Source organism: Stegostoma tigrinum, chromosome 11 (assembly GCF_030684315.1).
Source record: "Stegostoma tigrinum isolate sSteTig4 chromosome 11, sSteTig4.hap1, whole genome shotgun sequence".
NCBI lineage: Eukaryota > Metazoa > Chordata > Chondrichthyes > Orectolobiformes > Stegostomatidae > Stegostoma > Stegostoma tigrinum.
In genome coordinates, this window is record NC_081364.1 from 78216175 (window position 1) to 78268353 (window position 52179).

Below are 52179 nucleotides of genomic sequence, written 5' to 3' on the forward strand. Positions count from 1 at the left end.
ACTAAAATAATTTAGGATATCTGGTTCAAATAGACAAGTTGCAGCATTCAGTCTGTTTCCATCCTTTATATCTCTGCAGCTCTTGGATGTTAATTTGCAATTCTAAATTAGCAGATTGTAATTGGAATGTTTAGAGTCGAAGCCAAACCATTTGTGACTTTCTCAATGTACTGAACTTAATATCCACCATCACGCTGTTCATTTCCATGAAGGGAGGGGAGTGATGTTCCGGATGCTGGAGTGGTTTGGGGACCAGAGATCATATGTTGCTGGTCAGATGGATTAGTCTAAGAAATTCTGTTTATAATTGTGACCCAGTACTTCCTGACAGGGATATAACTTGATCAGAACTGGAATTTGTTTCAAGTATTTGCTTTGATTCAATTTGGGAAGAGGCAGGCATTTATTGCTTTGCAAACAGTTCAGTTTGTTTAGTGCACAGAATAGAACAGCACAAAATCAGACCCTTTTAGCAACTGCAGGCACATTGACACTGCAGGCAGTTACACATTCCAAAGAAACAGACGGGGTGGGATGGGTTTGGCGGGAGGGGGTGGTGATTTGTCTTTTTTGTACTGAAGAGTCATATTTATTGAGGGAAGTAGACCCACCATCTTCAGCGAGTGGTTCCTGCCAGCCATGCACTGCCTGAGAGGGCACTGGCAATAGAATCATTCGTAGCCCTCAGGGCAGATTTGCATGATGAGAGATTTACAGGGCAGAAGGAAGAGCACAGCGGCTGGGATTGGTGAAGCTTCCCGTATGGACAGCTGATGCAGACAATGACGGGAGCAGCTGACCTGCGACGATGGCTGCGGCGAGGGCTCGTGTCCCGGGTCAGGGGGTCGGGAACACTGTGTGAGTTTCTGTGGAGAAAGTGGATGAAGGTGCACCTGTGGACCGGACCTTCTTTGTGAAGAGGGTCCTGTTGGACTGTTGTGGGTTTTCTGCCACGGACATTTACTGAGTGCAGGATATCCCCGGGGGAGAATTCTTTGATGCAACCTTCAGGAGTGCCAAGCTTTGCGACCGCTTCCTGGAGGTTTTCAAGGAGAAAAGTGGTGAGGGCCTCCTCTCTGTACTGACAGCCGTCCCGCTGTTCGTGATGCCAGTGCAGAGGAGCCGTATGGTGACTGCACACATGGACAACCCGCATGTGCCAGCAGTTGATGTTCTGACCTTCCTTGGAAGGTACGTGAAGGTGGAAGGGGACCTAACCAACATAATGGACCCTTCCAGATCTGGACCAGAAAAGGCAGGTCAGGGTGACGCTGAGGACGGACGCGGATGGGAACATCATACACCCACCCTCCAGCTTCACAATCAGCGGGACCAGGGGCTACTTGACCTACGCAGGGCAACCCAAAGTCTGCCATGCCTGTGGTAGGTCAGGTCACGTGGCGGCCAACTGCAAAGCCACCATCTGCAGGAACTGCAGGGAGGAGGGACACCTTGCAAAGGATTGCCCAAAATAAAAAAAGCTGCAACATTTGTCGGGAAGTGGGCCACCTCTACAGGGCATGCCCGTGCTGGGGGACCACCTACGCCCAGGTCGCCGGCAGGGGCAATGCGGGCCAGCCCGCTGGAGGAGAGGAAGGCACCAGGCCCCTGCAAGGACCCCCTCGTGTGCAGGAGGGCCAGGTCGTGCAGGAGGGACAAGTCCCGCAGGATGGACCCGAGGCCAGCAAAGCGCCCCTGCAGAATCTGCACCCCCCCGCCAACAACCTGGAGTCGATGGAGGAGGCGACAGGTGACCCATGGGAGTGGACGACAGTCTGGAAGGCAAGGAGGAAGGCGGGCCCCAGCACCGCAACCATCAGGCGGGAAGAGGCAGCTACGGGGGTGCTATAAGAGCTCCTCTGACGAGGGGGATTCAGAGGAGGTCCGCCCAAAGCAGAAGGTGAAGATTTCCAGGGAGAAGGAAAGCAGCACCCGGCTTCCAGGGGACGGGAGGCATCCTGAGGCTCCCTCCGACACCCAGCCACGCGCCACTGGGGCCCTGGAGGGCCCTCTGGAACCATCAGAAGGGAAGCAGGGAACAGTGTGTCCCCAGTCTGACCCAGAGCCGGACTCTCCTGCCTCCGAATCCCCGACGTTGGGACGCGACCCGGAAGGCAGCACGGATGGTTTCCTGAGCCCAGAGAGCATCCAGCAGTTCGCCTGGGTAATGGGCATGAAGGGACAGATGGAGGGACTGGACCTTGGACTCGGGGAGGGTACTGTGGTCCTTGCCCACAATGGGGGTACGAGTTGTGAGTGTTAATGTGCACAGGGTCAAGTCCACAGCAAGATGTGCGTCCATGTTGGCCTACCTGACCACCGTCAAGACAGACCTCCTGTTTCTGCAGGAGTGCGGGATACCGCACCTCAGCAAGTACGGGAAATGGTCGGGAGCCTGGACCTGTGGGCCTTCGATCTGGTTGGGGGGTAACGACTGTCGCTCCTCGGGCCTGGCTATTCTGCTGCGGGGGCACAACTTCACCATCTCTCAAGTTCAGGAGGTGGTGGTGGGGGGGGGCGCCTCCTAGTGGCTGATGTCACCTACAGGAACGATTCCCTGAGGCTGATCAACATGTATGCCCCAGCGGTACGGAGTAAGCAGTTGGCCGTCCTGCAGTGCCTTCCACCTCTGCTGGCGACGTCCACACCGGTCATCCTAGGTGGAGACTTCAACTGCATCATCGATGCAGATGGAAGATCCGGCCTGGGGACAGCAGGTGGGGGGAGTAAGCTGGGTGTCACGTCCAGATTCCTGATGGTCACGGTGAAGGACGCCAAGCTGCTCGACGTCTTCTGCATCCCTGCAGATGGAGCGCAGTGGAGACACACCTGGTCACGGCCAGACGGGTCTGTCAGCTCAAGGATAGACTTCCTGTTTGTGTCGCAGGTGTTCTCGGTCAGGTCCACCAGCGTCAAGCCGGTATTCTTCTCTGACCACTGCCTCCTGCTGGCCAACTGTCACTTACAGGATGACCAGCAGGCCAGCAAGGTGACGTGGAAGCTCAACACAACTTTGTTGACCCCAGAGAACGTCGAGGAGCTCAAGAGGGAGTATGCTGGCTGGAGAACCGTGAAACCCCTCTTTGAGTCTCTGGGCGACTGGTGGGAGATGGTGAAGGAGAACATCAAGGGGTTCTTTGTCCTCAAGGGTGTTAGGAAGGCGAGAGAGAGGCAGGGAAAGCTGTCGCGACTCCAGAAAAGGATGCAGAACCTGCTCCTTCTGCAGTCGATGGGGGTCGATGTCACGGAGGACCTCCGTGAGGTGAGGGGCCAGCAAGCCTCACTCTTTGCCGCGGAGGCCTCCAGGATAATCTTCTGGTCCAGGGTCCGCTCTGTGGAGCACGACAAGACATGCTCGCGTTTCTTCTTTCAGAAGGTGCGCAAAGAGAGCTCTGTGCTTAGCTGGCTGAAGGAGGACGACGGCTCGGTGACGTCGTCTTGGCCTGACATTTTGAGGATCGGTAGATCCTTCTATACCAGACTGTACAACGCGAAGCCCACGGACAGCACAGCCTCCGAGTCATTCCTGTCATCTATCACGGAGGTCTTAGACGACGGCACAAGGGAGTGGCTGGACCGGATGATATCCCTGGACGAGCTGACCAGAGCCCTCAAGTCCTTTGAGAGGAATAACAATCCCGGGAGCGACAGAATAAGACTGGTTGAGCTGTATTCCGCTCTGCGGGACCTGGTCAGCCAGGACCTGCTGGAGGTGTGCGATCGTGCACTTCGGGCAGAGGAAATGTGCAAGTCCATGAGGAAGGGCATCATCACCCTCATTTACAAGAATAAGGGGGAGAGGGAAGAAATTAAGAATTGGCGTCCCATTTCACTTTTGAATGTGGACTACAAAATCCTGGCCAAGGTCATAGCCAACCGGGTCAGGTCTGTCCTGGAGTCGGTGATTCACCCTTCCCAAACCTGTGCTGTTCCGGGCAGGAAGATCGCTGAGAGCCTCACGCTCATCAGGGATACGATCGCCTACGTACAGGACAGGCGGGTGGACACCTGCCTCGTCAGCCTGGACCAGGAGAAGGCCCTCGACAGGGTCTCTCATGCTTACATGAGGGACATCCTCTCCAAATTGGGGTTTGGAAAGGGCATCCGCAATTGGATCCGACTGCTCTCCACCAACATCACTAGCGCAGTCTCGATCAACGGGTGGGAATCGGACAGTCTTCCCGTCAGATCTGGAGTCAGGCAGGGCTGCCCGCTCTCTCCTGCTGAGTTCGTGTGCTGTATGGAGCCCTTCGCTGCATCCATCAGGAAGGACATGAGCCTGAAGGACGTGATTATCCCAGGCAGCGGAGGCCTTCAGGTCAAGACTTCCCTGTACATGGACGATGTCGCCATCTTCTGCACTGATCGTCGGTCGGTGAGTCGGCTGTTGGGCATCTGCAGCCAGTTTGAACTGGCCTCGGGTGCCAAAGTCAATAGGGGTAAGAGCGAGGCCATGTTCTTTGGGAACTAGGATGACATCTCCTTCATCCCCTTCACCGTCAGGACAGACTACCTGAAGGTGCTGGGTGTTTGGTTCAGTGGAGCTGGGGTGTGCACTAAGACTTGGGAGGAGCGTATCTCCAAACTGAGGCAGAAGCTAGGCAGGTGGACATTCCGGTCCCTCTCGATCGCAGGTAAAAACCTGGTTGTCAGGTGCGAGGGGCTTTCGGTACTGTTGTATGTGGCCGAGGCCTGGCCTATTCCCTAGACCTGCGCCGCTGCGGTCACCCAGGCCATTTTCCACTTCATGTGGGGGTCAAGGATGGACCAGGTCCGCAGGAACACCATGTGCAAAGACCTTGAAAATGGGGGAAAGGATGTACCGAACGCCAGCCTCGCCCTGATGGCTACCTTTGTGTGCAGCTGCATCAAGCTGTGCGTAGATCCTCAGTACGCAAACACCAAGTGTCACTACTTACTGAGGTTCTACCTGTCCCCAGTGTTGCGAAGGATGGGCCTGGCCTCATTGCTGCGGAACGCTCCGAGTAGTTGGACTGTCCCGTACCACCTGTCCTTCGTGGAGAAATTTTTGAAAGGAAACACCTTTGACCACAAGGCCGTCAGGCAGTGGTCAGCACGTAGTATCCTCGAGACCCTTCGAGAAAAGGAGAGGGTGGATCCCGTCGTGTGGCTCCCCCCCCCCCCCCCGCAGACTGCCACAGTCGTTTGGCAGAATGCCTCATCGCCAGAACTTTGAAACAAGCACAAGGACATTGATTGGCTGGCAGTGAGAGAGGCTCTGCCAGTGAGATCCTTTTCTGCATTACCGGAATCTCTGCGCCACCGCACGCTGCCCTCGAGGTGGCTGCGGCGGCGGGGGGGGGTGGGTGACGAGACTGTGGATCACCTCCTTCTGGAGTGTGCCTATGCGCAGGAGGTCTGGAGGGGGATGCAGTGGTATTTGTCGAGGTTCATCCCGAGCAGCTCCGTGACATGGGACTCCGTGCTCTACGGGCTGTTTCCCGGGACGCACACCGAGACCAACATCAACTGCGCCTGGAGGACCATCAATGCGGTGAAACACGCTCTTTGGTCTGCCTGCAACTTGCTGGTCTTCCAGCTGAAAGAACTGACCCCGACCGCGTTTTGCAGACTGGCGCACTCCAAGGTTCAGGACTATGTGCTGAGGGACACACTAAAGCTTGGGGCAGCTAACGCCAAGGCACGTTGGGGAAAGACCACCGTATGAAACCCCTCGTCCAGAATAGAAAAAAGAGCCCTATCTGGTAACTGGGCCCAGCTTGCGCCTTCCCCAACTGGTCAGGGGGCCAACAGGCACTGTGCGGGGAGATGACTGCCAGGGCATTTTTTCTTTTGTTTTGCTTTTGTTTTGTTTTGTTTTTTTCCTTTAGTTGGTGTACGTAGCCCCCTGGGTAACCAGGAGCAGCTTGCATGACTGGGTAGGTGTATAAATGTGTTTTATTTTTTGTACATCTTATGAATGAAGTATACTTTTTCAAATAAAAAAAATCTGTTCTTATCAGCTTTAATATGTGACATGTCCTTTACTTAAGGACCCTATGTTAAACTGATTTTTGGAGCAGGAATTGGAACAGGGGCTTGCTCCATCCTCTCCACACATCATCCTGGTATTGCAGTGTTTCCAGGAACGGTGCAGTCTCATTAAACCAAGTTTAAAAAACAGCCTGATCAAAACTTGAAGAAGGGTGTCTCCGCCTGAGACATCAGAATTCCTGTTCCTTCAGTCCTAGTTGGCCTGTTATCTCAGATTCTCCACCATCTGCTCAACACTCTGGAACCATAACAGCCCTTCAGCCCAACAAGTCCACACCAAACCTCAGAGCATCCCAGCCCGATCTATAACCCACCTGAACTACCTCTCCCTAAACACTACAGGCAATTTAACATGGCTAATCCACCTAACCTGCGCATCTTTGGACTGTGGGAGCACTCTGAGGAAACCCACAGACACAGGGTTAATGTGCAAACTCCACACAGGCAGTCAGTCACCCACGGCTGGAATCAAACACGTGTCCTGGTGCTGCCACCAAAGTGCTTTCTCTCAGTACTCTCATCCAACCTTCTCCAACTATGCTTGTTCCAAGGTACCTGTTTTAATCTCCTTTTCTGCATGTTCAGCACTTGCTCTGAATGTTAGAGCCTCATCCCTGGCACATGCCGCATCTTCCCACCAACACCATCCCTGAAAATCCACACATGGCATCAGAAGTAAAAGAAAATAGCCTGCCAACACTGCCTCATTACAAATAGCATTTCAGAAAAAAAATGAAGCTATCGAAGTATTCACTCGTTATGACTCTGATGATGACGACTTGGGATGTATTGATCTAGAGATTTTGGAAACACTGAGCCAGGAAAGAATATGGTGTATACAACGCATGTTTTTCATTTAAGTACAAGAGCAACCAATCAAACAAGTGTGCATGTGACTGCTTTATTTTTCTCAAGTCAAGGCCTGTGAGTTTAATCAGATTACCACTTCTCACATTAGCCAGACCAAGAGATATTTGCAGATTTAGCGAAATGAGCCAGAAGTTAAATAAAAATGCTACATCAAGATGCAGAATTGCCTGTGCACAAAGTACATTCTTGCTGACAGAACTCTACAAACTTTTCAGCACCTGAGATGTGTTCTGCCACAATATCTCTGCCTTTCCCTGGCATTTTTGCACTTTGACGTCTCAACTAGAACCTAATGTCTCACAGTGCTCCTGTCTTGCCTGGTGTTTATCACAGGCATAAGCCAGGCAGCTGAGCACTGTTATTACCAGCAGACAGTCAAGGGCTGGTTAGCAGCTGTGGCAACAAACACATGTTTCGACCAAATGGTCACGTCGCAAAGTCTCAGGGAAACAGTTCGCAGTCAGGGCAAGGGAGACAGGATTCAGTCAGGATATCCTGACACAGCATGTCCACGGAATCATTCAATATCAGGCATGTAGGGCAAGCAGGATCAGGGGATCTGTATCACTACAGTACAGAGAGGTGGCCACACTCACCACTAATTACATTCTCAAAATGCTCCAGTAGATTTGTTGAGCCTGAATGATGATCATCAATCCAAGCTGGCCCTGTCTATTCCTGCCATGGGGGGTCAGTTTGATGAAATTCTCAAGGTGTTCGGGAGTTTGGGAGGTTCAAGTCCACAGCTCCCTGAAATAGCAACACAAGCGGATAAGACGGTGAAGAATTTCACTTCCATGGTACACAGCATCTGGATCTGGTCAACTTTGATATCTGGCTCATAAGTGAGATGAGGTATTTTTTTCAAACACATCAAAGCATGCATTGTTCCTACGAGAACAACTGTGGTTCCATTCATGCATTTTTTTTGTTTCAACCATGAAAGTGAAAGTGACCATCAACCAGTTTGAACTGTCGGTTGTCAAATAAATTAAGACACAGAGATAAATGTATTTGCAGGAGTTTTATTTAAAATTAATTTTTAAAAATTCATTCATGGGATCTTGATATCCCTGGACAAGAATGGCAGTTTCCTTCCCTAAAAGACATAGGTTTTTCCAACAATGAAAACAGATTTACAGTCATCATTAGATTCTTATTTCAGATTTTTTTGTTTAAACTCAAATTCTACCATCTGGAATGGTGGGTTTCAAACCTAGGTCCCCAGACCGTTATCTCAGTCTCTGTGGAGTAATGGACAGAAGAATAAATAGAAAATAAACCAAGACATTGTGTGATATCTAGTGTATATGTATTCATCATGAGATCCATCATTGCTATGGACAACAGGTAAGGATCTGAGGAGACTGCATTTCCCCCGGACAGAGTCACAATGGTCACCAGGTTTCATAGCTGATTGCATTTTCCCCAATCAGGGATTGTAGTGCAGGACTCATCCCAATTTTATGTTTCGATTTAAAACTTTCATTTTGTGGATAGAAATCAAAAGGAAAGATTGCATTGTTTCCAATAAACAAATATCTATTAAAAATTGAAACATGTCTGTGGAGAGCAATAGAATCCGTAATTGTAAAAGGTGCACAGACATATTGACCAGACATAACTAACAAATAAAGGGCCATCAAGATCATCATAGAATTCTTACAGTGTGGAAGATGGCCATTCAGTCCATCGAGTCCACACGAACCCTCCAAAGAGCATCCCACCCTACCCCGTCCCTGCATTTTACACACGTGACACTACGGGCAATTTAGCATAGTCAATCTACCCAATTTGCATATTTTTGGACTGTGGGAGGAACCTGGAGGAAACCCACGCAGGCAGGGTCTGGGTAAGACACTCTTCATAAGTTCAGTGTGGACTTGATGGGCTAAATGGTCTGCTTCCACACCGGAGGGATCCTATGGTCTCCAGAAACAAGCCCAAAAAACATGGTTTGTATATAGCTAACAGCAGAATCAAAAACCAACTTAACAGTTACTCAGAAATTTGCTGCTAGTTAACCAGTCCTGACGAACCGGGAAATCCCTTTTCACATACCGTGCAGGTGGATAGTCTTTCGTCAGTGTGAATGTGTCGATGTGTCATGACAACGTGACTATTTCCAAGCTCTACCTGACAGATACACAACTGATTAACATTTTATCCACAATACCAGTACCTTGAATTGAACCGGGATCAGTAACATCAGTACAAACAGCCCAAAACCATGGTTCATTTGATAGTGACAGTGACAGCAAAATCCTTCAACTGTGCTGCTTTGCGAACCCACTGGTGTGTTAACAGTTTGGATGACTGAGTGAATGCTTTCCCACATTTAGAGCAGGTGAATGGTCTCTCCCCAGTGTCACTGAGCTGGTGTAAGGACATTTCAGATGAATCTTCACAGACCATGTGCATTTCTCCCCACTGTGAGTGCTGCTTTTTCCTTCAGTGTTCAAAATCCTGAGGTAATTGAGTTGTGATGAACAAAGTAACTGTCAGATCTGGATGTGTTCCTGTTTGAATTCTCCAACTGTAGACTAAGCTTTCAAACAGAAAGCAAGTGCAGTGAGCGAGGAACCAGAAGAACACACACAGATTGTGAAACTGAGAAATCCTCTGGACATTTGTGGAGTGATACTTGGGGAATATGCTGGATTATCATGAGAACAAATTCATAAATAAATATCCTCCAGGTAAGGGATCCAGTCAGTGTTTGCACAAACCTACCATAAGAGAGAGGTGGGAGAGCCAGGGAGGAAGGACAGGCATTGTATAGATCTGTAACTCAGTCTTTCAGAGGGCTCGAAAGACTAAGAACGGTGCAGAAGTAAAATTGTGGAAATCTGAAATGTAAACAAAAAATGCTTAGTCAGAGTTGTACACCAGGAAACAATCCCTTTGGTCCCAGTTGTCCATGCTGACCAGATATCCCAAATTAATCTAATCCCATTTGCAAGCATTTGACCTATATTCCTCGAAACCCTTCCTATTCACATGCCCATCCAGATGCCTCTCAAATGTCATAACTGTCCCAGCTTCCACCAGTTCCTCCAGCAGGTCATTCTACACAGGCACCACCCACTTTCCCTTTTAAAAAAAAAACTTTCCCTCTCAGCTTAAACTGGCTACTCACCCTATGCCCACCATAATTTTATTAACTTCTATAAGGTCACCTCTCAGCCTTCAATGCTCTAGGAAAAACAGCCCCAGCGTATTCAGCCTACAGCTCAAAATTTCCAACTCTTCCAACATCCTCGTAAATCTTTTCTGCACCCTGCCGAGTTTAACAGCATCATTCCTACAGCGGGGAGACCAGAACTGAACAGTATTCCAAACAAAGCATAATCAATGCCTGATTCAGCCTATAACATGACCTCCCAACTCCTACGCTCAATGCACTGACCAATAAATGCAAGCAGAGCAAATATCATCTTCACTACATTCTGCACCTACAATCCACCTTCAAGGAACTGTGCACCTGCACCCCAAGGAGTCTCTGTTGTGTAACAGTCCCCAGGGCCTCATCATTAAGGGTTTAAGCCCTGTCCTGATTTTCATTACCATAATGCAATAGCTCGCATTTATCCAAACTAAACTGATTTCTGTCACTCCTCGGCCCATCGACCCATCTGATTAAGTTCCCATTGTACTTGGAGGCAAACTTCTTTGCTGTTTACTACACCAACAATTTGTGTCATCTGCACACTTAGTAACCATTCCTCCAATATGCATTCCACATGATTTGTATCAATGACAAAAAGCAGTGGACCCAGCGCCGATCCTTGCAGCACACTGCTGTTCATAGTCCTCCAGACTGAAAAAATAGACAACACGACCCCCCTCACCATGATCTTGTCTCCTACTTTCATGCCAATTTTGTTTCAAGTAGCTAACTCTCCCTGGATTCCATTTGATCTAATCTTGCGAACCAGTCTGTCATGTGGAGCTTTGGTGAATGTCTATATGGACTTCAGCAAGGCCATGTCCACTGCTTTGCCTTCTTCAAAAAACTCAGTCCAGTTAGTGAGACAAGATTCCCCACTCACAAAGCCATGTTGACTATCCCTAATCAGTCTTTGCTTCTCTAAACACATGCAAATCCAGTCCCTCAGAATCCCCTCCAGCAATTTACCCACCACTGACATCAGGCTCAACGGTCGATAGTTCTCTGGCTTTTCCTTAAAGAATGGCACCACATTCGCCACCCGGCCTTCTGGCACTTCACCAGTGTCTGTCAGTGATGCAAATATCTCAGCAAGGGACCCAGCGGTAGTACATGTTCCAGGACATCAAAAGGGAAATGCCCTGAAGCCTCACCACCCTCTCTATTTGTGGGTAGTTTGTGGGTAACACCTGATTAGGTGCCACCTTTATGCAGTTTAAGACGTCCAGCACCTAGACCACTGTAATATGGACACTTTTCACGACTCATTATTTATGTCTCCAAGCTCTCTAGCTTCCATATCCTTCTCTGCAGTAAATACTCATGTGAAATATTTATTTACTATCTCAGACTCATATCTTTTTTTAAAATATGTCTTTCTCCTCTCATCTTACACGTGTCCCCTTGTCTTGAAATTGCCCAACCGTAGGGAAAAAAGCCCTTAATAGCAACATAATCTGTGCCCTCATGATTTTATAAGCCTCTGTAAGGTCACCCCTTAACCTCCTATGCTCCAGTGAGAAAAGTCCTAGCTTTGGCAGTCTATTTTAATAATCAAGCCCTCCATTCCTGGCAACATCCCAGCAAATTTTTTCTGACCTGTCTCCAGTTTAATAATAACATCCTTCCTGTAACAACTGCACACAATACCTCAAATGAAGCTTCACCATGTCCTGTACAATCTCAACACAACATCCCAACTCCGAGACTCCAAAGGTTGAGCAATGAAGGCAAGTGTGCGAAACAACTTGGTAACCACCCTGTCTACCTGTCTCCAGAAACTTGAAAGAATTATGTACCTGAATCTCAGCATTTCTCTGTTCCACAACACTATCCTGGGTGCAACCATCAATTGCGCAAGTCCTACACTTGTTCATTTTACCAAAATACAATGTCTCACATTTATTCAAATTGAACTTCATCCTCCACTCCGCAACCCATTGAGCAAATTGATCAAGATCTCGCTGTCACCTTAGATAACCTTCAGTAACCACTATAACCATCATTTCCAGTATCATCTGCAAACTTATTACTTTTGTCCCTTAAATTCTCATCCAAATCAATTATATTTGAAGAACAAAGAAGTGGACCATGTGCAGATGGCTGTGGAACACACTAGTCACAGAACTCCACTCTGAAAAATCCTCCAGCACCACCTGCTCTCCTATAACTGAGCCAATTTTGCTTCCAATTAGCAAGTTCTTCCTGAATCACATGTGATCTAACTTTACTCATCAGTCTACCATGTGGAACCCTGTCAAAAGTTTCACTCTCATTTCAGAGGTGATGCAAATCTGACCCAATTCCCCTGCCATTTGTCCACTGCCCTCTTGATCATGCCTTAAAAGTTAATCCCAACTCTCTTTTGAGAATAACTGCTAAATCTGCTTCCAGTTGCCGTTCAGACTGTTCCAGGTCCTGGGGACTTGCTGAGTCAAGTAATCTTCACATTTTCACCCTGCATTATTTGCCAATTATCTGAGTGTTGTATTCTGCGGTTACCAACATTGACACTGTTAATAATTTTTCTCTCTCTGCAAACTAATATCCTGGAAACAAATCTACAACTCAACAAAATCATTGCTAATTAGCCCCAAGGAGAATTATCTCAGCTTCTTCTAGCTCTCTCCAACCAGAAACCCATAATTTTAATTTACTTATGGGATGTGGCCTTTGCTGCACAGACTAATATTGATTGCCCATTTTTATTTGATTTGGAGAAAGTGATGGTGAACCACTTCCTGTAACTGCTGCACTCCATGTGCTGTGTACTCTACTGTGCTGTTTAAGACGATAACCTGCCCTGAGGCCTCACCACCCTCTCTATTGCAGGAATCATATCGCAAACCTCACCACCCTCCCTATCATGAGAATGACCCTCAAGCCTCACTACTTGCACTATTGCAGCCATCACCTCGAGCCTCACCACCCTCCACATTGCTGAAATCCCTCTCCAGCCTCACGACCTGCCTATCGTTGGAATCCCTCTCTAGCCTCTGAATTATCACCATCTCTGTAGATTCCTCCAGTCTCACAAACCTCACCTCTGTAATCTCCTCCAGATTTCAAGGTGAGAGGGGAAAGTTTAAGGGGGATATGTGTGGTAAATTCTTTACACAGCAGGTGGAGTGTGCCTGGAACACATTGCCAGCGGAGGTGTTAGAGGTGGGCACGATAGCATCATTTAAGATGTATCTAGACAGATACATGAATGGGCAGGGAGCAGAGGGATACAGATCATTGGAAAATAGGTGACAGGTTTGGATAGAGGATCTGAATTGGCACAGGCTTACAGGGCCGAAGGGCCTGTTCCTGTGCTGTAATTTTCTTCGTTCTTTATTCAACACCCTCCTGTCTCTGTAAATTCCTCCAGCCCATATAAACTTCCTCAGCGCTGTAGTTGTCTTTACCCTCACAAACCTCCCTTTGTTTGCCATCTAATCCAGCCTCACAATCCTCACCATTTCTGTAACCTCCTCCAACCTCACTTTTCCCTATTTTTGTAATCTTCTCCAGTCTCAGAACCCTTCCTGTCTCTAATATTCTCCAGCCTCACAAATCTCAACATGTCCCTTCCTCTATTACAGTCCTAATGATGATGCCCCATTTTTATTCCTCCACTTGATGGTGGCACTTGCAATTTCCTGGGATTCAAGCTCCAGAACTTCCTGGTAAACCACTTCATCTTTGTACCTCACTTTTCTCCAGAAAACACTGAGCAATCATGAGTCATTCATTCTAGTATCTCATTTTCTGAAATGGCTTGAAATATTGCTGGGCATCTTCTTATGTGAAGTGTCTCGGAGGTCTACAGTACAGAAAGAGGCTTTGTGTCCCATCCAGCCTGTGCCAGTTAAAAACTATTCTAATCTAATTTTCCAGCACTTGGCCCATAGACCTGTCTGCGTTGGTATCACAAGTGTGCATCTAAATATGCCTTAAAGGCTATGAGGATCTCTGTGCCTACCACCCTCACAGACAGTGAGGCTCAGTGCCATTGTCACAGCATGATGACATCACAGACAGGAACAGAGACGAGCTGAGTCTGTACAAACTAAAGATCCCCCACACACCGTGAAGGACGGGAGGGTCCCTGACAGGGGGCAGAGGAGACTTAACAGAATGGTTTGTAGGAAGAGGGTTTTTAGTTGCATGGTTAGGGCTGTTTTTTTTAAACATTATTCTTTCATGTGACTTGGGCATTGCTGGTACATATTGAGAATATCCATCTACAATAGATGAACTCTCCTTCTCAACCTCTCCCCTTGCCTGGGGTGTGGTAATCTTCAGGTTAAACCAGCCCTATGGTCAGGTAGGACTACAGTGACTGTACCTTTGGCACAGTGATGCCACTTTGCTCAGTGGTGTGGAGGGCAATGTTGAATGTGGTAGATGGGACACCACTCTGACAGTGCTTCATCTGGAGGCTGTTCACTTTCTTTCATATTGTCAGGGCTGCACTGATGCTGGGAAGTGGAAAACGTTTCAACACAAGCCGGATGAGTTCCTTATCGACAGCAGTCAGTCATTGGGGAATCAGGTGTTTGGGGAAACTGAGATTATTCTCCTAGTAACAAAGGGTTTTGAGGGGACCTTTGACAGAGATGTTTACAAAAGATATACATTACGATGATAAAACGTACACCCGCTCATCAACTGACCAGACAAATGATTACACGACATATATTGAAAGTTTAAGGGACGATCTATTGAGAGAATGGGGTGATATAAAAGAGAAATTTTACGTGGCAAATGGGAAATGAGCAGGAACACAATACTCACATAATGCGAATATCCAGGTCCTGATGAATTGAGTAATTCTGTCAGAGTTTGGTGCTACAATTATTGAGATTCCCACCTGAAAGTCCACTTGCAATATCCTGTAACACAAATTCATAAAATCCAATCAGTCCGGTTAGAATTTCACACCATCCCCTCCTCCTGGCCGAGGATAACCGTGCATTGTCCCTGCTACACATTATCCTTTGTGGGGGTCAGCAGTTGATTCAGGGGGAAATGTATTGGGGTTTCTAGGAATTTCCACCTTGGGGCTTCATGTCACTAAACAGATCAGCAGGTTTTTGACACATGGCAAAGAATGCCCGAGAGTTAGTGAGATGCAGACAGCAGGATTCGCTTCCTTTTCTTTCCTTCTGTGCTGCTGCACTGCCACAATGAGATATTGGGCCGGAAAAGCTGATGCAACTTGATGGACAAGTTGTCTCGATTCTGAGCAATGGACAGTAAGCCTCTGGTCATTCGAAAGAATGCCCCTTAAAAAGATAGCAATTACATATGCGCCATCTTGCCCAGTGCTCCCAACAAAAAGAATGAGGGAGGATCGCATTTAAAAAGAGGGGATGACAGTCAAGTTCCATGAGGGTTACAGTTTATGGAGAGACATTGGTAAATGGGCGACAAGTTGGCAAATGGAGTACAACTGTGGGAAAATGTGAAGTTGTTCATTTGAGGAGACAACCAAAGAATACAGTGTTATTTAAAAAGGTAAAATCTGCGGAAAACCAATACACAACGGGACTCAGGAATAATTGTGCAGGAAACACAAAGTGAGCACACAGTTGCAACAGGTATTCCGGGAGGGTAATGGGATGTTATCCCTTATGTCAAGGTGTTTGTCGTATAAGAGTTTGGAATACAAGTCTTAGGACAAATGTACAAATTGCTGGCAAGACAACATCTGGAGGAATGCGAGCAGCTTTTTTGGTCGACTTATTCGAGCAAGTATATCACTTCACTGGAGGCATTTCAGAGAAGATGGACTAGCATGATCACTGGTTTGGACGGACTATCATTTAAGCTAAGACTAAACAGGCCTGGAATCTACTATTTAGAATATTGAAGATGGAGAGACAAGAATCCTATATTTTTAATTAGCTTAAGTCGGTTTACAGGATAAATGCTGAGGGGATATTTCCCATCGTGGGAGCAGATTCCTGATCAGGCAGACAATAGAGGGTTCTCTTTTGGAATCGTCAAGTTTAAGGCAACACAGTCATGGGTGAGGGGTTTCGGTCACAAATGAGCTGGAGTGAGGTGGAGAGAAGGAGCATTTTAGAGATTGAAATTTCTGACATGTGATTGAGAAGATGTATGTTAGGATGTTCATCTTGAGGCCAGATGTGAGAACATTATTGAGAAGAGTGCAGTTCAACCTCAGACAGTTCCCAGCAAGAGGGATGGATTCAGTACAGTAGTAAGGAAAAGTAATTTTTAATAATAACTGAAGGGAACGTGTTTAACTATCACAAAGTGTTATTGGAGGAAATTCCAGCTAATCAAGTAGTGGAAGTATGATAAGCAGTTTTATAATTGAGTAACAGTGGAGCAAAGGAGAGTGATGAGGGGGGAGTTAGATCTGAACATTGTAGAATACATGCAAAACCTGACAGTGCTTGTGGAAGACCTCACCTCCTGGCAGTATGTCGGTGAGAAACAGGATGGACCAAGGATAGACCCTTGAGGGACAACGACGACATTGATTTCAGGCAGGAGTGGAGATGGAGTGGGATTTTCCAACGATGGTGAGGTCACACATTGGTTTTTAAACAGAATGGGTGAGAAGGACATAGCCAGAAAAGAGAAGCAGACAGAACAAGTAACAATATCTGTGAATTGGCATGGGTGGGGGGGGGGGGGGGGGGCGGAGGCGGGGGGAGAGGTAAGGAGGAGGAGAAATAAGAGAGAGAGAGAGTTAGAATGTTTGGAGTTTAAGAGAATAGGGAAAAGGGTTAGGATAAGTTCTGATAAGGCTTGACATGAGACTGGACAAAGATGCAAGTTTAAGCCTAACATGAGGAGCAACGTGCCAGGCAATTTGGTTTGGTAGGCTCGTGGAAGAGAGGGAAGCAGCAGAGGCAGCTGATTGGATTGACTCAATCTTAGTGACATAGAAACTCCATGTGTCTCCCTCACTTGCTGTTGGAGGGGAGGATGGAGGAGGCAGGATGATGGACAGCGTTTTGCAAAGAAACAAAGCCTGCATTGGTGATATTAACTTTTATCTAGAATATTAAAATGTACAACAGAAGTCTGGGTCGAATCCCATCTCAGCAAATGGTGGAATTTGAATTCAATTTAAAAAAGACTGGAATTAAGAATCAGCAGGTTGCCATGGAACCATTGCTAATGGCAGAAAACAAAAACAAAAAAATCTCATGTCCTTCAGGGAAAGAAATTTGCCAACCAAGCCACTCAGTGGCAAAATCTCAACAAAGGTATGAAGCTGGGTGGCCCACTTGGCATCTACCAAAGCACAAGGAAAGACACCTGCAGAATTAGTCCTATTGACCCCACCAACTCCTCCTTACTTATATCTGGGGGCTAGCGGCAAAACTTGGAGAGGTGACTCAAAGTCTAGACAAGAAAGAGCGTCAGACTCATGGAAACTAACCTTACAGACAACGACACATCACCACTGTCCTCAGTGAAGGCCTGTCCCACGAGCAGGACAGACCCGGCAGACGTGGCAGCACAGTGCTATTCTGACCGGATTATTTGTCTCGAGAGTACTCGACATCGACGCCTGGAAGTCTCATGGCTCCTGCTGGTTACCATGTATCATCCTTCCTCGGTTGATAAATTGGCAGGAGTATTATTGCTAGATTATTAATCCAGAGACCCAGATAACGTTCTGCGGACCTGGGTTCAAATCCTGCCATGGCAGATGGTGAAACCTGAATTAAGTAATTATCTGGAATTACGAGTCTAATGATGACCATGAAACCATTGCTGATTTTCAGGGAAGACTCATCTGGTTCATTTGTATCCTTTTGGGAAGGAAATCTGCCATCCTTACCTGGTCTGCAATACATATGACTCCAAACCCACAGCAATGCGGTTACTATTAACTGCCTTCTGGGCAATAAACACTGGTCCAGCTGGTGATTTCCATATCCCAAGAGTGAATTTTAATTGAAAAAAAACTCCATGTTGAACAGCACTTGGAGGAAGCACTGCGAGTGTGAATGGCACTACTTGTACTCAATGCCCACCATCAGGAGTAGTTTGCAGCAGGATTACCAATCAAGCTGGACAGGTCCCAAAGGAAAAAGCTGCCTGGCTGGGACCGCAGCAGGTGGTGCCACAACCAACAGAAGGGAAAAACATAGCTGGTCTCATCGTCACAAATTTCCCAGCTGCAGATGCATCTGTCCGTGACAGGATTGATAACAGCGACCAGCGCGTAGTCCTGTGGAGACAAAGCCTCATCTTAAACTTGAGAATACCCCCATTGCATGATAATAAAATATGAGGCTCGATGAACACAGCAGGGCCAGCAGCATCTCAGGAGCACAAAAGCTGACTTTTCGGGCCTAGACCCTTCATCAGAGGAGATGCTGCTGGCCCTGCTGCGTTCATCCAGGCTCACATTTTATTATCTTGGATTCTCCAGCATCTGCAGTTCCCATTATCACTAATACAATACCCACCATTGCGTTGGGTGGCACGAACTTCGGCTGAAAGAGACAGACTTGGAACAGACACAGGAACTCAAAACCAGATATCTATGAGGCTTTGTGGGACATCAACAGCAGCAGAACTTAATCCAGCACAGTCTGTAACCTCCTGGCTCGGCATATCCTACAGTCAATCATTAGCATTGATCCAAGGGATCAACACTGGTTGAATGGATAGTATCGGAGGGCATGCCAAGAGCAGCACCAGGCTTACCTAAAAATAAAGGTGCCAACCTCAAAACTACCAAACAGGACTATCTGCATGCCAAATAGCATAAGCAGCAAGCGTTAGAGCTGAGCCACCCCGAACCAACAGATCAGATGTGAGCTCTGCAGTTCTGCCACACCCAGTTGAGAATGGTGATGGACAATTAAGCAACTCACTGGAGGAAGCATGCCAAAAATCCCCATCCTTACTGACAGAGGAGCCCAACCTATCCACGCAAAAGATAAGACTGCAGCAAATTTCAGCCAAAAATGCCAATTGGATGATCCATCTCACCTTCTCCAGAGGTCCCCGACATCAGATGTGAGTTTTCATCCAACTTGATTCATTTCAAATAATATTAATAAATGAATGAAAGGTTACAGACCCTGGCAACACTCTGGCAATAGTACCGATGACTAGTGCTCTAGAGCTTGCTAGCGCCAAGCCAAACTGTTTCAGTCCTGCTACAGCACTGGCATCTATTGACAATTTGGAAAACTGCCCAGGTCTGTTCAGCACAAAAACACAGCAAATCCAACCCGACCAATTTCCCCTCAACCTGTCTACTCTCTATCATCAGTAAAGTGATGGAAGGTGTTGTCAACAGCGGTATTAAGCAGCACTTACTCAGCAGTAACCTGCTCAGTAACACCCAGTTTGGGCCACGGCGGGCACTCTGTTCCTGATCTTATTACAGACTTGATCCACAAATTCACAAACAGTTGAATCCTGAGGTGAGGTGAGGGTAACTGCAGAGCCCTGCACCAAAACCACTTATTTCCACTTCAGTGGAAATGACCCGACAGTGACACCTTAGTTTCAGCTCATCTGCTGAACATCTCAACTATTCCTGTGTTATCTCTAGACTTAACTATCCAAACTCACCACCAGTCGGCCTCCCACATTCAACGTCCCTGTAACCTCAAGAATACCTAAAATTCTGCTGCACACAAGTTCATTTGTACCAAGACCTGTTCACCATCACTGCTGTGCTCCCTGGCCCACAAAGGCTCCTATTCATAAGGAACAATTTAAAATTCTCATCCTTGATTTAATTCCTGGCTGTGATGAGCCCTATCTCCCTGCATCACACAACCTTCAAGACTTCGACAACTCATTTAGTTTCAGCTCCAACAGTGTGTTTAATCATTGCTTCACTATTGGAGGCTGTTTCTACAGTTGCCAGGCAACATGGTCTGGAATTCCCATGATAAACTTCTTAGGCTTGCTTTCCTTCTTTAAGATAGTCAGGAAAACCTGCAAATTTAGTTACTTTTTGGTCACCTGACCTAATATGGCCTGACGATAAAAGTTTCTTGATAATATTTTTGTGAAATTATAAAACATGATAAAAATACAAATTGTTTGTTGATTTGGACATACACCGTTAGCTCTTCAGTATCGCTAGATGAATGATCTGTAACTTCTCAAATGGCCGCATTGTGGGAGCACCTTCATCATAAAAACTGCAGCAGGACACGAAGGTTAAACTTCTCCACAGGCAACAGGGCTTTGGCAACGATCGCTGGTATCTGTGGAAGGAGAAACAGTAAATGTTGCAGAAGTGCAAAATGAATGAAACAGAATAAAAATGCTGTCGAATTTGGTGGTCTGAAATGGAAGAAAAATGCACTCTCTTTCTGGGAATACATTGCCTGACTGTGAAAGATACCATTCAAAAATTAATCTGGTAAGACAGCAGCACGTGGTCAGGGGGTGTGGAGCAGTGGAAAATTTATTCACAAAAAAGGTATAAGGAAGTAACAGTAAAACACTACAGAGATCAAATATATCCATCATTAGAGACTGAAGAGATTAAACACCGACAAAGGTGATCAGGGAGCACAGAAGTGACTAAGAGCAGTGCGAGCTGCTATTATCCCACACTCTGGGAAAGAAATTCAGAAGAAACAAACATTTCTCTTGGATAAGAGATAATAGGAACTGCAGATGCTGGAGAATCCAAGATAACAAGTTGTGGAACTGGATGAACACAGCAGGCCAAGGAGCAGGAAAGCTGACGTTTCGGGCCGAGACCCTTCATCAGAAATGTGGGAGGGGAAAGAGGTTTCTGAACTAAACAGGGAGACAGGGGGAGACAGATCAAAGATGGAGAGAAAAGATATGTGGAGAGGAGACAGACAAGTCAAAGAGGCCAGCATGGAGCAGGTAAAGGTGAGTATCGGTGGGGAGTTGGGAGGTGATAGGTCAGTCCAGGGAGGTGGGATGAGGTTGGTAGGCAGGAAATGGGAGTGCAGCTTGAGGTGGTAGGGGGAATAGGAGAGAGGAAGAACAGGTTAGGGAAGCAGAGACAACCTGGGCTAGTTTTGAGATGCAGTTGGGGGAGGGGAGATTTTGAAGCTTGTGAAATCCACATAGACACCATTGGGCTGCAGGGTTGCCAGGCAGAATACGAGCTGCTGTTCCTGCAACCCTTGGGTGGCATCGTTGTGGCACTGCAGGTGGCCCAGGATAGGCATTTCGTCTGAGGAAACAGACGGGGAGTTGAAATGATTCACGACTGGGAGGTGCAGTTGTTTATTGTGAACCGAGTGTAGGTGTTCTGCAAAGCGGTCCCCAAGCCTCCGCTTGGTTTCACCAATGTAGTGGAGGCCACAACGGGTACAGGGGATGCAGTATACCACGTTAGCAGATGTGCAGGTGAACGTCTGCTTGATGTAGAAAGTCTTCTTGGGGCCTGGGATGGGGGTGAGGGAGGAGGGAGGTGGTGTGGGGGCAAGTGTAGCACTTCCTGCGTTTGCAGGGAAGAGTGCCAGGTGTGGTGGGGCTGGAGGGGAGTGTGGAGCGGACAAGGGAGTTACGGAGCGTGTGGTCCCTCCGGAAAACAGGCAAGGGTGGGGAGGGGAAAGTGTCTTTGGTGTTGGGGTCGGATTGCTGATGGCAGAAATGTCAGAGGATGATGTGTTGGTTCCAGTGATTGGTGGGGTGGTACGTGAGGATGAGGGAGACTCTTTTTCGGTTGTTATTGCAGGGCGGTGTGCGAGTTAGGAGTTGTGGAAAAACGCAGGAGACACGGTCAAGGGCATTCTCGATCACTGCGGGAGGGGTGTGGGTGAAAAGAGGTGGGTGGTGGGGATTGCGGTCCTCGAAAAGGAACAACATCAGACGTACGGGAGTGGAATCCTGAGAGCAGATGCGGCGGAGGTGAAGGAATCGGGAATAGGAGATGGCATTTTTTGAGGACAGTGGGTGGGAAGAGGTGTATTCTAGGTAGCTGAGAGAGTCATTGGGCTTGAAATGGATATTGGTTTCTAGACAGTTGCCTAAGATGGAAACAGAGGTCCAGGAAGGTGAGAGAGGTGTTAAGAGATGGCTCAGGTGAACTTAAGGTTGCGGTGGTAGGTGTCGGTGAAGTGGACGAACTGTTCGCGCTCCTCGTGGGAGCACGAGGCAGTGCCGATACAGTACCGATACAGTAATCCATGTACCGGACGAAGAGGTGGGGTTCAGGGCCAGTGTATGTACGGAAGAGGGATTGTTCCAACAAAGAGGCAGGCACAGCTTGGGCCCATGCGAGTACCCACGGCCATCCCCTGTGTCTGCAGGAGGCGGGAGGAGTTGATAGAGAAGTTGTTGAGGGTGAGGACAAGTTCACCTAAGCGCATACGGGGTTCAGTAGAGGGGACCTGGTCAGACCTGCAGGACAGGAAATAGCGTAGGGCTTTTAGGCCATCTGTATGGGGAAATGCAAGCGCTAATGTGGTATACTGCATCCGCTGTACCCGTTGTGGCCTCCTCTACATCGGGGAAACCAAGCAGAGGCTTGGGGACCACTTTACAGAACACCTACACTCAGTTCGCAATAAACAACTGCTCATCCCCGCCTCCCTAACCTGTTCTTCCTCTCACCTATCCCCTCCTCCCTAGACTGACCTATCCCCTCCCTATATCCCCACCTACTCATCTTTACCTGCTCCATCCCCACCTCTTTAACTTGTCTGTCTCCTCTCCACCTGCCTCCCCCTCTCTCCCTATTTATTTCAGAATCCCCTTCCCCTCCCCAATTTCTGAAGGGTGTAGGCCCGAAAACGTCAGCTTTCCTGCTCCTCTGATGCTGCTTGACCTGCTGTGTTCATCCAGCTCTGCACCATGTTATCTCGGATTGTCCAGCATCTGCGGTTCATATTATCAAAGCGACTCTGCACTGCTCTCGTGGCTGATCACGTGGTTCCCCCGATCCCGCCCCCTCCTCATTCTGATTGGTTAGAATGGCAGCACCATCAGCCGGTCATGATCGGCACCCCTGTGCCCCTATTGGCTCAATCACCCAGACGCCATTGTGAGTTGGAGGATGCGCAGTGCTTTGTGTTGGCAATGTGAGAAGCTGATGATCGTCGTCACAATGTTGCATTTTGAGACAAATGAGCCTGAGAACTGGATGAGAAAGATTGTTACATTAGCGATCCTGGGGTTTTACTAAGTCGCTCTGAGGAAGGGGCACTGCACCCGAAACGTTAACTCTGTCTTTTTACCTTCACAGATGCTGCCAGACCTGCTGAGCTTTTCCAGCAACTTTGTTTTTGTTCCTGGTTTACAACATCCCAGTTCTTTTGTTTTTTTTCATAAGTTGCGATTGAAAAGGCTTCCTGCAGCTCAAAGCTAAAGATAGTCTTGATACCGCTCTGTCAGCGAATAGAGAAATGGCGGTGAAATAAGGATAATAAATACAGGTCTAGCAGTCCTCAGGTAAGATGTAAAGGGAATAATTATGAATATGAATAACACCACGTGGTGGTGAGGCGAGTGTTGTTCATATGAACTGTGATTGGGCAGCGAGGGAGGTTAATCAAAAAAGAACGAGCAGAAAAGAGATTCTCAAGAAAGGTCTGTGCAATGGAAAGCAACGAGAATCAGAAGATAAAAGCCCAAGACAGAAGAAAAAGTTTCAAGACCGAGGCTGCAAAAACTCCAATAAGTTGTATCACTGCTCTACTGCCTAGTTATTGGCATCAGCACTATAATCCACATTCACCTGGAAATAGCTGTCTGAGTTTGTCACTATAGTTTACTTGATAACAGATAAACTCCACACTTTGTCTCAATAAAGCTGACAGTTGGTTCACAAATTAGTTCTGCTGCCAAGTCCGTTCCTGTTTGAAAAGGGGTATAGATCCCATTTAAATAGACAATGCTAAATATCAATCCAGGCCGGCAGCCAAACTCCACTCCCTCACCACTGACTCCATCCCTGCCCCTGGTAACTGGCTGCTAACACACTGCTCACAGTCATGGTGCAATATTTCACCCCAAGATGAGCTTCTAACCACATTATTCACCCCCACACTCATTATCACAAAGACCACATACAATTCAACCTCAACAGCATCTCAGTTCATCTGCTGCTGAAACTCTTATCCATTCTTTTGTTACCTCTCGACTTAACTCCCCAAACACACTCCCGGCCGGCTTCTTAATTCTACTTCCCTGAAATCTTGAGGTGATCCAAAAATCTGCTGCCCATGTGTTTACTCTCACCCATTTCAGCATCTTCGAGTTTGCCATCCTGTGCTCGTTAGCATACACATTTTCTGGGTGGCAAAGCATCAAGGTATTGAAATTCATATCCTTATTTTGAAATTTTGTCATCACACCTCCTTCGTTTGATAGTCCCTCCAGCTGCAACCCCCTCTGAGATATATCTGAAGAAGGGTCATTGGACACAAAACAGTAATGCTGCTCTTTCTCCATAAGCACTGCCAGATAAGCTGAGCTTTACATCAATTTCTGCTTGTGTTACTACTTTCAAGCATCTACTGTTCTTTTGCTTTTTCCTTCAAGACATTTGTTTTACCTGACTTCCAACCTCCAGGAGATTTCTGGTTTTAACTCTCCCACCTTTCTCATGTTTTCTGTTTCCAAGGCCATCTTGAATTTACTCCCTAACCATCCCTGGGTTTCAAAGTCCCTTTGTTTGTTCAGGATATTCCTTGTAACCTACTTCTTTGGCCAGTTTTGGGTCACTTGTCCTAATAAGTGCCTGGTATCAAATATTGTTTTGTGACAACCTTGTGTAATATGTCAGATCATTGGATTGAATCAAAAATGTGAAAACATTTAAATTGTTCTTTTGGAAAACATCACTAATCCTTCACGATCATTTGGTAACTCCTTACCTAATATCATTGCAAGTGCGACTTCACCACACGACCTGTACTGGTTCAGAAAGGTCAAACATCAAATTCTCCAGATGTAACTGAGGATTGGCAATATTTACTGATACCTGTGGAGAGTGATCCAAAGTTCATGTATCAGGATATGGTGAATGAATAGACAATAGACAATAGGTGCTGGAGTAGGCCATTCGGCCCTTTGAGCCAGCACCACCATTCATTACGATCGTGGCTGATCATCCACAATCAGTATCCTGTTCCTGCCTTATCCCCATAACCCTTGATTCCACTATCTTTAAGAACTCTATCTATCACTTTCTTGAAAGTATCCAGAGAGTTGACTTCCACTGCCTTCTGGGGCAGTGCATTCCATATATCCACCGCTCTCTGGGTGAAGAAGTTTTTCCTCAACTCTGCTCTAAATGGCCTATCTCTTATTTTTAAACTGTGTCTTCTGGTTCTGGACTCACCGATCAGCGGAAACATGCTTCCTGCCTCCAGAGTGTCCAATCCCTTAATAATCTTGTACGCCTCAATCAGATCCCCTCTCATCCTTCTAAACTCAAGCGTATACAAGCCCAGTTGCTCCAATCTTTCAACATATGATAGTCCCGCCATTCCAGGAATTGACCTCGTGAACCTACGCTGCACTCCCTCAATAGCCAGAATGTCCTTCCTCAAATTTGGAGACCAAAACAGCACACAATACTCCAGGTGTAGTCTCACCAGGGCCCTGTACAGCTGCAGAAGGACCTCTTTGCTCCTGTACTCAATTCCTTTTGTTATGAAGGCCAACATGCTATTAGCTTTCTTCACTGCTTGCTGTACCTGCATGCTTGCTTTCATTGACTGATGTACAAGAACACCAAATCTCGTTGTGCTTCCCCTTTACCGAACCTGACTCCATTGAGATAGTAATCTGCCTTCCTGTTCTTGCCACCAAAGTGTATAACCACACATTTATCCAAAATAAACTGCATCTGCCACGCATCCGTCCACTCACCTAGCTTGTCCAACTCACCCTGTATTCTCATAACATCCTCCTCACATTTCACACTGCCACCCAATTTTGTGTCATCAGCAAATTTGCTAATATCACTTCTAATGCCTTCGTCTATATCATTCATATATATCATCAACAGCTGCGGTCCCAGCACTGAACCTTGTGGTACCCCACTGGTCACTGCCTGCCATTCTGAAAGGGACCCGTTTATCACTACACTTTGCTTCCTGTCAGCCAGCCAATTTTCAATCCAACTCAGTACTTTGCCCCTGAATACCATGTGCCCGAATTTTGTTCACCAATCTTCTATGCGGGACTTTATCGAAGGCTTTCTGAAAGTCCAGGTACACTACATCCACTGGTTCTCCCTTATCCATCTTCATATGGACATGATGCAGAACTTGTTGGGTAATATAAGCTCAGAAACAGAACAGCGATGGCTTCCTTCTGACTCGAGAGGGTCTAACTTTACTTTTTAATTGAAAAATGCTCAGGTTCATTTATAGTTCTTCACGGAGAATGAATTGTTGAATTTATTCAGCTGCATGTATACAATAAATTTCTTCAGATGTGAGGTCAAAGAAATTCAAAACTATTCCTCATCCTCCCACAGACTTTCTCTCACTGTTAAGGTGCCTACTCATGGTCCTAGGGGATCCAGGTACATGATTATTTGAAGTTTACATCCCATTTAGACAGTGGTTAAACAGTCTTTTGGCACGGCAGCCTTCATTGCTCAATTGTTTCAGTTTAGGAGTTGGGAAGTCATATTGAGGTTGCACAGGATGATGAGACCTCTTCTGGAATACAGTGTGCGGATTCTGTCACACAATTACAGGAGGCACATTATGAAGCTGGCGAGTGTTAAGAAGAGGTTTACCAGGATGTTGCCTGGTATGGAAGCTTTGATTTATAAAGAAAGGTTAGATAGACTTTGACTTTTCTCGCTGGTGCTTAGGAGTTTGAGAGGCGGCCTGTTAGAAGTTCATAAAATAATGAGACATGCAGATAGTATGAATTGAGGTTGTCATTTCCCAAGGATGGGAGATTTCAAGACTAGGGGATGTTTTTAAGTTGCGAGGAGATAATTTAATAAAAAAGGTATGTGAGGCAGAACTTTGCAATGACTGTGAATAAAACAATGGCAAGTTGCAGCAGAGAAACAGGTGGCAAAGAAACAGGTGATAGTGAAGCAGCATGTGAGGGCTAATGTGTTTCGTTTGCCAGTGACATTCACCGTTTCACAAAGTGGAGAACATTGAAGTGCAGCAGCGACGGTGATTATTTTGCTGGATATTCACCTTGCAAATGGTTTTTCCGCCAGTATCCCTGATTATATCACAATCGACAGGATGAAAGCTACAGCAAGATGTGTGGAGCCAGTGGTGTAATTGATACGGCATCTGAATTTGAATTGGAAGTTTGGAATATTGTATCCTCTCTCACTCGAGTGAAGTTGACAGTTTTTCTACCCTTGCAAATTGACACACGCTCCCGAAGAGGAATGTCTGCCCAGCGCTGTTTTTGTCAGGTTCCCAGCACCTGAAGTGAATGGATTGCTGGGTTTTGTAAATTGAAAATTGAAATTGAAAGGTAAATGAGTAACATGAGTGTGGGGCTACTTCAGCTCATTGTATATTTCATATCCCACCTCATGGCAACAGTACATATTGTCAGGAGAAACTCCTTGTGTTCCACATAAAGCTGCCTTTTGTCGGGAAACCTTGTGTACAGCGGGAGAAGCGGGTAGAACAGTGTGTGTGTAATATCACAAAGACTGACACTGAACCACACATGAAACAGTAAAGTTGACAAGTAAAGTTGTAAACTTGCTCGCCCAGTTGGCTTGTTTTCGTTCAGACATTTTGTCACCATGCGAGGTAACGTCATGAGTGAGACTTCCAAAGAAGCGATGTTGTTCTCCTCCACTTGGAATTTATACTGCCCGGCCTGTTCCGGCAACTTCTGTCATTTCACATTCTGTTTGAATGGGTTGCATATGGGGTCCAATTCTCTCTGTTTGCCGACTACATTATGGATTGAGAACCATGCCTCTAGGAATTCCCATGTGTGTCTGTGTTTGGACTGCACTACTGCAGTTATGTTGTCCCAGTTAAACTGATGGCCTTCACTCTCCGGGTGTACTGATATTAGGGAAAGTTTGTCATGTCATTTTGCTGCCAGCTGATGTTCACGCATACTGATGGCTAGTTTCCTTCCTGTCTGTCTGATATAATGTTTGTGGCAATCGTTGCACGGTATTTTGTAAACAATGTCAGCGCTGTATGTTGTGGGTATGGTGTCTTTAATCCTTGAGAATGTTTGTCGTAGCATGGCTTTGGGCTTGTGTGCTACCGTAACTCCTAGTGGTCATAGGAGTTGTCAGTTCTGATATGTTCTTGATGTGTGGCAGTGTGTCCAGTGTGTTAGGGCATAATGTGTCCTCTTCGTGTTGCTGTTTAGTCAGTACCTGCGGATGAAATTGCAGGGATAGCCATTCAAAGCGAAGATTTTGTATTGGTGTTCTTCCTCTTTCTGCATAGTTCTTGGTCATTGCAATGAGTGGTGGCCCGTTTAAATAGTGTCCCGACACAGCTTAGTTTGTGCACCACTGACCAGAGTTAGTTGCCAAATTAAAAGTATCCGAGCCCCTCGAGGCACTGACCCGAGTTGTGATGTGCAAAGGACAACAGACGAAGGAGGATCCTTGTGTGATTGATCCAGTATGATCTGTATGCCAGGGTAACAGTGACGGCTGGTCTTCAGCACCCACATTGAACCTGGCTCCACTTGGCCTCCAGTCACCTCTCACAAACTACCATTGCCCTTCACCTTTCCTGATCTCCCCTCTGTTCTTGTTTTAAACTGATTGCACATCAGGCAGTTTCAGCTGGCATTGCTGATGTGGAACTGTAACATGGAGTGAATCGATTTTGACTGATAATGACATAATTCTGCTTCTCAAGATCAGTCAATATTTCAGATTTATTACTTTAAATGATAACCATGAACAGGCTACGACAGTGAAGGCACTGAATCGTAATCTCTGGACCAGCAGGAAAGATCAGTTTATGGCACTCAGGACACTGTCTGATTCGGCCTTGCATTCTCCCAACCTTCTGCACATGATGCCCCTCTGCTCTGTTTCGGTTTTGTTACGTCTTGATATATAATAGTCTCCAGTTATCTATTCTTTTGCCATTTCCAATACATGAGACCCTCTTTCCATGTCTTGTGCCTGGCCCCACAGCTCAGTGGTCAGAGCACTGGTCTCAGAAACAAGTGGTTGTGAGTTCGAGCCTGTGGTAGTGTTTGTACACCCCCTGCTTCAATGGTCAAAAAGAGCCCTTTAAAAATTATCTGAAATTATAACAGTATCATTTCCTCCACAAGTCGGAAATGTGTGTGAAATTCCACATTGCTGTTTGTCCTTCCACTTGAGGAGGAGCATTTGGAATGGCAGGAAGCAGCTGACATCAGTGATGTTTGGCTGGAAGTACAAGGTGAAGCAGGAAAACTGTAGGTGAGCAATGGGGGAGGAGCACAAACCCAGGGCATCCATCAAATACTTCCATTTGTTGCTGTGAATAGGTTCTAGTTTTGGAGTCTGGAATGGGACAATAGAGCCAAGTGAATGAAGTTCTGCTTTCTGGGGGTTGCTCTCTCCGAAAGCCTCTGGCACTCTTGGTGGAAGGTGTCCTTGTTAGTTTCGTTCTGTGGGTGAAAATGAGGTTCACTTCCCCGAGGGGGCATGGACACAGTCTTCCCACCTCAAACTTCAGTTTTGCTTGTTGGTTCCTCAAAGTGTTGACCCAGAAACCCGCACAGCACACACTTCATTGGGGAGACAATGGCCTGAGGTTGTTATCACTGGACACTTCATCCAGAGACCCAGATAGTACTTTGGCGACTTGTGTTTGAATCCCGTTGCAGCAGACGGCGGAATTTGAATTCAATACAAACCTGGAATTAAGCGTCTAATGATGAGCATGAATCCGTTATCCTTTAAGGGAAGTAAATTGGCATTCTTGCTTACATGTAACTCCTGACCCACAGCAATGTGGTTGACTCTTAACTGCTCTCTGGACATTCAGGAATTGGTAATAAATGTTACCCTAGCCAGTGATGCCCTCATCCCGTGAATGAATTTAAAAAGTACGTCAGGAATTCCTCCTGTATGCAATGATAACTGATTTGCTTTGCCCAATCTTTATGCAGACTGAAGTCACCTGACTCTTGAAGTCAGTGACCTTTCATCATAGTTAGAGCTCTCCCTTTCTGCTGGTGTCTTCAATTTCCTTTTTAGTGCCTTCTGCTAAAATTACCACGCGAGTTGACTGGGGTGTATATACATCGACCGCTGTCAATTTCTGTCCCTTGATGTTTCTAAACTGTACCCAGACTCCATTTCACCAGAACTAATATCCATTGTCATTACATATTAATTTTATTCCGTAACCAGCAATGCTGACCTACCTCCTCCTTCTTGTCAGTCCTTCCAAGAAACTGAATACCCCTGGAGCCCAGCTTCAGACATTGTAGATATTTTGGTTTCTGATTTACCAAAACATCCTGGATTCTGGAAAAGTCTGAGTTCAGTAGAAATTAGCAGTTGTAACACTGCTATGTAAGAAAGAAGGAGGAGCAAAAATAAGGCATAAAGCCAGTTAACATGACTTCAATCAGTTGGGAAAGTGCTTAATAATGTCCCTTCATTAAGTATGTTTCAGCAATGCTTTTAAAACAAAAATCGTATCATCTGATTAAATCAACGTGGTCAATCCAGAAGAAGACATTCCATGATGGAGACAGGGCAGTTGCAGGTAAGTTCAAGGTCACCCTGGGGCCAGGCATGTTTGACAATTTCATTCCTTTTTCAGAGTCAAACAAGTGAGGTCGCAAAGAGGAAACCAACAGCTGCATAACACTTGGATTCCCAAGAGGCATTTTGTAGGGTGTCACACTGGTGGCTAATAGATAAGATAAGGGCTCTGGAACTGAAGGTAATGTATGAGCATGAATAGAGAGTTGGTGAACATGCAGGACATAACAGTAAGTGTTGTTGTGACTGTGATGAGAGGAGTGCAAAGGATTCGAAGGTGAATATAAAGGTTAAATTAACTTCAGGGATGTTTTTCATGGACTTTCAGGACAGATGAGACCATCCATCCTCTTGACAGCTGACCAGCCAGTCTGGCCACCAAATAAATTAATACACGTATTGGTCACATGTGGGCAGGCCTCCTGGTGCCTTCACCTCCATGGGCAATATACCAGGAAGGCTGTTAAGGGAAGATGGTGAAGATGGGAAACTGCATCCATGACATGATGCCCACGTTTACAAACAAGCCCTCCCCACATGACAACCGCGTACATGGAGATGAAGTGGAAAACAGCAGGTAACTGCTCGAACAGGTTTTGTGTTCTTTCTCAGGAAGGTTTTCTTTAAAAAAGAATAAGCCAGTGACGTCACAATGGTTTGCCTGTGATGTCACAAACACAAACAAGAATAAACAATAACTGCTGTGTGTCTTCACTTCATGTTGAGACAACGTGAGGTGAACATTGCAAACTTGTAGCTCTGCAGTTTCAAGTGCGAATCGCTTATTTCTTTTCTCTCCCTCATCAGTGTAATTAGAACTAACACTAATTGAAGCGGAGGGAAAGGAGCAATACCTTCGTGGTATCACTCTTGGTTGTGAGAAGAGTTTTGAGGTAATTTGAATTCAATATATACTGGACACTATTTGTAAAGAAATTGGATTTTAGTACGAATTTCAAAGACGGGAAAACTGGAAAAATGATGTGAATTTGGGGTAACCCGATTGAATTAATGCATGTATGTTGTGGGTCGTAATGGTTCCAGTACTTGCCAAAACCAAAATTATATTGGCCACATTTTTGTGTCCGCTCTTTGATGGAGCAAAATGTTTCTTCTGGTCTTTGCTGAAGGTGATATTAGCAGGAAAAATGTTCATCTCGGATGACCACAAGATCCCATTATCACAACAATTCGCAAAAAAAACAAGAATGGAATTCTCCCGTATAAATCATCTACTATTTATCCCTCAGTGAATGTTGTTTCAATGGAAAAGCTAATCATTACCAATTGTTATTCATGAAAACGTGCTTTCTGCACATTAACCAGTGCCTTTCCTACATTACAGCAGCCAAAAAATAGTATTTAGATGAAAAAGGCCCTTTGGGAAATCATTCCAGAGTTCAAGGTGTTGGATTAGAGCAAAGCTTTGTTGAGTTTCATTTTGAACTGAAGTATCTGAAGGGTGATGTCCTGGCTGCTCAGTTGACAAGTTAAAATGTTAAATTGTTGAAGGAAGACCAAGTAGACAGTGAAGGCGCAAATGAATATTTGACATATGTAATGAGGCTGAAGTCAGCATATTTTTTGGTCTAGTATTTAAGTGTGATCGTACTCTTTCTCTTTTCATGTTGAATTTGGTTTTTACTTTTATGGTGTTTTCATTTGTCTTTTAGGTTTGACGATACTTCACCTTTCTCATTCCTCAGACTCCAACCCACTTTGATTCTGAAAGGTATGAGTTATCATTAATTTTTCACAAAGCACAAGCTTCAATCCAGTTCCTTGTCTCCCTGTGTTCAGTCAGGCATCGACTCACTTATTCCTGGCACTGTGAGGCTGCAGTGCTAATCACTGAGCCACCGTGCCTCCCATATCCGACGAGATTAAAACAGCAGCGGTCCATGACACCTGTGAAAAGTAGTAGTTGTCAGCCTTGCATCAATGACAGCAGCCTGACCCTGGAGTCAGACAGTTCTCAGTGTAATATCTTTGAGCACAATGAGGACTGATGTGGCAGCCCCCTTTTGCGACCTTGACAGACTGAGCAATAGGTGACCCGACATCTAACTGATATCTCTACAGTTTCCCAGCTGTTTTCTCCCCACTCCCCACACCGGGTTCGGTCTCCCACTGGGCTGACTGTGTCCCACTCACTGGACTGCAGAGGTGTGGACTCTGAGAAGCTGACTGCCTCGGGTGTCCATCTGGCAGAGCCCATTACCCTGTATTAATGCCAGAGACTGCTCTTGGTGAACCTATCCTGCATGAAGGCAGCCTCCCTTGCTTTGACTCTGGGTTACTCCCTTTAGATTCTGAGACAGTGCTTCCAGGGTGTGTAGAGTGATTTTTATTCATAATTGATGTGAAAGCTTTGTTGATTTTTATTTTGAGTGGCCTAAAAAGTCTGAATCCTGACGTCCGTGTTGGCTCAGTTAGGATTTTAAAGTTGTGTTTTCTGAGCAAGAGCAACATGATATCAGAAGAGCAAACAGATCATGGACACATGTAACTACACTGAAGTCAGCATTTTATCTTTTTTGGTCCAGTATTTAATTTTTTTATGGCAGTCTTTCTCTTTACATGTTGAATTTGGTTTTGTCTCTCATGATGTTTTCATTTATCTTATAGATTTGACTGTTGTTTCCGGTCAGTCAGCTTGCCGAAGCAGTCAGATTTCCGTCATACTACTCAGAATAAAAATGGTATGTACTATCCTTGCTTTTTCACACACAACAAATTCCAATCCCCTGATTACTTATTCTTCATATTCCTATATACCATCCAACACTCACTCACTCGCACATTCTTCCACGATGTGCAAGATGTTTTATATATTTGGTCACAGATTTGTCCCGTTTCATTTTGAGGGAGCTGAAATGTTTGAAGGCTGATGCTCTCATCTGCTCACTTGGCCTTTTAAAGTTTCAATTGTTCTAAGGAAGAGCAAGGTGATATTGAAAGAGTAAATAAACATTTGTGTTGACCATGAGGGTTTGTCCTTATCAACTTCTCCCCATGCCTGACATGCAGGTTAAACAACCACCAGCTGTCTCTCTCTCTCTCTCTTGCTCATGTGGGCACAGCCCTATGATGTGGTGTGGTAATGGTGACTTTTTTTTCGAAGGTGGGTCACTTTGGAACAGACAAGCTGGGTTTTTTTGTGATAATTACTGACTGTTTATGTCAGGAAATATCTATTGCTGCACTTTTCAAATCCGAGCTACGTCCGATGGGTGTGAAATCTGGCGACAGACGTTTTTCCAAAAAATGTTGTCCATTGGAGGTTCTGAAGTTGGAGTCTGTTGGGTTCATTCAGAACTTCAAGACTGCCATTTATGTTATGCTAGTGTTTTCACAGTAAATGGATAAATGGAGTTAAGAGAGAAATGCATCATGATGTGATACAATGGAGCAAGCTCAAGAGACCTTATTCCTATGAATTCAAAAAATATAGTTTAAGTTCTGAGATATTCAGCAAGCAAACTGTAAGACAAATGGAGTAACAAAAGTATGCTGTGTACTAGGATAGAGATCTGTTCAAACTTTTCTAATTGGTATTAATTAAGTAAGCGACATGTGCAAATTCTTCTTTTCAATTTAAGACTGAGATAGAATAGTCACCCAATTTACATTCATGATGAACATAGAGCAACGATATAATCATGAAGAGGAATTGTGTCCCTTGATGTAGTGTAGTGGGGGTGGTGAAAATAACTGTCATGTTTTTCATAAATTTTTGACAATCATCATGACTAGAACTAACTTATAGCCACAAACTGGAGTGTGTTAATAGGGGTTAAGAGTGGGCATTAGATGGTGTTTCAATCACTGGCCACTTTCCACTGCTCTGCCACATGCTGTGCCTGGCAACCTTCAGTGAACAAAGTCCAAATTTGAACCAGATTTGCAAACCAATTCCTGAATTCGAAACAAGAAAAGAACATGTCATCTGTCAGGCAAGCTAGTGTGTTGTGGCATTTTGACTACGAGAGGGAAATAAAACAATGTTCATGCGGAACTCTACTTAATATTTGAAACCTGAATGTGCACACTTCAATTGATTCTCTCCGCTGCATAATTAACTTCAACTCTTCCATTCTGCTTTTATTGACATATTAATATCTGCTTGAGAGATTTCCTCCATGCCTGTTGATTGCTTACTGACTGCATGTGTACAATATACTGAGAAAACACACCAGTTTTGATTTATCGCCGCAAAAACTGTGCGTTGAGGGACCGTGATTTACTGCGCTCGATTGTATTTTTTTTTCCTTTTTGCTGGCATTGTGAAAACTTAGAACACTGGAGGGCACATCCTTCCATAGATATCCTGCCCTTTCTTCTGTTACACCGTGCAATGAATGGGAAGGAAAGGAGCGGGAAGAATGATTATGTAGTAAATTTGAGTAGGGGAGCTGATAGCCTTTTACCACAACAGCAGAACAGGTGGAAGGAATGAGTAGAAGGGTGAGAGAGAAAGGAACAGAGATTTCACCATTAAAAATGTCGAAGGCAATGTATTGACAGCTGGTAGCCTTTATTTTAGTAATGTATTGCAAACATTCAATAGTTTTGCTCTTTTAATATTTAAACATGGACATTACATAATTTCTCTTACTGAGATTGTCATCATGGTCATAAAACATCAATTTATTTTTAATGTTATTTGTCTTACTGGATCAAAATATGATGACACATAAACAATTTGAGCTTCAAAATCTCCCCTTCCCCTACCGCATCCCAATACCAGCCCACCTTGTCCCCGCCTCCCTAACCTGTTCTTCCTCTCACCTATCCCCTCCTCCCACCCCAAGCAACACACCCATTTCCTTCTGTCTAACCTCATCCCACCCACTTGACCTATTCGACCTCCCCAACCTGACTTATCCCCTCCCTACCTCCCCACCTACAATCACCTCTACTGGCTCCATTCCTGCCTCGAAACTTGTCTGTCTCCTCTCCACCTATATTCTCCTCTACCCATCTTCGATCCGCCTCTCCCTCTCTGACCATTTATTTCAGAACCCTCTCCCTCTCCCCCTTTTTTGATGGATGGTCGAGGCCCGAAACGTCAGCTTTTGTGCTCCAAAGATGCTGCCTGGCCTGCTGTGTTCATCCAGCTCCACACTTTGTTATCTTTGTTTTGAGGTTATGCTTTTCTTCAGTCATGCTTTTTTATACTTGTGTGGGGTAAAGTTCTTAAAACGGCAACTTCATTTAATTGAAACACATTTTGTACAATTTTCTATTACTTGGAACAATCTTGGAAATACATTTCCTGTGAATACAGACGATTCATAATTCTGACAGAACCGGTCAGCTACTCTGGCAAAGTTGAAAGGTTCACATTGGATTTCAAATTTCAAATCAGGCTCCTTCAAGAGTGCTCCAATTGCTTCCTTTGCTGACATGCTCCACCCTGACCCCTGCCCAATTCCAAAGGTATATTCATCTGCTGACATGAAGGAAACTGAATTTGATATAGGGGTGCTTGATGTGATTTGAACTATGAAGTTCTTTGTGAGAGTTCGTAATTTCTTTTGCACACTCCACAGTATCAAGTATGATAACCCTTAGGCAGCACATTGGAAGAGACCTTGCATGGCATGAGTTGTGGAACAAAAAAAAACAGAGGTTTCCTTTTTCTTCAGTTTCTCCCTCCTTCTATTTTCCGCCAAGTCAGCAAACATTTTACACCTCTCTGCTTTCCTTCCAGTTATGTAAGCTGGCTTTCAAGAGTAATTAGATTCCTCAAAACAATATTGTTCAGAAATGTGAAGTCAGTGATATTGTTAGCAGAGAATTCAAACAGGATTGAAGCCAGACTGTCATGTTTCCTGTTGTTTGCTGTGGCCTCGAGCTGTAGACAGAAGTTGCTGCACATAATTCCACATTTTCTCTGTTGTGGAAACTTTCTGGCCCGTCTGATGACGGATTAAAGTAGAAATTGAGAAATAGTGGGTAGTCAGCTGAAGGGATTAAATATTAAATGTTTATTCACTTAAAATGATGGTTTAATATTCTTGAGATCGATACAAAATAACTCCAAGGCTCAAATTTCTGTTTTGTATGAATCTAGCTGGCCATGTTTCTGTGATGTTTTGACTTTAACTTTGTGTTTTTTTTAATGGTTCAAGCAATACATGAAGTGACCAGCTGCTTTATCATTGGATTGAACATATTGTATCTCCTCGTCAATGGTATTCCCCTCCAACCCTTCAATGCTCATATCTTTGCACTTCTAATTCCGGCCACTTTGATCTTGCCTGCATGCTTGATCTTCTTTATTCTGTCATTGGTGTGTTCAGCTACCCAGTTCTGGGACACTGTTCCAAAACATCTCCTCTTTGTCCTCAAAACCAATCTTTCTGACCAAGCTTTTGGTGACCTGCCCTAGTTTTAGCTTCATGAATCTTGGAGCGATTTTTAAATGATTATGTAAATGTGAAGCATTTTGAAATAATTCTACCATGTCAGAGATCTATGCAAATAAACGGTGTTCCTGCATCACATTTACTTTTTAAATTTGTATTCTCTGTAGGCATCAGGAGATGAGCTTCCATCCCATCTCGCTGTCGATACCTCCAACGTTCAAATTCTTAACTCTGAGACCTCAAAAAGACTCGTCGAAAATTTTGTAATCGCTCTCATGAACAAGGAGCGTTTCTACATCCGCACATTCTTTTCGACATACAAAGCATATACCACTGCTGAAAGTGTGTTGTACATCCTCCTGGACAAGTGAGCATAAATCTTATGAGCATCTCCTTTGTTTAATGGTAATGATAGAAAAGTATGTTCTGTCGAGTAATTTTTGTTATTAATCCTTCTGGCAATGAATCGCTGAAACTAGCCGGATGGAAACAAACTCTCAGTAAACTGAGAATCTCCATCCAACCCTCAGTAAGGGAGACTATTTTTTGTTCATTGAAGACACGAACTTGCCTGCACCCCAATCCCTTGGACGTTAAGCTCTGCAAATTTGGGCTTTAACTTTCATCCAGTTTCATCAGAAAAGTTCACATTTTTTAAAGTATTCTGGAGGATTTTATCCTCCACACAGATGGTTTTATCCTACACCTTCTGCCTAAAAGGTCCAGATTCAAATTCTATCTCCTATGTCATGTGTCATAATAAGTTTGAATAACTTGATTAAAAGTAATTAGACTTGAAGTCCTTCATAAAGAGAGACTGCAGTGGGACTGATGAGCTTGTTTGTTCACAACAAGGCAAAGCAGTCCTTCAGCTCTCCTGTTTTGTGCCCCCATCGCTTTCCAATATCCCTGATCCCAAACGGTGGCACAAATCATGTTTAAGCACCCGGCTAGTGATTTGGGACAGAAGTGAATAAAACATACTCACAAAACATAATGCTGAGACAGGTGCCAATGTATTTTTGATTATTTTTTCGCAATAATGAAGCGATCGAGAACCAGTACAATACAACGATTAAAAAGTGTGGTGAATGTATTAGGACAATGTCTAGACCTTGGTATTAAAGATAAACAGTGACGTTGACTTCCTTCAATGCTTTTTATGTAGTTTGGAGCTTCCTACAACTATGTTTGGAATGTTTAAGTTTCTGCATGTAGTGAATGGAAAAATGTTATTTTAATTGAAAGAAGCCTATCAATTGTCTGTAATAACAAAGTGTGGAGCTGGATGAACACAGCAGGCTAAGCAGCATCTTAGGAGCACACACGCTGACGTGTCAGGCCAAGACCCAGGTTTTGTGCTCCGAAGATGCTGCTTGGCCTGCTGTGTTCATCCAGCTCCACACTTTGTTAATTCGATTCTCCAGCATCTGCAGTTCCCATTATCTCTGATCAATTGTCTGTAAGTCTGTGTTGGGCATAACAATCAAAGTTTGGAAGCTGAGTTCAGGGTGAGGAACCTTCATTGCAAAACTGAAATGTTGGTCAAATGAATGTCTGCTTCCAACTGAAATAAGCAGGAATACCGCAATTCTGTAATAATGGGTGAAATGTTTTTCAAATGACATCAGTGATGGTTTCTCTTGTCACCTCAGTTTTTATACATTAGTTTTTTTGCATGTTGGGTGAGCATTGAACAGTTTATGTACTTCACAAATGGTTTTTTGGGGTAACTTATCAAAACTCAGTTCGGGGTCAAAGCAATTCTCACCACTGCTGACATTCAATTGATGTACCTCTGACATTAGAGGGATATCCCTGGGTAGGAAAAGTTTCCCAAATGTGCTATGTTTATAAAATTTGAGAAAATCAGCAAATAACCAGAGATGATTAGATTTTTCTTCAAAGCAGTAAGCTAATGACCTGGCTTTCATGAACCCAATGGGTTGCAGAAATTGATCCAGCTGGACCTTTCAAAAGTGAATTTGGGTTTCTCTTTTTGCCTGTTGCCAAAATATTCTCTTTCTTTGCCCAACTAAATAAATGTTCCAGCAGAATAACCCCAGCAATAAGCTTCTGACTTTTTAAAAAAAGATGACCCATACTTGCCGTAGAATTTGAAACATCACAGCTCACTCATGTGTCTCACGTTATCTCTCAGAGGTGAGATAGTGGACAACCATTCTTTGCAGGTTGTTACTTTCTTATTTGCTTTTGTGTTAGGCCGGTGGTCATCTTAGATGATGGTATTCTTTTCAAGGTAAAGCGAAAATTTCATAAAACCAAGGAATCTCAGTAAACTGTGGTTTGTTGAAATTTGAGGAGTTTGGTTCTGATTAAACTCTCAGGTAGCTGTGGTTAAGACAATCATCTGTTATATTTACTGTCTCCTCCTTTCACAATGTAGCTGTTTATTACTTTGGCTGCTTAGATCTCTAACTTGTCCATTGTCTTTTGGTGAAAGTCTCCATCTGCAGGGAGATTCTTGGAGATTTTAAAAAGTCAACAACAAAATGGCTTCCACGCCATTCAAAAGTTCAAATCCGTTTTACCAATTGGGCAGATTTTGTGTTTAAGATTAGTGTTTGAGCCAACCATTTTAATTCGGCTAAAAGATCATCATAATTCAACGGATGTTTATAGTCTCCGTTCACCTTACACGCACCCTACATTTCAAAATTTTCCTTTATCCGTGGTGAAAGGGAGAAACAGTGTGACTGGATGCTACAGTTATTTTGGTGTTCTGTAATTAGATCCAGGGAATTCATCCCTTTTAACGTGAGTGTTCTCATTTACTGAGGTTTTTATTTGAGACAGAGAATTAACTTGAGTTCAAAATGGTTAGGATCGTATAGTATGAGTATAATTTAAAAAATCTGTTCCTGCCCAAGTTTTCCAAGTGTTGACGATCAGTCCATGACTTCTGAAGGAATGAATTTATGACTGACAGATTTGGTGACGTGACAAAGATGCGCTAAAAAATTAACCTTAGAGGACTTCAGAATACTGCAGAGAAATATAGGTTTAGCAAGTAGTCAACGATCTGACAAATAGAGTTGTATATGGGTAAATTTGAAGTCCATTTTGGCAGAAAGAACAACAGTTTTGTTTTTATTGAGGGAGATTGCATTGCTCTGAGATACAGTGGAACCTGGGTATCCTCGTGCCTGAATCACAAAATGATCGTGTACAGACACGTTAAGTAATTTGGAAAGCAATTAAATGTTTTCATTTTATCATGAGGGAATTTAAGCACAAAATTAGGAATCACTGGTGAGCCCATATCTTGAATGATTTTCTCTGTATTGGTAAGTGTATTTCAAGGATGGAAGTAAATATATTAGACGCAGTTCAGAGCAGGTTTACCAGAATAACACCGAGACTAAGTGACTTGTCTTACAAGGAAAATTTGCACAGGCAAGGCTTGCATCAGTTGGTGTTTGGGGAAGGAAGAGGCAACGTGTTTGAAACAAAAAAAAACTGATGATTTGGATAGGGTAGACATGGAGACAATGTTTCCTCCTGTAGAAGAGACTAGAATGAAGGGTGAGTGTCTAAAGGGCAGTGGTTGTCAATTTAAAACAGTGATTTTTTTAAATCTCTCACAATGTAGGTATTCTTTGGAGTTTTCTTCCAGAAAAGATGGTAAAAGCAGAGCTCTGGAATATTGTAAATGCAAAGATAAACAGATACTTGTTGAGGGAGACGAGGTGAAAGGTCATTAGGAGAGGCAGGAATGTAGATTTGAAGTTACGATCAGATGAGACAGAACCACATTGAATGCTTTACTCTTCCCTGCTTGTATGGGAAGTGGCAGGTATGCTGTAAAATGCCAAATTGGAGTTTCAATGCAAAGTATAAACAAACTCGGTAATCAAGGCTTCAAATGCCGAACTCCTGAACCTTCAGATGTTTTTCAGTGGCTGAATGCAAATTGTAGATTCAAGCTTGTTTAAAATCACTTCGTTTGTGCTGTCTGACCAATTGCAGATATGGAAGCTTTGACCCCTCAGAGGCAGAAGAGATTCCAGTAATCGATTCAGTGAGCACAAAGTAAGATTTAATCTTATGTGTGACTTAATTAAGTTTCATCCAAAATACAACAATGTTAAAAATCTGCTGGCACTTCCTGCAAGATCTGTGGAGGGCCTTCCTCCCACAGCAATGCAGCAAACACTAGGCAGCAGCAGTCACATTAACAAAGTTAATAAAATGTGAGGCTGGATGAACACAGCAGGCCAAGCAGATGAAGGGTCTAGGCCCGAAACGTCAGCTTTTGTGCTCCTGAGATGCTGCTTGGCCTGCTGTGTTCATCCAGCCTCACATTTTATTATCTTGGAATTCTCCAGCATCTGCAGTTCCCATTATCTCTGATACTACATTAACAAAGTTGCTTGATTGCATCAAAAATCTACACAGATTTTGTTTGTTTTAAAAGAAAAGTTGTATCAACAGAAAAGATCCAAAAGTGTTCAGTGAAAAATTGCTCATCCATTCACTATTCAGATCTCCATTTGTCACCAAACATTTAGATAGCTGAACACTGAATTAAGGATACAACATGTCGAAGAATTGAGGTTCCTACCTCCTCCCCTCCCCTCAGTCTGCCTGTGATGTCTTTCAAATCTCCTGTGAAGGTTTTGAAGAAAAACCTACTCGCAGTACATCTGGAGGGTGATCTATTTTATAAAAACAGTTGACCAAGAATGAAATAGAGGCAGAGCTGCAATCTTTTCTTTGCTGTCATTATGGTTGGTATTGCTGAGCTTATACAAAAGAGATCTGCAGGCCAATGTCCACTGTAGGAGTTGAGGAGCTCCAATATTTGCCAGAGAGACAGACATGTGCACCTCTCAGCTGGTGACTTAATTCATGCCCAGTGTGTCGTTAAGCCGGCTACTTTGCCCACCGCTGACAATACAGTATAATGGTGGAGAAGAGACTTCAGCTTTCCTCCTGAACTCCCCTCCACTTTACCAATAATGTCATGTCTCAGGCCAAGGCCAGTTGACTTGGGACATTCAGCCCTGTATGTACAGACAGTATCTGAAGTTCTTCTATATTTGGGCCAGGAGCTCTTTGTTTGAGATATTTTTAGACTTTGCAACAAATATAAAATGTTGAAGAAATGAATCTGTTACATCCTTCTGTCTCTCTCTCTCTCTCTTTACTACCACACTCCAGTCTCACGGTCTTATCCTGTAAACTACCGTTGAGGGTTTCGGGGAGACCAATCATCATATTCTGTAGTTGCGTCTTGACCCGTTGTTAGAAAATTAGCTCTCAATGGCACGAAATGCCGACTCAATGTCTTTCAGGTGTATGGAGATAATTTTCTTGTGGATGTGGATGTTTGCTCAAATTTACTTGATAACACTTTTAGGACCATTTGCAGATCACCTGAAAGTGCAGACTACAAGGAAACCATGCACTCTAAAATCTGTCATGAAAGAGTAAATTTGAATACAATATGTGGTTAAGGTTTGCTTTATTCAGAGTACAACGAATACAAAGGAAACTACCGATGAGCTAAGAATTACTGGGTACAAGTGTTTGTTTAAAATGACATTCTTCACAACTAATTTCAGCAGCGGGAACAATGATAACATTCCGAGCTGTGAGGAGCTTGAAAATGCAATTCCTCTAGAGACAGTTGCAGAGATCAAAAAGTAAGTATTGATCCAATGTGTGAGGAAATGATGCTTTAATCAGAATACAACTATGTGAAGGGCAACCGCTGGAGGCCGCCATTTTCAGGAACATTATTTAGAGACTTTCTCCTGAAACTTAGCAGCATCTGTGGAGAGAAAGCAGAGTGGGCATTTTGAGTTGAGGTTCCCCTGTTCAGAACTTCGCATCTCTGAAGACGTGTCGCTTGGCTCAACTTGAACTCTGTTTTCCGTCTGTAGATGCTGCAAAACCTGTTGAGTTTCTCCAGCAATGTCTGCTTTTGTTTCAGCTTGTCGGCTTCTGTAGTTTGTTCTTGTACATAAAAGAAACAGTTGGCTGTTGTTCTAATATTTGCTCTGTTCTTAGTGTTGTAAAAAGAAATTTTAGATGGAAGATTGTGGTTCATGCTGCAGGCCTTCTGCTGGAACCGCAACCTGGAGGCCTTGGCCGATTCCAGCGGTGACCAATAAAGAGATCATCGCCGGGTTACTCACCAGTTGACGGTTTGGCTCAGTTTTGACAGCTGCTAGTCCAGTGAAAGGGATGACAGATCAGCACCTTTCTCAGCCCTACTGTTAATGCTGATTGTCACTGAGGTTGTGTAAGTGGGCGCCATCAGGGAAATGAGGGAGGCAGTCCTTAGATGTCAGGGAGAGCCCAGGTGAAAAAGAGAACTGGCCCATGTCACATAGCTTTGCAATGTGTAGGTGGTAAACTCCCTCCCTGCCATTTTCCTAATCCTCCCACCTCCAATTTAATTGTCAGCGAATGACTGGCCATGTATTAACACACAGTCTTTAATGGAATATTTCTTTTCCAAACATTGGACTGTGCACTGCCGGTAAATATACTGAAAAACTTGACTCTCTAACTCTGTTTCCAGTGTTATTACATGTCCCACCTCCCCGCATCGCCCAAAAAAATCCAGACCATTGTGCTTTGAGAACTTGTGTGAAAGTTGAAATTCCTTCTTCCTTGCAACTCCCCCAGCTTCTCTTCCAGACTCAACTCCTGTCACTTGCAAACCACCTGTTAGAGCTTGGAAGGGAAAAACAAATCTCGATCTATTGTAGTTACATACATCAGAAATGTTGCCTGTTTAACAAATCCAGTTGAATAGGACTTGAAAACTTGAGAGGGCTTGTCATCTGAAGAGTGGTTGAGGGTTTTGGTTCAGTTTAGGATGGAGTTTAGAAGGATGGGAGGGAATTTCATTGGCACTTACAGAATACTGAGAGGCCTGGAAGGATTGTACATGGAACAGAGAAGATGTTTCCACTAGGAGGAGAGATTAGGACATGCGGGCACAGTCGCGGAGTGAAGAGGCCAACCTTTAGAACTAAGGTAAGAAAGAATTTCTTCAGTCAGGGAGTGGTTAATCTGAGGAAAACATTGCAGGAAGCCGATGTCATTAGGACTATTTAAGATAGAGAGAGAGATGGGTTCTTGATTAATAAGGGGATCAAGGGTTTCAGAAGAAGGCTGGCGATTGGGCTTCAGAAACATCACAGCCAGAATTGAATGGCAAAGCAGACTGAGGAGGTTGAATGAGCTAATTCTCCCCCTATATCTTATGGTCTTATGGATTTGACACTAAATATTTCATTGGTCCTTTTGTGATGAAGCCACTTCTGGGTGCAAGTACTTGTTTAAAATGTCTTCAATTTTTGCCTTACATAGTCAGGAAGGCAAATGCAATGTTGACATTTATTGTGAAAAGACATGAATCTAAAAACAGGGCTGTACCTCTGAGGCTTCATAAGGCTCTGGTCTGGCCATACTTGGAGTACTGCGTGCAGAGTTGTGTCCCATATCTCAGGAAGGATGTAATGTCCCTGGAACGGGTTCAGAGGAGGTTCACGAGAATTGTCCAGGGAACGGAAACCTTAAAATATGAGGAACGGTTGATGATTCTGAGACTATACTCATTGGAGTTTAGAAGGATGAGGGGTGATCTAATTGAAACTTTCAGAACACTGAATGGCCTGGACAGAATGTTTGTTGGGAAGATGCTTCCATTGGTAGGAGAGATGAGGCCCCGAGGGCACAGCCTTAGAATGAAGACAAGACCTTTTAAATTGGAGATTTGCAGAAACTTCTTCAGCCAGAGAGTTTTGAATCTGTGAAATTCACTGCCACAGAATGCTGTGGAGGCCAGGAAATTTAAAACTGAGACAGATAGGTGCCTGATTATCACGGGGATTAAGGGTTATGGGGAGAATGCAGGAGAATGGGGTTGAGGAACTTATCAGCCATGACTAAATGGCAGAACAGACTCAATGGGCCGAATGGCCTAATTTCTGCACCTATGTCTTACGGTTTTGTGGTCTTAAATAATTGCAGGTCTAAAACCTTTGACAGCCCAAACTCTGAGAAAGATGAAGAACCAAGTTCACCAAAAGAGACAGCAACAATTTCAAAGTAAGTTTCATCCTTCTGTGCTTCATTCGTAATACATACCATGAAAAGAAATTGCTGTGAATATAGTAGCTCTTGAAAGATTATATCGCCATTCGAGACAATAAAAATCACATTAAACAAACAGCTTTAATCCCTCTGAGGCCATTGCCAGTAATTAAATCAATGACACATTTCAGCCTTTGATCGATAGAAAACATTCAAAAATGTTCAGTGAAAATTTGATTGGCCCTCAACATCCAGACCTTGGTGGTCTAACTTGCAACAATGCTAAACTGCGAAACCTCCCACCTCCCCTCAAATGCACCAGCCGATGTAACTGGAGTGACCTACATATTTTCTCTGAAAATTTGGAAAGCAAACCATCTAGTGTAGTCATTCATCTGGACTTTGACCAAATGAGGACTTGAAATTCTGAGCATTTTGGGCTTCAAAATTTATTTTCAATGTTTACAAGTCATTTGTAGATGAAAATCCTTTCCTTAATTTGTGCTTAATGAGCACTTGCAGCTGCAGATATTTTGGCCGTATAGATTGTCGGGTGGGTGGGAATCAAAGTTTGCCAGGCATCTGTGTAACCATGAGGAAGCAAGTTTGATCAGAAATACTTTTTGATGTGTTTTAATTCTGCAACATTTGGAATGCAGCAGCGTGAAAAGGGAATGATGGAGAATCATTGATTTCAAAACTTTTTGTGCAATGTAATGAATGCCACTCGAGACTATGGCAGTCACATTAAAGTGTCTGCTGGACTGCTTTCCTAGAAAATTCATGGTAGAGACATTTGCCTTAAATGATAGCATCACCATTGAAGCATCCAAAACACTGAGATGGGAAATTGTTTTCAGATCAATATTGAGGTTATATTTCTGGACAATGTGGCTCTGGTAAAAATACTAAAGAAATTAGTTCATCTCCTCTACCCCACCTCAGCACTTCTCTGTGTTCCTCCTTCCTGCTCAACTGCACCCTCCCTACAAACTTCCTCCAAGTTCATTGAAGTGTCCTCCAAACTTCTGTTGCATTTGAAGAAATATTTCTACAATTAAGAATGTGACCTGCTCCCCATGTCCGAGCCTTGGTATTTCTCCCATACAATATTGCCATTGAATAATTTGGATTTTGAATTATCTAAGTTGGCCATCTGCCATTTGTATCCATGGAGTCAGGCAGAGACCTGGAATTAATCCTGAGTTTATTCTGTCCAAATCTTTAACTAAACTCAGAACTATTAAAGGAGCAGGAAAGAAAAATGAAAAAAATTAATTTTTCAGCAAAACAGCCAATGGTGACTAATCTGACCTTAAGCTTCAGTGAATTTGAGCAATGACAAATTCCTACATCAGTGCTCCGAATCAAACTATGAGTTACAAGCTGTGCTTGTGAGGGTTGAATTGTCAATAGTCTGTAAAGAGCTTGAATTTCTTTGTCAGAGATGAGGAAGTTAAACTTAAATCCTCTCTTTTGGGATGTTTATTGTCTGTCCCAGTGCAGAGGTTCTTTATTTGACATCTTTACACCTCATCTCCCCACTGGCTCCCCCTCACAGCCAAAAATCCCAATGTTGATAAGAGTGCCAGAAATTAAAATTGTGATCATATGCACAATTAAAATGATTTATTTGGTGTTTTGTGACCAGTTGCAGCTGTGAAATTGTTGACATGTCACACTGTGTAGTGGGTGGAAACCTACGTTTGTCAGAAACTGAAGGAGTAATTGACAAGTAAATTTGATGTGACGACAGATTAAACCTGTTGTTCAGTATTTGGGATCTAATACTGTGAAAGGAAACTGTTGGGATTTGCTGTAAAATTATGTCAGGGTTGCCTCAGGAAGATACCCCAATTGGCAGTGCAGTGAGCACCAATCTAGACAATAGCAATCACATGAAGCAACTGCTTCACTGCTTCTGCAATGTTTGGCTTATTTTGGGAGGTGAGATAATGTTGAATTAGCATAAGGCTTTCAAAGCTTTTCAATGGTAGACTGAATTTTGCTTGTCTTTCAGTATCAAGTTCTTGCACAGCGCAGGAACGGCTTTCAACAAGGGTGAAATCCTGAAGAAATGGTTTTCTCTCCTTATCGCCCTGCTCTGTCTCTTCCAACCCCCACCCCAGCACTGCCTCAGTATGAAGACCTGTGGGCATCCTGTGGAAGTCAAAACAATCCATCTCTCAAGACTGTCATTTTTTTGTGTTGAATTGGGTTGGATTTAATTCTGGACGAGTTTGCCTGTTCTAAATGACTTAATTTGTCCTCTTTGATCAATTGCAGTTCTGGAAACGTTGGCAGTGCAAATGGTGAGGAAAATGGAAGTTGTGGTTCTTCAGGATCCAGCGAAATAATTGCTGAGTAAGTTTAATTGCATGCATGACAAAGTGAATCATTATTCAGAATATGACAAAGCAGTAGGAAATAGCTGGGGAGCTAGCAGTTTGTGCAGTGTTGTACAGCCATCGAATGGTAATAGCCCAGAGACAATGATTTGATAATGTTTGTCCCAGCTCTCAAAGAGGGACTTGCTGATATTCAGTCCTAAATCCCTTTACTGTGTAACACTGCGAAACGTCTCCTTTCGAAAATTGTAGCTCACTTTTGAAGACCCCATTTGAAGCTGCATCCACCACACTATTAGGTAGAGCTTTCCAGTTCCTAAATAGGCTATTTAATAAAAAATCCTTGTCACCATTGGTTCTTCTTGCTGATCATCTTAAATCAGTATCCTTTTCTTCTTAAGCCTTCTGTCACAAGGAACCGATTGTTCTTATCCATTCTAACCAAATCCCTCATGATTTTGAACACTTTTAAAACCACTTTTTAGTCTTCTCCAAGAGCAGCCCGAGCTTCTTCAGCCTCTCCACAGGGCTGTCTAGTTTGTCATCTCTGGTAATATTTTTTGTGAATGTTTTGTGCACCCTCTCAAATCCCTTCCTGAAGTGTGGTTGGTAAATACCAGAGTTGAGGGCAAATCAGGAGTATTTTTAAATAAACATTTGTCAGAACTTATTTGTTTTTCATACAATGCTCCAATTTTTAAAGTTCAGAATCCTGATGATATCTTCAACCTGCACTACCACTTCTATAATTTGTGCGCACACACACACTATATATCGAATATCAGACATGGATCATTTCAGGAAGCACCATATCATAAGATATTTATTTTGGCTCCAGAAGAGAGGAAGGAACAATCCAGAATAATTTTGATTTGGAGGAGGTCCAACTTCAAAAGGAGCAAGAAGGTGTTTGCAGCAAGTAAGTTTGAACACAAGTTCAGGCAAAACTGCAATGGAACAGCAGTCTGTCTTACAGCAGGAGGTTGCTTAGTGACAGTCTCAGAGTGTTCCCACAAGCAGGAGAGAGTAGCAAATGGTACAAATGATGAGGATTATTGATGACCCCAATGTGTACAGAGTTAGATATAGGTACTTCAGAAGGGAAGTGTAGAAGGAAAGGAGACTGGCAAACATTTTCAGGTGCCTTGCAGCATTCAGTCATCTCTTGCTAAATGTGGATTTGCATGTGTAAGAGATTTAAAGTTCCCACAAAAAAATGTGCCATATTAATGTAGTCAGAATGATTTCACGGGCAATACACAACTGTTCTAATTTTCAAAATGAAAAGAAAAGAGTTGTGGAAATCCCAGTGTGTGACGTTCATTCTGCTTCCCCGACATTTACATTAGATTTTATTTTCTCGAAGATGAACTTCTAACTATTTTGAGCCCCCCCATTTCCTGCAGGAATCCTTGACAACATCCTGTGATGAACTTGTTTCTTTACAACAAGGCAAAGCAGTCCTTCGGTTCTCCTGTTTTGTGCCCCTATCCCCTTCCAATATCCCTGATCCCAAATGGTGGCACAAATCATGATTAAGCACCCCGCTAGTGGTTTGGGACAGAAGTGAATAAAACATACTCACAAAACATCATCCAGAAACAGGTGGCCACGTATTGCTGATTAATTTTTCGCATAATGAAGTGATTTTGATCCAGTAGAACACAAAGTTTAAAAAATGCGGTGAATGAGTTAGGGTGACGACTAGACTTTGGTATTAAAGATAAACAGTGACGTTGACTTCCTTCCATACTTTTTATGTAGTTTGGAGCTTCCTGAAACAATGTTTGGGATGTATAAGTTACTGCATGCAGTGAATGGAAAATTGTTATTGTCATTGAAAAGAGTCTGTCAATTTCTGTCAGTCTGTGTTGGGCAGAACAATCAAAGTTTGCAAAACTGAAATGTTGGTCAAATGAATGTCTGTTTACCACTGAAATATGCAGGAGTACCGCAATTCTGTAATAGTGGGTGAAATGTTTTTCAAATGGCATTAGTGATGTCACCTCTTGTCACCTCAGTTTTTTTTAATACATTATTTTTCTAAATGTTGGTGAGTATTTAACAGTTTATGCAATTCACAAATTTTTTTTGAGGTAACTGATCAAAACTCTGTTCGGGGACAAAGCGATTCTCACCACTGCTGACCTTCTATTGATGTGCCTCTGACATTACAGGGACACTCCAGGGATGAAAAGTTTCACAAATGCGCTATGCTTATAAAATTTGAGAAGATCAGCAAATAACCAGCGGTGATTAGATTTTTCATCAAAGCAGTAAGCTAATGAGCTGGCTTTCATGAACCCAGTGGATTGCAGAAATTGATCCAGCTGGACCTTTCAAAAGGGAATTTGGGTTTCTCTTTTTGCCTGTGGCCAAAATATTCTCTTTCTTTGCCCAAGTAAATAAATGTTCCAGCAGAATAATTCCACCAATAAGCTTTTGAGTTTTAAAGAAAAAGATGACCCATACTTGCCCTCGAATTTTAAACATGACAGCTCACTCATGTGTCTGACATTATCTCTCAGAGGTTCAATAGTGCATAAAGATTCTTCGCAGGTTATTACTTTCTTATTTGCAATTGTGTTGTGCCTGTAGTCATCTTTGATGATGGTATTCTTTTAAAAGTCATGCGAAAAACTTGTAAAGCCAAGGAATCTCAGCAAAATGTGGTTTGTTGAAATTTGAGGAGGTTGGTTCTCATTAAAGTGTGAGATAGCTGTGGTTAAGACAATCATCTGTTATATTTACTATCTCCTCCTTTCACAGTGTAGCTGTTTATTACTTTGGCTGCTTAGATCTCTAACTTGTCCATTGTCTTTTGGTGAAAGTCTCCATCTGCAGGGAGATTCTTGGAGTTTTTAAAAAGTCAAGAACAAAATGGCTTCCATGCCATTCGAAAGTTCAAATCCATTTTACCAATTGGACAGATGTTGTGTTTAAGATTAGTGTTTGAGTCAACCATTTTAATTCGGCTAAAATATCATCATAATTCAATGGATGCTAATAGTATCCAGTCACCTCACACACATCCCACATTTCAAAATTTTCCTGTATCCGTAGTGAAAGGGAGAAACAGTCTGACTCAATGCTACAGTTATTTTGGTTTTCTGCAATTCGATCCAAGGAATTCATCCCTTTTAACGTGAGTGTTCTCATTTACTTAGGTGTTCATTTGAGACAGAGAATTAACTGGAGCTCAAAATTGTTTGGATCACATAATTTCAATATAATTTTAATAACCTGTTTCTGCCCAAGTTTTCCAAGTATTGACGAACAGTCGATGACTTACGAAGGAATGAATTTATGACTGACAGATTTGCTGAAGAGACAAAGATGCATTAAAAAATTAACCTCAGAGAACGTTGAAATACTGCAGAGAAAGAGAGGTTGAGCAAGTAGTCAAAGATCTGACAAAAGACAGTAGTACATGGGTAAATTTGAAGTCCATTTTGGTAGGAAGAATAACAGTTTTTATTATTGAAGGAGATTGCATAGCTCTGATTTAGAGTGGATTCTGGGTATCCTCATGCATGAATCACAAATTGCTTATGTACAGATACATTAAGTAATTAGGAAAGCAAATAAATGTTTTCATGTTATCATGAAGGAATTTAAGCACTAAAGTAGGGATCACTGGTGAGCCCACATCTTGAATGATATTCTTTGTATTGGTCAGTCTTTTTTAAGGATGGACATAAATATATGAGAGGCAGTTCAGAGCAGGTTTATCAGAATAATACCGAGACTAAGTGACTTGCCTCACAAGGAAAATTTGCATAGGCAAGTCTTGCATCAGTCGATGTTTAGGGAGGAAGGTACAATGTGATTGAAAGAAAAAAACCTGAGCATTTGTACAGGATAGATATGGAGACAATGTTTCCTTTTACAGAAGAGCCTAGAATGAAGGGTGAGTGTCTAAAATTCAGTGGTTGACAATTTAAAACAGTGATTTTTAAAAAATCTCAAAATGTGGATATTCTTTTAAGTTTTTTTCCTGTAAAGATGGTAAAAGCAGAGCACTGGAATATTGTAAATGCAAAGATAAACAGATACGTGTTGAGGGAGAGGAGGTGAAAGGTCATTAGGAGAGGCAGGAATGTAGATTTGAAATTACGATCAGATGAGACAAAACCACATTGAATCTTTTACTCTTCTCTGTGGCAGGGGATGAGGCAGGTATGCTGTAAAATGCCAAATTGGAGTTTCAATGCAAAGTTTTAACAAACTTGGTAATCAAGGCTTCAAATGCCGAAACCCTGAACCTTCAGATGTTTTTCAGTGGCTGAATGCAAATTGCAGATTCAAGCTTGTTTAAAATCACTTAGTTTGTGCTGTCTGAACAATTGCAGATATGGAAGCTTTGACACCTCAGAGGCAGAAGAGATTCCAATAATCGATTCAGTGAGCACAAAGTAAGCTTTAGTCTAATGTGTGACTTAATTAAGTTTCATCCAAAATACAACAATGTTAAAAAACCTGCTGGCACTTCCTGTAAGATCTGTGGAGGGCCTTCCTCCCACAGCAATGCAGCAAACACTAGACAGCAGCAGTCACATTAACAAAGTTGTTTGATTGTATCAAAAATCTACACAGATTTTGTTTGTTTAAAAAGAAAAGTTGTATCAACAGAAAAGATCCAAAAGTGTTCAGTGAAAAATTGCTTATCCATTCACTATTCAGATC

General features: G+C 43.7%; 2 long non-coding RNA genes and 1 pseudogene across 4 annotated transcripts; 2 read left to right on the forward strand and 1 right to left on the reverse strand.

Annotated features, from left to right (window-relative positions):
* Nucleotides 1-5948: 5948 nt before the first annotated feature.
* On the forward strand, nt 5949-6123 carry LOC132210268 (U2 spliceosomal RNA; annotated as a pseudogene).
* A 1773-nt stretch (nt 6124-7896) lies between these two features.
* On the reverse strand, nt 7897-24977 carry LOC132210148 (uncharacterized). 3 transcript variants are annotated; one of them, XR_009446373.1, is made up of 4 exons: nt 24874-24977; nt 20123-20271; nt 14837-14934; nt 7897-9734 (listed from the first exon to the last, which is right to left on the reverse strand). It is a non-coding gene; the product is annotated as an uncharacterized LOC132210148 (long non-coding RNA). The 3 variants fall into 3 exon arrangements; XR_009446374.1 differs by lacking the exons at nt 20123-20271; nt 24874-24977 and adding an exon at nt 17871-18359; XR_009446372.1 differs by lacking the exons at nt 20123-20271; nt 24874-24977 and adding an exon at nt 17466-17595.
* A 7374-nt stretch (nt 24978-32351) lies between these two features.
* Nucleotides 32352-37601, forward strand: LOC132210147 (uncharacterized). The gene is made up of 3 exons (XR_009446371.1): nt 32352-32427; nt 33324-33397; nt 37237-37601. It is a non-coding gene; the product is annotated as an uncharacterized LOC132210147 (long non-coding RNA).
* The last annotated feature ends 14578 nt before the right edge of the window (nt 37602-52179 follow it).